The sequence below is a fragment of the Sceloporus occidentalis genome, unplaced genomic scaffold, assembly GCF_023333645.1.
Source record: "Sceloporus occidentalis isolate IW3139 unplaced genomic scaffold, rSceOcc1.0.p SCAF_36, whole genome shotgun sequence".
Lineage (NCBI taxonomy): Eukaryota > Metazoa > Chordata > Lepidosauria > Squamata > Phrynosomatidae > Sceloporus > Sceloporus occidentalis.
In genome coordinates, this window is record NW_028317016.1 from 212,040 (window position 1) to 284,128 (window position 72,089).

General features: G+C 39.5%; 2 protein-coding genes across 2 annotated transcripts; both read left to right on the plus strand.

The window, feature by feature from the left end:
* Window positions 1-1,900: 1,900 nt before the first annotated feature.
* Window positions 1,901-4,878, plus strand: LOC149297831 (small ribosomal subunit protein uS11). The gene is made up of 5 exons (XM_089488027.1): window positions 1,901-1,917; window positions 2,692-2,842; window positions 3,387-3,548; window positions 4,343-4,419; window positions 4,803-4,878. The coding sequence occupies exons 2-5, from the start codon at window positions 2,694-2,696 to the stop codon at window positions 4,868-4,870; spliced, it is 456 nt and encodes a 151-aa protein (XP_089344153.1). The 5' UTR covers window positions 1,901-1,917; window positions 2,692-2,693; the 3' UTR covers window positions 4,871-4,878.
* Window positions 4,879-15,134: 10,256 nt separating this feature from the next.
* On the plus strand, window positions 15,135-25,739 carry LOC149297832 (H-2 class II histocompatibility antigen gamma chain-like). The gene is made up of 9 exons (XM_089488055.1): window positions 15,135-15,202; window positions 18,041-18,222; window positions 19,205-19,302; window positions 19,957-20,019; window positions 20,510-20,605; window positions 20,926-21,025; window positions 21,751-21,945; window positions 22,484-22,549; window positions 25,639-25,739. Exons 1-9 carry the CDS (start codon window positions 15,135-15,137, stop codon window positions 25,737-25,739), a joined length of 969 nt encoding a protein of 322 aa, XP_089344181.1.
* Window positions 25,740-72,089: the final 46,350 nt, after the last annotated feature.

The window sequence follows — 72,089 nt, forward strand, 5'->3', positions numbered from 1 at the left end:
TGTGTCCTGATTTCCAAACTAGGCATAAAGACCAGAACTACAGTGTTATGTGGGCTAAAGATGGCACATATGGTTAGCACATTAGTGGTACACAGCCTGGGGAAATGGGGGAATGGGATGGTCAGGGTAGGTAAGGGGGGCCGAGGAGAATGGGGCTAGTCTTCAGCCTCTAGACTGTCCTTGAGAGAGTAGTCTCTCAGCATGCTGTGGATAAGCCTGCGGCAGCCACGGACTGTGACCCGCTCCCCTCTCAACACCAGGCGGTTCCTGGCAAACCATAGAGCGTCCTTTACACAGCACATGAGACGCCAAGTATCGTCAACGGCGCTCTCCATGTGTGTTCCTGGAAAAAGTCCGTAAAGTACAGAATGGTAAGACAGGTACTTTCTCTCGATAGAGTCCTTGAGATCCAGCTCCAGGGCTCTGAACAAAGGCCTGTGCAAATGGGCACTCCCAGAACAAGTGAAGGTAAGTCTCCTCCTCCACAATGCACTGTGGGCAGTGTTTATATCTGCAGAGCCCCCTGGCATGCATAAATGTCCTTAGGGGGAGGCCTCCCTGGATGGCCATCCATGCAATGTCTTTATGCCTGTTGGTTAGCCCAAACAGTCTTGGCTGTGGTGTCAGGGAGCCCTGGGATGTTCTCGATAGTGTCTTTGGCTCTGATAAGCTTGTGGATCACAGGGGGTAGCCACAGGTCTGGTTTAACTCCCTCCAGTTGGTGCTCCCTTACAAATTTGCCCACGTCCGAGTAGAACCAGGGCATAGTCCAATTGTAAGGGACGGAGCTGTCGCACTTTTCCCACTTGAGCTGCCTCCACAGGGGCAGTAGGAAGAAGCGAGACATGGAGTTTCCAGCACAGCCTTTCACTACGTCTCTGAGAGTCCTGCGTACGCAGTTGCACACAAAGAAGGCCCTCAGCGTGGTAGGGATGTCAGGTATATTATTTCCTACTTTGAAGTAGATAAATGGAACAGCTTCCCAGCAGGGAGTGATAGGGGCTAAAATACATACCTAGGAACAATCCAAGTTTTGCCTGCAGACTCCGGGTGAAGCGCAGCATCTGACTCCACGGCCCCCCTTCCCCTTCAACAATGGCGTGTGTGGAAGAGGAACCACCCAGTGATGTTATATTGTTTTATTTTTATTTAAAGTGAGCTTAGCTGAGGATCTCCCAAACAGGCCCATTATGCCCACTGCATGCTACCTGGGACAGTTCCTGAAAATCAGGACTATCCTATGATAGTCAGGACTATTGGAAAGTATGCAAACACAATTAAATGTGTGAATTTTATATACAGCAATCAGCACTTGTCCAGGACCAATGTGAATCATGGAGAAGAAATGTGAGAACAACAGGTGATAAAACTAGTGGTCCACAGGCTTAGATGTAATACAAGGAGGTTTCACTGAGCCTGTGGTAAAAAAGTGGAACAGCCTCCCAGAATAAGTGGTAGAGTATAATTAATAGAAAGAGGGAATATAAACATGGGCGGGATAGGCATATGGTTAAAAAAAAGAAAACGATGTCAAAGAGCAATTTTTGTTGTTACACTATTTGTTACGTTATTTTACGTAGACCACCGAAGTAACTCCGTTACTAAAAGCATTTACCGTATATACAAGGCGTTGTAGACGCAGCGGCCATATTTGTTAAGGGCATTTTAACCGATCGTGTCAACCTATTCTTTTTTTGTGTTCTGTAGAAATACAATAATTAGTGCAACTACAATTTAATCAGTATGTGGAAGTGAGGCAAAAAAGAACAACAACAAAAAAAACGAGCGAATTTAGTCAACTACTTGTTCGACACAGGGAGGTACCCGTAGTAATCACTTCCGGTTTTCTGGGTGACCTTTGCCCTCGCCGCGCTAGCTCCTTCCTTTCCTGTAGCGGCTCCACGAGAAGACGTATCAGTAAGTGCGGGCCTCCGCTGAGAATCTATTTCAATCCTAAATAACGACTAATTCTTGATACTCATTACCTACCAGTCTGTGTTAAGGAGTTCCTCCTCTCCCGGGACCGGGTGTTATTTCGTTCCGGAGGATTATACCAGAGGAGGGTTTTGGGTTTTAATTTCTGTTGAGGGGGTCCCATAGTTTAGGGCCTGGTATATAGCGATGCTTGTAGTAGTGCAAGGCAACAAGCATGCGAGTTATGTCCCTGCTCTGTGCGGTGCATTGAGTAGCATAGTGGTTTTGTTTGTGGTCCTATAACTGCCTTTTTAAATGTGAAGTTTGGGGGGATTTTGTGGCCTTATTACAATGTTTTGGGCAGTACAGTAGCCCTTCCTGATGCATTCTGCTTCTAGTGAAAGGCTGTCTGTATTATTTACAGCGCCTTAGTGTGTTAGGTCTTCTTACAAGTTGAAGAATATTACTGTGTTTGATACTGTAGCGTTTAGGTCAGTTCACGTTGTAAATGTACATAGTTGCGAAGGCATAATCTTTATCCCTTGTAATTCACTTGGATATAGTAAAGTATACTTTACTGGTGAGGGAAACTGAGGTACAGGGGACCATGCTTCTGATCTAGAGCTCCTGTTATTGGTTGAGAAGTGCTTTGGCCCCATACATTTTATTATATTTATATCTGTCAAACACAATTCAAGGGAACCCTCTGACCTTGCTTTTTTTCCTCATGACTTCATGTTTGAGAATATTTTAACACTTCTCTCTCTCTCTCTGCAGAAATGGCTCCACGTAAGGGTAAGGAAAAGAAGGAAGAGCAGGTCATCAGTTTGGGGCCGCAAGTGGCTGAAGGAGAAAACGTGTTTGGCGTTTGTCACATTTTCGCATCTTTTAATGACACCTTCGTTCACGTGACTGATCTGTCCGGCAAGTGAGTAGCCCGCACTGTTAATGTTGGTAAACACGCTGCATATGTCTTGCTACTGAAGATCTTTTGTTTATTTGACATGGATGTCATATTGTTACTAGTAAGAAAAGCAAATCAAAGCTGAGGAAGCTTTATTTTTAGTTCCTTTTTACCTGATATATTACTCGCATGTTGTGCATAGAATATAGGTCAGATGGGAAAAACAAGGCAGACATACTTAAGTTCACTTATAGGGGTGAGGTGTGCATGTCATGAAACCACCCTTTTTGGTGGGCTGCAGACAGGTGTGACAAAGTGTTTGCTGAAAAAGGAACATTGGAAGTTTAAAAAAATTTAATATATTGGAGTTATCTTTTGGTCAGTTAAAAGAGATTTCAGTTAGTATATACTAAGTATATTTTATTCATAAAAATATTTGGTATAGAGCCTTTATAATGCTGCACACTATATATTAATGAACTTGTTACCTTATGGTAATATGTTCTATGTAATGACCATCCTATGCCTCTAATTGCATTGCTAAAAACTTTTGATTTATCGTTTCTAGAGAAACAATCTGCCGTGTGACCGGTGGTATGAAAGTAAAGGCCGACAGAGACGAGTCCTCTCCCTATGCTGCCATGTTGGCTGCTCAAGATGTTGCCCAAAGGTGCAAGGAGCTGGGTATCACAGCACTTCACATCAAGCTGCGTGCCACAGGTGGAAACAGGTAAGAGGATGGTTCTCAAGTGTTCATGTTATGACTATATTGGTCATCTTGCAGCAAGTCTACATCACTAAAGTTTAAGCATGATTGTGGGTCTTTTGACTGTTCCTCATAAATAAGTTGAAGTCGCTTGGCTAGTGGATTTCTTTAGGCCCCTACTCTGTCATGGTGACCTGTCGAGCAGGCTGTCATGGCAGCTGCATGGGAAGATCACCGCTGGGCTGTTAAAGTTGGACTCCGATACCAAAGTAAGCATTTTGTGCCAGATGTCTGAGCATTCTAATGGAAGAGTAAATAGGCAGGTTTTCCAAGTAGAACTCGGCTCATTTTACTGAACAGCATGGGTTCAGTACAGGTGACGTTTTTGCTCATCACTTGGCCAATGTAACATAGAATAGATGTTTCAGATGCTCCCAATGTTGCCTCTGTAAATTAAGTGTCAAACACTGTCTGCTTGAATTAGGTGTGATTTACTTTGTCTCCAAATGACAAGTGCAAGAAAACTAAGATGAGCAAAACATGGATCTAGTTTAAAGATTGTGGGTTTTGTGACACTGGACAGTTTTGTGCTTTTGGACAGTTTCTAGGACTGCTGACTGGCTTGGTCTGTGCCTGTAGATTAACATTTTAATGATTGTTGGTATATGAACCGGTGATATAAATAAATGTGTTAAAACCCTTCATTAATCATGCATGTACTGTCATCCATCAAGTTCTTTTGTTTATTTTTACAAACATGCATTGAAATAAGTTGTTGGCTGTAAATGTTTGATACATTTTAATCATTAAATCTTTAGGACCAAGACCCCCGGACCAGGTGCCCAGTCTGCCCTCAGAGCCCTGGCTCGTTCTGGCATGAAAATCGGCCGTATTGGTGAGTATCCAAAGTCTGTATTGTATAGCACAGCAAATGAAGTTCAGTCTAGCTAAATTAATGTCATGGGGATTCAATCTTATTGGCTGTCATTTTAGAGCAGCATCACCCCCTTGCTGATTTAACTATACATTAAACCGGGCCAGCTAAGCCCATTCTGGGGTTGGACTTTCATGTTGTATAGTGAATACGCCTCTCTAGCATCTGTACCATATCTTCTGGAAGGCAGAACTTTCCGGTCCTGATCTCATTCAAGATGCAATGTGCCTAAATAAGTGAAACTTGGGATATTTTTAAGTCAGCAATGGTAATGCATGTGAGAGCTGATTCAGGCATATGCTGGCTATGTATTCAATATGTTTTCTAAATTTATTTTTTTGCAGAGGATGTGACTCCCATCCCTTCAGACAGCACCCGCAGAAAGGGTGGTCGCCGTGGTCGTCGTCTGTAGATTTCCAGCCTTCTCTATCTGTTAATAAACTATCAGACCAAGATCCATTCTGTGTGACTCTGTTCTCTTTAAATAGGGGAGGTCCTGTCTTTTGCTTAAGTATAAAAAGTGGTGGCTCATTTTGAAATTGCTTTGCCTAGTGCTAAATTTGGCGATCAAATTGTTTGTGGTCAGCAGTCATATGCTTTGGTAAAAACATTCCCATTTATCTGTAGCCTCTGCATACAGGAGACATTTCAAACCGTTGTCTTAACCCCTGCATTGTTGTAATAAAGTGTGCAGTTAAGCCCTTTATGCGCGAGTCACAAAGTTTTCTAGTCCTAATGGAGTGTAATCTATGTTGTACATGAAATGGGGACCTACCAGCCACGTCTTGTAACTTGTAATTGCAGTGTCTCAGAATGGTACTAATCTAAATTGGTAAACAAAATAGAAAGTCTGCATTTATGAATGTTCCCTTTTTAAAGTTTTCTTAACTTCCCATTAGAGGTTTAGCTCTAACTTAACCACACATTTATATCATGGGGGGCTTTTATAGGAAATGTTATCTAGTACTGTTTATGGAGTCTGAGATTCGGGTATATACACAGTACTTAGATTGTGTGTGTTGTGTGCAGAGGGGAAACTATATGCTAGGGAGTTCTTGTATGTGGGTTTCTGCTCCATGTGACGTTGCTAGACATAGAATGGTGTGCAAAGAATGCAGTTACAGTGGCCATGTACCCGAGCATAAACTGCATCAGAAGCGGCAGAGCCAAGAGAACGTTTGCTTATCGGAAACAAATGCTTTTGTGGGACAATTAATGAATGGTGTTCAAATAAAGTAAAGGCTTGGAGGGGGGTTGCACAAGACTTAGACTGACATAATGAATTCAAACTACATCTGTGGCAAGTATTTACTGATTTAATGGTCAAGCTCTTCTTGCTTCAGAAGCTCACTAAGGTTGGGCTTTACCGAGTAATGAAGTCTGTGAACTAGGGTGCAACTATCCTTCCTTTTAGTGACTAAATCCCTTTGAGTAAACCATTTTAGCATTTGCCTCATTTCAAAGTATCCTGAGATTCTCTGCTTGTGGTGTGTGATGAAACTAAAAACATACAGAGAAGCAGAAATTACCCTTAAGATTCTTGGGAAAACTGTTTAATCGTTGGAAATCCCCATCACGTCTGTACGTCCTCCTTATTCCATGGCCTCTTATCAACCAAGCAAAAAGTACCGAGAAGTCTGAGATCTGTGTATTCTCTATAGTCCTCAAAACCCGAAGACAGCATTTCACTTCTAAGTCTTCAGGCTATTATGTTGTGAAAGTCTGAGGATTTTTTAATGTATTAAACTGGATCTTCAGCAAAAGTAACTTAAAATATGGTAGGTTTGTTATTCCTTACTGCTCAGCTTTTTGGTGTTTTGAGGCTCATAGGGGTGTTAATGCTCATGAAACAAAATGCAAAGAAGCCACAGTTTTGTTAGGGTAAGGTAATTCGGCTGGCTTTGCTTCTAGGAATGGTACTTGGAGGTATTGGGAATCCTGTATTTAGCTAGCCTTGGGATCAAAAGATGGATCTTTCATAGGTGGTCAATGCTGTGTGTGTGTGTAAAAGATGAAGTTGAATTTTACTTCAGCAGAGTAATGTTTGAATGCATATATATATATATATATATATATATATATATGCATTCAAACAACACCTCTTCTGTGTATTTGCACAGGTTCTCTTCAGATCCACCCCAGACGTTTGCCAAGCTGGTGCTGACTGGTGGAAAGCATATCACAGGGCAGAAAATTTTCTGCCAACCACAGCTCTTGCATGGCAAATGGTTGGGGAGACAGGTGCATATTAGGGGGGTTCTGCAGAATCCTCCATTCATTTGAAAGAGTTGACACCATGACCATTTAAAGGGACCCCTCTCGTGCACTAATATGCATTGAAAGCTTAGAAAAAAAGGTGCTTTCGAGTTAATTCTCAGTTAAGGATTAGGAGACAAGTGGAGTTTCAATGGTACCTTTATTTGCTAACTGAGTAAATATAGAGTGCAAGCTTTCAAGACCTCTCGGGTCCTTTCATCAGGCATGTTATACAACAATGTGAAAAACCTATCTTTAAGTATCAGATCACTCTTGGCCAATAGGAGTGATCTGGTCAACATGACAACCACTGGATGACCGTGCTCTATAACAAAAGAAAATTACCTGATCACTTGTCAGTAAAACTTTGTCACCAATTGTTGATTGGCCTCATTGATCAATGTCGGTGGCCTAAACTTGTCACTTCCAAATGATCTGATAGCGATACTTTTGTACAATATGTTTAACCTAATGCTATGTGGTCAATGATTAATGACCTTTTTAATCACTAAGTGGTCAGACTCACAATAACCAGTAACCTAATCTGATCAATGTCCCTATCATTAACACTACAGTACTGAACCTAACCCTTGCATCTTAACAGGACCCGGGCGATACCCCTTATGCTCTGTTAACCTAACCCCTAGGTATTTTCACTAAGTTGTTATATGAAAAATGCCCCCAAACCCAGCAAAGGGGAGGCGCAGAAATGCCATTTTAAAACTGCCCCCCAAAACAATCAAATTGTGCTAAAACCCAGGGAAGTAACTTCATCAAAAAATGTTGCCATGTGTGCTAGACAAAATAAATCCTGATATGTCCAAGAAATGTAAAAAGGTACCAGAAAATCTCCTGTGTTGGCCCGCATAGAGGTAAGGGAGTGACTGAGGTCCTTGAGCTTTGTCCTTTCAGGGAATATATAGTATATGGAGTTATTCTGTTTGTGTAGTTTTACCCCAAAAAGCATGGGGGGGTGTCATGCCATGGCATGAGTAATTTGGGCTTGGCACCAAATGACTTAAGGTATTTGATTGGGGCTCCATTAACATTTGTTTACACCAGGGACCAGAATCCAATATAAAACTTGACTACCCCTTTCTAGGTATTGTCACCTTTGACAGGAAGGGATTCCTGTGGAAGAGTGAAGGGCCAGATATCCCGCTTACATCTCCCTGGGGTGTGGAGACAGGGTATCAAGGGACATAGGGTAAAATTAGTGAACGCATAATGTCCAAAATATGATGGGTGCATAACTTTTGGGCCCCATCGTACATTGCATCCTCATGCCTTATGCGATGTGCTGGTTTCAGGAAGACCAAACACGCCGTGCAGGCATGACCATAACAAGTGTTATGCGAACGTGTCCCGGTGCCAACTGATACAGGTGTGGAGTTTGGTATGAAAATGATCACTAGGACCAGAGAATTATGATGATCCTGGTGTCCTAATTATGCCAAGCTCAATGGGCTTCATATCACAGATTTTGTGATCCCAGACCAATGTTGAGCAGATGTGACCCCACTTTCAGAAGGTCATAGTGCTGAACCCCCTACTCCCATCACCTTAAGTAACAGGAAAAGGGTGGTCTGGGGGGGGGGGATAAAAAAAAAGGTGGGTATTTAGTAATGGGGGAGAGCCTGTTTTACCATCAGAGATAACACCAAGACTCCAAGAAATGGTAAGATACTTTTGTTTTATCCCTTTCATTTTACCATCTATGTAAGTCTCTTTTTATATGCATTTTTGTGTGACAGCGCTGTGACTTATTCTATAGTCAGATTAAGTATTTGTATTCGGTATTTTGTTCTCCAATCGAATTCAGCCTAGATAAATATATATATATATATATATATATATATATATATATATATATATATATATATATATATATATATATAACGTTACTAAGTCTTATTGTTTTCTGGGTAACCTAAGACGCCTGGTTTTAAAGTTCTTAGTGGTGGCAGCGCGTTTTACACTGGGAGTTTTGGGGTGACTGGTTGGAGTTGGTGGTTGTTGCTTGGTGCCCTGAGGGGAAAGTGATCAAACGCACCGGAAGTCTGGTTTGTGTTTAACCCTTGTTACACCCATACTCCCATGTCACGGCTCGGCCCCGTTTGCTACTCATGAGGGGTGTCTTGTGACTATTTAATATTCAGATACCACACATGCGGCGGTATGTGCTTAGGAAAATAGGGAGGCTTTTTTTTGTTCTTTTTCTTGTTACAGATAGTCCACCCTGCAGTATCCATCCCAAAACGTGCCTGACGTGAGAATAAATAAAAGGAAAAAACTCTTGTTTCCCTACATGTGTGTTAGTGTCCAGGTGTGTGGAAATGTGGATATGTTAGAGTCTGTGTGCACATGTTAATGTTGAGTACCTGGTTGTTGGTGTCAATGTTTGTGTACATGGATGTTAATAGGTTTGTGCAAGGTCGCAAACTGGGGCTTGAGCCGCCTTGATAAAGGCCCTGATAGGTTGATTATACTGCTTGTCTTTTTTTTATTGTAAGCCAACCATTTTATGGGTTATGATAATAGGGCTTAGAGTACATAGAAGCTTGGAATGTAATACCCTGGGGTGTCTAGTTTTCAGAAATATATGGTTTGATGGGGTAAATTGCATTGGGCAGCTTCAGATGTCCCCAGATGCACATGGGGCAGAATGACCAGATTTGGAAAAAATGGTTTTGAAATAGCAAAACACTACAATAACTTGTAGAAAAAAAGCAAAAAAAAAAACATTGGGTATTTCTAAACTCAGAACAAATAGTAAAATCTATTTTGGCAGGTTTTTTCATTAGTTTTTGCAGATGAGTAAAATATTTTTCATATAAAAGTGGGAAAAGGTCCATTTAAAAAAAATAAAATATATATATTTTTATAGTAAATTATATGATATGATAAAAATAATGGTATTTAAAGAAAGTCCTGCTTGTCCTGAAAAAAAACAATATAATATGTGTGGGTGCACAAATGGAGAGAGACGGAAATAACAGCTAAACAGCAACACTGGAAAAAATGTTTGTAAAGCCTTTGCCCCAAAGTGTACTACAAGAAAGAAAGGGGGTTAAAGTCATGCCCGTCCAGGCACGTCAGTGGTCATTAATTGACTTTTTGTGTCATGGACCATCAATTGCCATCAAGGGGTTAATGTTTTACTGATTTATTTCATTTTTTGAGATTGTGATAATTTGTATATTTCACCACAGATTTTTTTTTATTACTCAGACTTTTTTTTTTAAGTTTTCAAACATTTTAAATCAAGGCATCATTATTTGCAAAATGCTTAGCTGTACAGTGTGTTCATTACTTTTTTGGGCCTTTATAACAGAATCACTGTATTCCCTTTATAAGCACATAGCTAAGCTAATACATTTTTAACCAAGGGAATCTATGAATGATTGTTTTTAATGAAAAAATGATGGTTTCCTCTGCTTATCCAGTTGGTTTTAAAATGTCCACGGTGAAACATGTCTGTGCCTGTTCCTGCCACCAACTGGCAGGTGCTGGCAATCTATCTGACAGGCCAATATGCCCATAACCAGACTCCCCAAGCTGTCTAGTTATATGGGGGTTAAATGAAATTTGGAACCTCTACTGTGTCTCAAATGAAACATGGTCTCAGTGAAGTAATCCAAATTCCAGGTGTGAGCACATGCTCCAATTTTCACAATATCTAGGAAACATGACTTACCCATGCATGAGGGGTATTGCTGTACTTTGGGTGTTTCCGAATACAAACCATAAGTTGTTTCAGTAATTTCACATACCCAGGAAAAGAAATGTGCCGAAATACTGTTTGTATAGAATAAGTTTGTTAAAAATGAAAAGAAAAACAAAGTTTTACTGCAATGTTTAGGACAGACTGGCACTAATATGGTAAAATACTTTGGGATGTCAACTTTCAAAAAATATATATTTTTGTTTGGCAGTTTGTCTTTTTCTGGCCACTATTGGGGCCAAACTCCCAGCATACCACATTTAAAAAAAAAAATGTTTTGGTGCTTCCAAAAACATGACAAATACCTAAATACATTTTGTGCTGGTGATGTATAGTTCTTATAAAACTATAAAACTAAAATGTGTGTTCCCCTATTTTCCCCACATTTTTAGATATTTTTAATACTAAATGATGGTTTACATATATATATATATATATATATATATATATATATATATATTTCAAAAAGAAAGCCCTACTTGCCTTGAAAAAAATATAATTTGTGAGGATGCACTAAATGAGTTAGTGGGCAATCACAGTTGAATAGACATATTAAAAACCAATTTGTTGTGTAACTAGCTCTCCATGAGTTAATTCACCTTTTGTCACTTTATCATGTATATGTGTTAATGCTAATCAATACAAAGCTTCACGACCATACCTGAACTTGTTTCTGGGTCTCTAGGTAAGATGATCACCTCATTAGCTTCAATCGTGTCGCTGAAATGCCTCGATAGCGACACCAAAAACCCACCCCAGGGTAAACTGTGAGATTTTGCCTCTCTCAAGATGGTGGCGCCCTAAAAAAAAAAAAGATCTCTCCAGACAATCCTGAGAATAAATTGAGAATAGATACTGCATCAGACCATTCAAGTCAATGGAGCCGAGCTTTATATTTGGTTTCCATGGGCCCTGTATAGACGTACAGATACGTCCACAAAATGTGTGGCAGGATTACGTTTAGGATGTACCTGTATGTCATGTGTATCTCACATGGGTGGGGCATCTCTGCGGAGCTTCACCAGAGATCAGTCCGTCTATTGATGGCCTTGACTCCCCCTGCCAGCATCCTTGACTTCCTGCCGACAGATAGTGTGTATCAGTGCAAGCGCTGGTACACTTACATAAGCAATACTCGATCGGATGATTGGACATTCCTTTCTGGTAGGTGTCTGTGCTGACATCCACCAGAAGGTCTCTGGAGGCCAGGAGAGACTCAGCAGGGTCTCTCATATTACAATTACCAATGCAAGACTATAGAGCCCTGCTTTCTGATCAGTGAATGAGAGATCAGAGGACAGAAAGTGGGAAACCAGCACAAAAGGCCCTTACGACCCATTGTTTCTTAGCAGTAAAAAAAACGAATTGCTAAATATTGGAAACAAGATTTAGATTTTTCCTACCAGTTATTAATAACACAGATAAAATATCAAATAATTATGGGAGAAAAGGTCAGTTGGATCATTGGTTCTAGCGAAAACTAAAATTGTGTGGAAGGAAATATACGTAGTTTGTAACAAATTTATCTCAGTAACCCTGAACAACCACTCATGATGTAACTCCTGCCATCTCAATAAATCCCATATGCCCTTCCTGCCTTTTGCAAAGAGTTAATGTACTTGTTAGATACATTATACAAGAGCTGCCATCGTATTACTTTTTTTTCTTTCTTTTTGTCTTTTGTATGACAATGTTTGTTGAGGGGAAAAAAAAAAAAAAGAAAGTGAGAAACAACATCTGTCCCTCTTTAAAGAAAAATGAAAAACTACAATGAGATGAGTTTGATAGCAGTGGTATACATAAGATGTATGAGAGATCTCTATTCATATTGCACTGATAACAACAGGAAAAACAATAAAATAGTATCCCCAAACCCCTTATGCCAGAACTAGTTACTCCATAGAGTACTACGGAAGGCGTAGATGCGGTTCTCTAGAACATAAAAAAAAAATGTATGTGGGTATGTCTGTAGTCAGAGAATGCTGATGAACATAAATTGGTTAATCATTCATCAGTGGCACCTACTGTGTAACAGAAATTCTAAGCACAATAACAACATGTTTTCTATTTTTATTTGTTCTCTGACACTTTCTTTACTGTGATACAAATGTAATAATGTAAACTATGATGTAAATTATTATGATTACAACATTTGCGATACTTTACATTTACAACTTCAAAGTGTGAAGAGTTGGAAAAATTAATGTTTTGTAAGTACTTTATATACTAAAAGAAAAGTCAAATAATAACTATAAGTCCTAATTGATAGGTGCTAATTCATTCTGTAGGTGAGAGGATTTAGCCTTGGAACACGAGTGTAATGGCTGCTGATAAAAGGCCTCTTCCTGCTAGAATTGTCTTTTACAACAATAAATGTCTACATTCTGATCCATTTTGTTATTTTAATTGACAAAATTTGTTTTTTTGTGTGTCAAAAACAAGTGACAGTCATGACCCGACAGGCCTTCACCTCTCTCACAGGACACGCCACAGAATCCCACCGCATTCAGCAAAGAACGAAGCTCAGGACTCGGTGGAGGCATAGAATTAAAGATCCAAACTCCCAACAATTATAAATTGCTTCATTGATTGTGCATCAACATTTCATCAAATGGTAAGTGACCCCCAAACCTTTGAACAGTAGTGTATAGGTATACCCAACCAAAACTCACCATATCCACTAAAACGAAAGTGCTCTTCATGATAACCTCTATGGACTGGTCACTGTACATTGGTGGATTTGTATTGCACCACCACACAAAAGATGCTAGATATGGTGTTCAGCGTGGAGGAGCACCTAGTGTAGTGCAGGATTGTGTGAATTGTTTTGTGGACACCAACAAGTACTTACAAAAATATTTTGTTATCGTGTGCGACAAGAGCATGTCTTGTTTCAAATGAATTAATTTTGTAATTAGTATGAACTACAGCCAAGAAGTGACCCTCGTGGCGTCAAGGATGTCTAACCTCAAGAAGAGACCGTTGTTGGCAAAACTTTAGTGGCTGTTTATAGACCACACTCTGAAATCTGAATGCATCTTGAAGTAAACATCTGATGTACATCACATTTGTAAAGCTCTTCAATCTTTTTTTTAGTATTACAAATACTAAACCTAATTCCCCATGTAACCGTTGGTTACAAAGTTTGTTCTTGACCAGATGGATTCATGTCTCTTGGAAGTTCCTGTGCTTGATTGCTAATTTGGAATGTTTCCCTCAGAGTGGAGAATGATTCCCTTCCTTACAAAGTTAAGGCACACAGTATGCCTCATCGCACATGCAGCTAGGTTTTATGCTCATACTTCATACCTCAGCATAGGTGTAAAAAGCCTTAAACAACACATGCAATTGCTAGAATTATCTTAATTTTCCACATTTCTTCTACTGATTGCAGATTTGCTAGGGTTGATTATCCCACCATATGACTTTTATCATATAGTGTACCCAAGACTTATCTAAGAGGGTTGTGTTAAGACCTAAAAATAGAGATATTGTATTAAGCTTCCTGTAAATGCCCAAATTGTGTGTGCATTTGTGTGTGTGTGTGTGTGGGGGGGTTAAATTGTGCTTGTGTTTTTTACATCGTAAGAAGGGGAACCTTGAATGATGTTTCATATACCATGCTGTTTGGGTATGTTAGCCCAGTGTCTTTTGTTTGGCTTACTAAAATATTAACTGATGGGGTAAGAGACCAACTTTCTACTGTCAACTCTATAAAGTAGAAATCCTACAAATTCAAATCTGGCAACATAAGCTTAGCATCTTCCTGTGGAAAGCTAAAACTCAGGAAGAAGCCAACTTGGTTGTTCTGGTTGCTTCTCCTCATACCCATCTCTAAAGATCTTTAGAATATAGTCTTTTGATTGAAGGCATTAGTAAAAAAAATCCATAGCCATCTGGACAAATATCAGGCACTAATGAGCCCTTAATGGTCTTTCCCTTCTCTGCAAAAGGAAACCATTACAACCTAAAATTTGATGAGTCAAATGTGACCACCATATAATCAGTTAGACCAGCTGTGGTGGGACCAACTAATCTATGGGTCACCTTTCTGATGGTGAATTGTTGGGGCTGTGAACAAGTTTGCAAGCAAATGTAAATATATGTACTAAGTTTTTAGTTTGTGTTCAGTATATTTTGATACTTTGCTTATGTTAAATATATGAACTTTTTAAATTAGGAGACTAGAGCAGCCCATGGACATATAAACATTTCATTCATTTTGCATACATTACATAAAAAAATACAATTTGGCCTGCAAGAATTATGATTTCATATGAAAATATATTTTAAAACTGATATATATATTCTCATTGAACATAATATGCCTTATGAATGTGCCCTAACTATTGCACACTATTATAAAAGTGCTCTACAGAAAAAGGTCTGCCTAGTGACAAATGATGCAATGTAGTAGCCAATAGGAAAATTAGATTCTGTAACTTAAGCCAAACCAAGCCAAGCCGTTCTGCCTCTTTTGAAGGGTATTTCCAATTTCTGCAATGTATATTTATCACTTTCACTTCCCATCGGGGTTTGATTGGTCTTTATCAGAGCTGCAAGCTGACTTTTTATATCATTGTTCCTTTTGATTTAGATTCAGAGCAGAAGCAACAGAGCAAGAGACTGACTGGAACAATCACCGCAGGTGTACAAAGAGCAGAAAAAAAAGAAAAGAAAATCCTAAAACCAAACAATGGCTGAAGAATCTCAACATTTGGTTGGGGAACAAAGTTCGATCAACACGGAAAGCCTGATGCCACGGTATTAATGTTCAATATTTATTTAAAGTATATAAGTCTTACAAAAAATGTTTAACTTACGTACCAGGGGAGTAATTTATTTATAATTTTTTCATGATTTAATTGGTTTAACATTCTGAAAACACATTGTATTTATTGGGCTTGAGGATCATGGTTGGTCATTCAGACTATTACCTGTAATTTATAGATGGATTTCCCTTTTAACCGTTCTGCACATATGCACCTTTTTTTTAATCCATGCCCATCTATGATTGAGTTACCAGATAGCCTCTGTAACCAGTGGCACTTACCAAAAATGTCATGTGGAGTAGCATTTACCGGGGCCATCTTGTCAACCTGTGTTGCATTCTAACTTTCTATCTAGATCAGTACTACATAACACTTGTAATGATTGGGATCCACATAGAGTTGGTCCTAGAATCTCAAGTGACTTCTAACAAAGGCTACGTTGTTTCGTAATCCTGTTTTGTATTACAATGTGATGACATTTCTCTCTCTGCTACATGACAACCAAATCAAAAAATATAAAGATGGTTTGCAAGTATGTTGCATGCGCAAAGCAAAGGAAAAACAATGCATTTTATAATCTAGAAATTGTATTGTGATAAACGTCACCTGTTACATCTTAAAATATTGTCTTCAACAGAGCAGAAGATTATCTCACAAACCAGACAGGGAGAGAAAATGATAAATTCCCCCTCACTTAAAATATATTTTTTACGCCCTTTAAACCTTTCCAATCAGAGTGGTTTTGAACGGCAATGTTCTGGCATTATAAACTGCATTAAGAACGGTCGGGATTTAGAAGAACCAAACTATCTAGATTGTGAAAGTTGAATAAATAAAGATGGTAAAACAGGAATAAGTGGTAAAAAAATGTAAATACAGCTATTAGGCACTCAATATGTTAAGACATTACAACAAAGTCTTCCTTCTTTGATAACACGCATAAAGGAGAGATATTTTTCAACGCCTCTAGTCGTGGCATTAGACTTGATTGTCTTGAAAATGAGAGAAGGTTGAAAACCAGATTATTTTGAAAACAAATCTAACTATTTACTGGAAAAACGCTTTGTATTTTCATAACACTTACTGCGGTGATGTAGAATTCATGATTTATATCCGTCTGCAGTTAATGGGACACATATCTTTAAATATTAACCCCTTAATGACAAAGCCTGTACATGTACGGGCTCAAAATGTGTTGTTTTCAATGGGTTTAGGGACAGCCCATTGTCCTTAAGGGGTTAAGAACGTTCGAGAAATGTGTTATGTGTTACGGTCCTTGGAATTTAAATGGTTAAGAGGCTAATAGTCCAATAACCAGTTGAACAGGTTACTTCTATTTTTTTTATTAAAGCAAGCACAACCTTATTAAGTTTTTATCTCATCTGAGGCATTTTATAGCAATCGAAAGTAAAGAACTGTATAAAAACTAGATTTAGGGGTGTCAGCTTCCAAAATACCCCAGCATAAACACTAGCAGCTCAATCAACATAGTTTAATTAAATCTCTTGTGTTCAAAGAAAGGATTTAAAGCAACATTAAATAAACGGAATAAAGGACCAGCTCTAAAGAGATTTAAATGCATGAAAAGTTGACCCCTCCATTCACAGTTTAGGCTGTGTGAGAAAATTCTTCATTTGACCTCAAACCCTGAAGAGGACTGTGTAGTGAACGAACCCCAAAGTGAAATATAAAGATACGCCGATCCATTGTCTGGCAATTTGATTTTCTTTTGTCGTGATAATTTAGGGACGGACCCTAAATAGAGTTTATATATTTAAACGTAACCATAATTGCTGCTTCTAGAAGAATCTTTTTTAGAAATTCCAATAAAAAAAAATGTTTTTGCATATACATTCTATTTTGTTTAGTGTTTGTGATTTGAGGCAGTCAGAGGCACAAGCACCCTTCCTGGTGATCCGATCTTACGAGGACTCTTTGCACATTTTATATATATTTTTTTTCTTTGATATCATTTTCACAACAGATACGTCAATAAAATCTATAAGAAACATGCCCATTATCTATAAGTGAACAAGCGGAACTGTATCACGCATCATATGTGGCTTGTGAGGGGCGGCTGTGTAGATACTAAGCAAAAACCGTACTGAAATGATACGCCTTCCTCTAACACACCAATCAGATGTCTGAAACTGCATGATGTCATTAGTTGCTGGGCAGAAGGAGTCTGAATCTGGCTCTTTTTGCCCTGTTTACCATATTGCAGCATTTATGACTCTTTTTATACGTATGATTGGATAAGGATTTTTGCTATTATTTACTTTAAAATTTAGAATAAGAAATCCAATTCAAGAATAAGAAATCCAATATTTTTTATTTTTTTTTAGTTAACTTGGATTTTAACTGTACTTAGTGCATAAAACAGTCATAAATATAGCACTAGCTTCAGTGGAATAGAATGTACTGTACCAAAACAAGAACAACTAGTTATATAAATACTCAAAATATATATTTTTTCCTTTCTTTACGTAAGTTTCAAACAAGTCCCAAACACATTAAACTTCCCTTCTTTTCTCTTATGTAGAATTCAGTCCCATAAGTGGCACTAAGCATGATGGGTATCCAGATAAAAATGGAGGTTGTGTATAAATGAGCAGTTGAGGTGCAAAGAAATAAAAATGAAGCAGGAACATTTAACGGCGATACCACTTTTGCATGCTGCAGTTACAAAGATTAACCACACGTTTCTTGCTAAAATGGATGAGGGTGATGGATGATGATAGAAAACCTACAAAAAATCCCTCTTACTGTTGTGCTATAGAGTTCTAACGTTTTGATAAGATTTGTTCCTCTCTTTTCCGCTTCTTTATAGCACAATAACCTGCAGCAAGAGAAGCCTGATTTCCGCTCTGTCTGTCTTTGTGGGGCTGCTGTTTGTGGGACAGGCTGTCACGGTCTACTTCCTTGTCCAGCATCAATCCAACATCAATGATCTTCATACCACTACTGTAGACCTGAAGCTGCAGAACTTGATCAAGAAGCTTCCTGGATCACGTAAGTTGTAGATTAAACAAAACTTCCACCATACTTTTATATCATTATGTAATTGTAAGGAATATGTATGTAATATTTGTATAAAGAAAAATCACATGACTAGTAACTATCATTTATTTCTATTTGTCACATAAATGTTCTTCAACCCATGATCCTCTGCTATTTGAGAAGCTGGTTGTCAGATCCTGGAAGCCTCTTTGAGATTTTAACATGACATCAATTACATCACACGTAGTATGTGACAAGATCATGAAAATAATGCTGTAGATAGTGTCAAATGTCCTTTCCAGGGGCGAGCCCAGGGTCAGTGATGTCTGAATGCAGTATTTCTTTGGCACACACTGGATTGAAAACACATGCACATGCATGCAAATATTAACACCTACTCACTCTAACACCTTACATAGTATCTCTCTCTCCTTCTCTCCCTTGCCCCACTAACCTCAGGTTCACCCTGGAGCATTCACTGGCATAGACTCATGCTAACACCATACACCAATACAGCACATGCTGACACCATACATGGTCCTGCATAATGGGCTGATCTGAACACATTTTCTTGAATATTTAGGGACCACTCTACCCTACAGAATGGCACCAGTCATCCTATGGGCCAGACAAAATGTGATGCCACATATTGCATCATAAGAAAGATCATTATCAATCTGCTATGGTTTAAAGAACAATTATTTTCCACCAAAATTATTCAATTAAATTAAATTCCATGACTTTGCTACCTCATCAAGGAACTATTGTCCATCAATATACCAAAGGCCATTGTACTCTACATTTTATGTTACTGTTCTTTATTGTTCATCTACTAGTTCACCACGGGGAGGGGGGGGGGGGGTGACCAAACATGAGGCAACATCCTAGCAAGGTCTCTGTAGAGTTAAACACTAAATCTTTTTTAAATCTACTTCCATACAGGTCATTGGCCTAGAGGAGGCTGACACTAAGTTTTCATCTTTTTTCTTTCTAGCATCTCATTCTGTACCTAAGCAGAAAATGAGAATGGCTACTATCGACATACCTTTGATGGTTATGGATGGGAATCGGCCCCCACGAAAGAGCACAAATGTAAGTTTGTCTAATCCGCAGATCATTTTTTAAAAACCGGCACCTATATGATTAGTGATGCATTTCTTGTAATGTCTAGAAAAGGGAGAGCTGGGGTTGCCCGTCCTGGGAAGTTCCCAGGTATGTAAGCACTTATCGTAAGGGCTGGTGCAATGCAGGAAGTTAGGGAACTAGAGGATGGTTCCACTCTGTCCCACATAGAACAACTTTTAGATGGCATTTTTAATTTTGGCATGCATGTAATGTATTCTGTTATTATCTGCAAGAAGGAATTTATATTTTGTCCTTTTTGAAAAGGAAACTCCCATTAGATACATAAAGACAGCCGAAAAGAACAAATTGGTCCATCTAATTCATCCTTTTTAAATCACTTTTAAAAAAAAAAGTGTAAAACCTTAGTAGATTATTAGCTATCACAGTTATGGGTTGAGTTTTACAAACCTTACTGTGTAACGGAATGTTTTTCAGTTTCCAAATATTGCTATGCCATTGGTTAATAGTGTACATTTTATGTATGTATCTGTTAAAGTAGGTGTTAGCTATATTTATATTATATAAATCAATTTAGGTCGTCTCAGCCAATGAATGCTGACATATGTAGAAAAGAATCAGTTATATGACAATGATGCTGGATAATTGTTCCCTTCTTTCTAGGAACTGAAGGGAATTGCTGAGTCCAGCAATAAGGTGGAAGATGCGGTCCACTATCTACTTAGGGTGAGTGGAACTCAGGATTCTAGGTGGTGTCCTTTGACAAGTAGCTGGTGGGAATAAAAAGATATTACTTTTATTTACTTATTTTATTTACTACCTGTCTACATTGTTTTTCCCTTCAAAGAATGGGTACTGTAATAGAGACTTGCCTGCAATGTAGACCACTGCAGGTATGGGGGTATCTAGGCCTTGTGCATGTGAGGACGTTTGATGAGTGGTACTGAACCCAAAGCTCAGCTGACTTCAACTCGTCCATGAGGGAAGAGTGCAAGCCAGAACCGCACCAAAATTGGTTCCATGCGCATGTGCACACTTATTGTCCAGCTTTTTTGCTTGGCTTGCATGGCACTGCGGCAGGATTATCCACTTCTATTAAGTGCTGATTCCATATTACTCATCTTTAGGCCTAAACACAAGTTAAAGGGAAAAGTGCTGATGGGGTTTTAAAGTATGTTTATTTTTTTAAGCTCATGCTTTCTATAATTATCTACAGAAGGGTGGGCCGACCAGGTTCTTCCCATCATTTAACGGCACTGTCCTTGAGAACCTGAGAGAGCTGAAGAAGACACTGACTGATGTCGAATGGATGGTTAGTATGGACACACCACTCTATGGTCTATTATGTCTGGAAAAAATATTCGTTTACAAAGTAGGTGAATTTAATTTAATAAACTGAGCTGTAGGGGGGCAAGTCGTAAATAAATTAAAGGGACGATCCATGTTATCTAGATGACTGCGTAGGAATATGAACTAGAATCTGCAATTGTAATCATTCGGTTAAGTGAAAGGAAGTCCTTCAGGCTAAAGAGAGTCAAACATTTGCAGACATACGCGAGTATCCTCGGCTTGTTGCTACTTGCTCTCACCAATGTCCCTTTTTTTTTTTTTTTTTTTTTTTTACTCTCGTAGATCTTTGATCAGTGGATGCAGCAGTGGTTTCTGTTTTACCTGGTACAGAACAAAAAGACTCCTGATGCTAACCTTTCCACAAATAGAGCCTTTTCTACAGGTATTGTTTACTTTACTTACCTATGATTTAAACTTTATACACAGTTGTGCCCTTTAGCTACTAAAGTGTCTGAGGGTGCTGTTGTGGGAAAGTGGGCAAGGTGAATAATCTAGTTTTATTTTGATATTGTAGTGAAAACACACATCTGCAAATTCCATTTTTCACTTGATGACAAAAGCTGCAGGCGCCATCAGAGATAGTTGTAATTTGCAAGAGGTGGAAGTCTGTTAGATTCAAGCTCCATACACTGCCAAGTACCCTCCCTACATGTCCATTTTCCTTTTATGCTGACCAGGGTGGTTCTTCTGCTGAAATTGGACCTATAATGGAATCATTTCAGTTGTAATTTGAGAAATTGTAGGCAGAATAAGCCTGACACTCCTGAGGCGCATTGGCAAATAGTCAATAACTCTACAGCATTGACAATCAATGCCAAAAGAAGGCCTGCAAGAGGAAAGCATCTATTCTTACTTAAATGTTGTCTTCAGAATTCATATAGTCTCAAGGTTATTCCACATGTCCTGTAAATAAGTAGGGTACTGGTACCGGTAGCACTCACTTGTCCACTTAGGACCAGAAAAGCCTGTTGCTGAGTGTTTCCAATCACAGGACTGACGACAAAGGCATCAGTGTTCGACAGCCTGTAAGGTCCACATTTAGTTATATTAGTATATATTGGTATTCTGCACTGTTAAGTTTTTCATGTTTACATTTTTTTGTTTAAGAAGCCCCAGTGATGTCTCGGTGTCAGCTTCAAGCAAGATCTCATCACATGCCTGGTGGATTTAAGCCTGAATGTGATGAAAATGGTGATTTCATGCCCGTGCAGTGTTGGAGAAGCACTGGTTACTGTTGGTGCGTCTATAAGAATGGAACCGAGATCCCAGAAACAAAGACTCGGGGCAAGCTTGATTGCACCAGTAAGTGTTAATCTTTCATTAGTAAGCAAGAGAGAGATAGCATTTCTTAGGACCCTAGTAGGAAAATGGAAAATCACTAATATAGAATTGTAATCTCCTGTATAACAATGGGATAACCTTAAGGGTTACAAAATGTCAAGGGCCTTTCAAACAGTTAGGTTACAAAGGTTGCCTATAAATTAGGCGAATATCAACAGTTTCTCAAACAGATCCTAGTTACATATCTTACGAGTCATGAATAATGAAACAAAATAATTTTAGCATTTTAGTTCACGGTATCAGATTATGCTAATCCAAGGCGAATCAACATGCTTTGTAAAGCAATCAGCAAGGGCACATTAACAGTAGAGAAGTAGAGTGCTGTTGAAACTTCACCAGTAGGTCATCACATGGACCTTTGGAGAACCAAATTCTTCTTGTGACTCACTATAATGAATAAGTGAACAGAGCAAATCAGAGAACACTTTAGCAGTCACTGATTAACTAACCTTTCCAATATGTCTAATGTGAAAATGTAAATTTTTTTTTTTCTTTTCAGGCATCCTTGACCTATATGATTCTGCCACAGGCTCTGCAGACACTGACTATTCGTTTACTCCATTCGGTAGGTCCTAATGCTGCCACTTATGATGCACCAAACTTTGAACTTGTGGTTTATATCTAGATGGCATAATCGCTTAGAATACCATCTCTGCCCAAGACGCTGCTCACACCGCGAAGATCCCTCCCAGTCTTTCTGGCTCAGTGTACCGCGTGCCCATATGAGACATCACCTCATGGCTCGTATGCGAGACAGAGCCATAGCCTTGAAGCATAAAGGACAGATCACAGCAGGACATAGCCCCCAAATCCCAACTGTTCCAGAAGAATCGTGACAGTTGTGAGGTTTTAGGGGTTTATTCATGAAACCAAACTACGTAGGTGATCTGAAATATTTAACAATAAGTTGCCATTTTGGCTAAAAGTGCTTGCCATAAGCTGCTGGTATAGCAGCAGAGATTGCCATGTTCCTTTACAACCCACTAGGTAAGAGGTGTAGACTGATGAACTGCATTACTAAACACAGACTCTCTCTCTTTCTCTGCAGACTGAGTCTTAAGAGGACCATTACCCGATGAGTGATCTACAGCAATATTATCCGAAACAGCGAAGCAATCTAAACCAGATCATCTTATTCTGATCTCTTCATTAACTGATGTTTGCAGCAACCTCTTGCTTCTGAATGTTTAAAATAAGTGTGGTTTTTCTAGTTGGCATTCACATTGCAACGACATCAAGCTTGATAAATAAAGCTGTGATCTGTGTTATATCCATTGGTTTATCCAATTCCCTCAAAAACCTGCAATCCCACTAAAAACTTCCTAAAGATTGAATTTTACAATTACATAATGACAATATTTGATTATATAATGATTTTCATGTAACAAATATCAAAACACCTCACTAATTAAAATGTGATTTAGCAAGAATGCACAGCCCACCTAGCAGGTGGTTTCCAGATAATTACACACAAAATATCTGAAATGTATCTCCCACTTCATTACACCCCCTTTTCTTGTGCAATGGATGGCAAATAACCCCGCAAAAACACATCACAACATGACATGCAAACTCTTACATGTGCTATTCACAAGCAAGTCTTCAGTTTCAGACATAACTCCATCTCCCCAAACCTTTTAAGTATGTTTTTCTGTATTATATTTTCAAACAAATTTTTAATTACATATAACATAGCAGGTTAAGTTGCTTGATTTTATAATGAACTTTTTAAATGCTACGCAAATACAGATGCAGTTCGATTTTTTTTAACTAGTTATTAAACCGTGGGATTTGTAAATTGCCATAGGTTTCCTTTTAATCAGGAAATAAAAATAAAAAAAAATGTAATTTGGAGGATGAACCTTAGTTTGTGATGTTGCGGGAGCAGGCTTTATGACTAGGATGGTATTATCATCCTCTAGAATCTTTTTGAGTTCCTGCCAATTTACACAGTTTCCTTCCAAGAGTTTTTACGGATACTCAGCGAGACGTGCTTTACAGGGTCTTGCACATCTATGGCGAATAAATGTATATTGCTGTAAAGATCCCACCGACAAAATGCACAGGATTCAACAGTGTGCCTCGGATAAGCCTGGTTAAGATTGTGAATTTTTTTTTATATATTTTTTTTTTATTTTTTTACCATAAACACAAAGGCTGCAATAAAGCTACCATTTTTCTCTCTTCACAGTACTGATTTTGCTTCTTAGATTTAATGCTTTTTTTTAAAAGGATTCTGCATATACAACATGCTGTATAATCAACTTAATAAAATAAATAAGATAACCAATGTTTTGTTCCCAATTTCTCTCTGCAATTGACAGAATAAAAACAATTATATAATATATATTTTAAAAAAAAAAACCATAACAAAGCTTTTGTATGAAAATTTAATAGTTAGCTGGGAACTAGTTGGTTGAAGTCCCCAACATAAAACATTTAGACCATTAACTTTAGTGTGCTATTGTAAACAAGCACTCCTTTTGTGGAACTCATTAGCCAGGAGCACGTTGATACACTCATCAGTCAGTCCATTAAAACACACAGAAATAGAAAAGATATTTTACAAAGATTAAAAAATATATTCATCTAAGCACACGGTTTAGGTTCAGGAGACAACCTATGTACAGAGCTAGGCTGCAACAGACCCAGCCAGTGGCACACTGTGAGGTGGGGCACTGCCTTGGGCCTAACCCAGGACAGAGACCTCAGGACGTACTCTGAGCTTGGTCTCCTCAAATTCTCTGTATTGAGATAACATATCCTGATTCTTCACCTCAGCAGGACACACGGGGGAGGGGGGGGGGGGTTGAAACGCTGCGGAAAGTTCCCAAATGGGCCTGGTACAAGGGACATCTTTGATCTCTCCTACGTGTGAAGCATGAACACCCAATAGGGCACAATGGCTGCTACCCCCATGAAACCTGCACCGTAAACCTCAGCCAGAATACCCCACTACTCACAGAAATTGTGAGGTAAAAATCCGACGACAGAAGCTCCAATTAAAATTAGAAAAGAAAAAAAAGAAAAAAATCACATTTGTCATTCTAGAGTTGCTCCTGCACAGTATTTTCATTGAAAACATACGTAAAAATCACAAAATCCGATGATTTTCTTCTTCCTCATATGAATCTTTCACAGTCCTGGGTTTGCTGGTGGAAAACAGGAATAAAGAGGTAAGTTACACAACCGATTTTGTATTCATTAAGCTGGAAGGTTAGTAGGCAATGTGAACATATTATATTATATATATCACATATATATCATGCATGATGGACCAAGCTCAGCATAATGCATATTTAACCCTTTAAACCTGTTTTACAAGGAGGATTTTGAGCACTTAAATTTCTCTCTTACAATTAATGTATACCCGTAAATCATATACCATTTTAAAATAGATTTGAATTTCTGACCTGATACCTTACTGGGTCAGCAAGTTAAATTTTTTCAGCCTTTGTCTTCTTCTGTAAACAATAGGAGAATATGGCAGTTAGATTTGAACGCAAAACTATAACCATAAAGGGATATATTTAGACTAATTGGGTTCAGTTTGAGCAATATGATTTCCCTTGTGTTACTTCACCAGTAACGCCCAAGCCTGCCCAGTTGAGACCAAAATGTCACATAAGATGTATTGGGATCTTTGCTCTGCAGCAACGTCATGTACTTGGTGCAAAGGAGTGGCTCCTAGATCTGTGTCTGATGGCACCAATTCCCATATTCCTTTAGTGACGCAATTCGCCGACATTAAGTAGAGAATAACCAGAATAAGGAATCTGCACACTCCAAAGGAACTCAGGTGCTTATCTGTGCCAGGAAGGGCCAGCTCCCCAGTAAATCAAAAAGATAAATAAGGCTCCAGGCACTGACGCTGGAACCCTTATTTGCCTGGAGCCTTATTTATCTTTTTGACATTAAGTAGAGGGCATATCTCTGGCCAAATGCACCCATAGGAGTCAGGAAGTATACCGCACACAAAATATTTAACAGTAACATTAGCAGGTCAGACTCATCAGTACAAATATATTTCCAACATTTCACCCTCACTTTACCTTTTTCTTAGGCTTAGAGACTAGGCCCAACCCAGGACTGGGAAGACCCTCAACTGGTGCTGTTGTCCCAAGAGATTTCTTTTTTCCTTCCTTTTTCTTATCTTTCGAATCTTTCTTTTCTGGAAAAGAGAAATACATATAAATACCACAAGAAGTGCCCAGACAGCGTTATGTTTACTACAAACCACTGACAGCTAAAACACACACAATTGTTACATACATATACTTATACATTACTTACTGAAACTCGCCACTGAGACATTATTTGTCTCTGAAACACTAGAATAAAACCGAATTCAATGAAATCTCACAGAATCACTGGACTGGTACATCTAACAAGCTTCGATAAAAAAAGGCACAATCACAAAATCAGATTGTCATGTGAATTTTTATTCTCATATTGTGAGATCCTGTACACAGAACTGATAAATCAAAAAAGATTGCGCATGGTTTTTCTTCACTCTTGACATAAATCACTCCTACTTTGTTCACTTTCATTTGGGTGCTACGTCTGAACGCCTTTTTCTAATGAAATTAACCTTTGGTGCATGGATTACACATGATCTACTATTTTATAGATTTTCTTTAAATGGCAGGCATATCAGCCCTGGTGCTCAAGGTATACTTTTTGTAAACCTAGAAAAATAACATCAAATAAATAATATATACAAAGCCTTCACTCGCCTTTTAAAGCAAAGCAACACTGACTTAAATAAATGTACAAAGCATTTTCACATTTCACGTAAATACAGACTACCTATACACATAAATTAAACAGACACTAAATTCTATGAGAAAAGAAAAACTGCACGTTTAAGAAGACTGACTAAATAGTTGTAAAAATACTTTTTTTTCAGTTTCACATACCACCCAAAACCTTGGCCTAAACCAAATCAAAAATACATACTTTTCTTTGACTTTTTATCAGATTTCTCAGACTTCTTTTCACTCTTTTTGGAGGATTTGGTTTTTGGTGTCAACAGCCCAGCTTCTCCCTCCACTAACATGGACTTGTTCTTTTCCTTCTTCCCTTCCTTTTTTGCCTTCTTGTCAACTTTGGCTTTCTTTTTGGCAACTCCATCCTCGGTTGGTACCTTTCGTTTTTTACCGGTTTTGGTCTTCTCAGACACCGGTAGGGTGGGAATTGGAGCCACTGCTAGCGGTGACATTATACTCGCCGTTACTGTGGCTTCAACTCCACTTTTATCTTCTGTACCTGGACCCACTGAAACCAGACTACTTGTATACTGTCCAGCGGCCACAGAGGCACCAGCTAAGATGCCATCTGAAGTCTTTTTGGATACAGATTTTTTCCCCTTGTTTTTCTTTGGACTCCTTCCATCCAAGAGAGCTAGAACGGTTTCTTCTTCAGATTCAAACACTGTAAGAAAAAAATATTTTGTCGGTCATGACGTTCTCCGCGGCCGAGCCTTTTTATAGATGGATGACTCCCTACTTAAGGTGCTTAACACTCACTTGGAAGTTGGTTTGGTGCTGTTGCACTCGGAAGCTTGGTTTTTGAGGATTTCTTCTTTTTGTTGCTGGGAGCTAAAGCCTCTTTGTTCTTTAACTTTTTGGGCTGTTTTGATTGGGGCAAGGAAGCTTTTGTGGCCAATGGAGGCGGGATCAAAACCTAAGCAGATAATAACAAGGACAAAGTAATAAGCGTTCATTAACTGCATTGTATAGCTTAGATGGTATTTTTCACATTCATGAACAACTTGGTAAAAAAAACAAAAACACCCCCCCCACCCCTAGAAAGCATAGACAGTATCAAGAAACTTCCAAGGGCTCTGCAATTTCTCTCAGTTGATATTTAACAGAAGTTAGTGTATACATTAAGATAGTTACTATAAAAGTTCTTTTGCACTATTTAGAATGAAAGTGCTTGTTTGAAACAATGTTATAAGACTATACAACGTATGCTTTACAAACTAAAATTTTGAATAGGTGACGATGTAGGGGGGGAAAAAAAATGTTGTAAACGCTACACATTTGTGTTAAAGGGCAGTCTGGAGCAGGAAATTACCTGGGAGTTGTCTAAGTCACTGTCACTTGTGTCTTCTGATGAACTGGCTGACTTGTTCTGTGCTGTTCCCCAAAAAAAAAAAAAAAAAAAATTGAAAAAAAAAAAAAAAAAAGATCAAATACAGTCTACATCACTTAATAAAAACAAAACAACCGGTATGCTTTGTACAATTCGTAGAGGGCGGAGGTTGAATATATGTATAAAAATGTGGAACTGGTGCTATGAATAGTGGACTTATCACCATAGTAACCCATGGAATAATGCTGCTTTTTATACATAACCCATGGTACCATCTCCAGAAGTTGAAAAACAGATCTGATTTTGCTTACCGGTAGCTGATGCTCCGACAGGACTTTTGATTGCAGTGACCTGGCTGATTCCCTTCTGCAGTAAGAAAACAACCACAATCAGCACCTCATTGCTTTTATATTCAAGTAGAGGATCAATCCCTTGCGTTTGTGCATTCTCATGTCTAGTTCTGTGACTAGTCTTAATTCACATTCAGTGTTGCATTTTGCGTTTAAGCAAATGCTGCACACTTGGCTCTTCACTGCCTGATGAATCAGACGATTAATTTTTTGCTGCAAGGCTGTGATCTGCTTTCCTTACAGCAGTAACATTGGTCGCCATATCCATAATCCTTACTGATTGATTTAAAGTCTACCGATTATGGGATTAAAACCAATCACTTGTATTATCCACAATAGGTCCCTCACATATCAGCCTCAAGAAGCGAGATGCCTACAGTGCCTCAGACTCATTATCTGAACTGCTACTGCTTAAGCTCACATTAGCTGTTGGGTTTGCCGTTATGGCGGCTTTGGGGGTGTTTGCTACCCTTCCTTTGGCCACCTTTCCTGGTTGTACAGATGCAGGAGTTGCAGCTTCTAAGGATGCAGTCAGGGTCTATAAGTGAAAGAAAACACAATCTTAGTTAAGGAGGAATGGAAATAATTAGTACATTTCTTGTTTACTTTCAAACTGTATATGGACACATACTTTGTTTTTATTATTTGGAGGACAAGATAGTTTTAAGCAGGCTTTTGCTTTATTAAAAGTTATTAGCTTATTATGTCCTGTATTTGTTCGTATTTTTCCCAGTTATGCACATCTGCCCCCATATTTGCCACTCTGCCCCCAGATATGCCTTATACCCCCTATTTGCCACTCTGCCCCAGATATGCCTTATACCTCCCAATTTGTGACTCCCAGTGCATCCCCAGACTTGTCCCCCCGTGCCAGTGAACATCTGCACGATACGCGTAGACAACCTCTGCCCGGCTTCTATGACTGAGCACCAGAAAGTCATGTGAAACTGGCACTCCGTCGTAGAAGCCCCAGTGGAAGTTCCAGGTAGCTGTGGAGATTGTGCGATGCGCATCGCACAGAGGTTCACCAGCTGCCAGACAGGAGAACCCAGGTCCCCTGCAGGGTTGCGAAGGATCCTCCTCTATAGCAAACAGTGAACGTCAGCTCGATGTGCGTAGGCAACCTCCGCAGCTACCCAGAACTTCCGCAGGGGCTTCTATGGAGGAGCACCGGAAGGTCATGTCACACTGGCGCTCCTTCGTAGAAGCCCCGGCAGAAGATGTCTGCACGCATCCTGCAGATGCTCACCGGCTGCCAGAGAGGAGGATCCAGGTCCCCTGAAAGGAATCTGGATCTTAGTCTTGACCTCACACCGCCATTTGAGGCCGGATTATAAAACTCCCTCGAATTTAAGGCGAGGGGTAATTTTCAAAGCATTTGCTCTGAAAAAAAACATTGTCTTATACTCAAGCAAAACCGGTATTAATAAGATTTCTGATATTACAGACTGCTGAAGTAATTTCATTATTGGAACGCTGCTGAATAAGTTTAACTATTGGGGGTGGAATCAGGATTAAGAACATGCTCTCAAATTTGCACTCCCAGTTTGCATGACGCCCACAAAGACCCATTTCAAACTTTGCCTGTAATGTCAAAGTTACCCTAAAGCCCCAAATCAAATCACAGACGGTCGCTGCGTGAGCACCAAAATCTTTCTCTATACGTTGTAAAACGAAGCGTATACCTTCTCGTCCTCACTGCTCGAGTCGCTGCTGTCTGTATCACTTTTTGCCTCGGGTGCTTTTGCAGGTGCTGCTGGGACCCCTGTACTTCCTGGCTTTACAGCAGACGCTTTTTTGCCGACTGCTTTTTTCGCAGACTGGACCTTCACAGGAGCTGCTGGGACAGACTGAACAGAAAGAAGCACTTTGTAAGAGACAGCAACGTTAACAAAATAGGACATATAAAAAATAAAAACAGAACGGAGCAAAGTGATTTTTTTTTAAATAAAATCATTGTATTGAAAATTATGGTGTAGATAAATCTAACACGTAGAAAGCTCATTTTCAGCATAAGTGAATATACCTTGTTAAGCAGCTCTCCATCACTATCGGATGAGTCGCTGCTGTCTGAGCCATCATCTGCAGCTAGAATAGTGGAGACGGGGGTTTTCACCGATACCGTGGATTTTCCTCTCTTGCCTGCCAGTGGTAATGGAGTTCCTGATGGTTTTGCAGCAGGAGTACTGGCTTTACCTTTGGATGTTGGAAGTACAACTTCAATCTTCAATTAAGATTGGGAAAAAAAAACAAACAAAAAAAAACAAAACACAGATAAAGTAGGCGATGAAAGCAGAAAAAAGGCAAATTGCGAAAAAAACGGCTTTTAGTTTTAGTTCAGGCATTAAATTTGTTTTGTATTCCGCAAATCACAGTGACCTCCAGCACAGATTACCTTGGTGGGTAGCTCTTCGTCGCTCTCTGATGATTCACTGCTGTCTGAACCACCATCTGCCAACAGCGCAACAACTGGAGTCTTTGTTGTAGCTGCAACCTTTCTTTGCCTGCCAGTTAATGATGTTGGAGCTGCAGAAATCTTGGTTGCACTGGCCAAAAGAGGTGCTGCGATCTTCTAACCCAAAAAAAAAGAAAAGACATTAGAAGGTAACAATGAGTACGACATATTTAACCCCCTCAGTCCCCTATGGATGTACCGGTACGTCCAAAAAACGCATCCCAAGAATCCCCTATGGACGTCTCATAGGGGACTGAAGGGGTTAAAGAAAATGATTGTGATTGTTCTGTTCAGCTCACCCAGGTTCTGTGGAATATGACAGAGCTATATATATATATATATATCAAATAAGTACTGCAACAACAGATTGTGAAGGAAAAAAGGGAAAGGAAGGCCATATGAAAGAGGTGTTTACAATCGGAGTATTAACATTTGATATTACGTACTGTGTTCACCACCATTTTAGATGTGATTATGAATAACTTGAAAAGGGAGCTCTAAAAACACGTTGTATTAAATACCTTGGCCTCTGTCTCTTCCTCGCTGTCTGAATCGCTGCTCTCTGAGCTGTCATCTGCCGGCTTCTGAATGGGTTTAGTAGCCTTCACAGGAGTTGGTGTCACTGGCTGCTTGGCAGCTTTGGAAGATGTTCTGGAGTTTGCTGGGGTTGGTTGAGAAGGTGGCATAACCTTTGGCACCCAATACAAATGGGTACAAACAAAATAAATAACCGATCACGAAAATTACCATATACTACCCCCCCCCTAAAAAAAAATCAAGACTTCGATCCTGGCATGAACACTATTTTTATCAAGAGGGTGGTAGATACATGGAACAATCGCCTATGAGAAGTAGTAAAGGCTAATATGCAGTGAGGGAACTTAAACATCCATGGAATAGGCATTAAGGGATCCTGAATAAAATAACCGACTGATTAAGGTACGAATTACTGCATCAGAGGAAAAAAAGGGCAGATAAGATGGGACAAATACGTTTTTAATAACTTTCTATTAAATACCTTTGCACCTGTCATTTCCTCGCTGTCCGAGCTGCTGCTCTCTGAGCTGTCATTTGCAGGCTTCTGAATGGGTGAAGAGACCTTCAAAGGAGTTGAAGACATTGGCTTCTTGGAAGCTTTAGAAGAAACCTTGTACTTTGCTAGGGTTGGTTGAGGAGGTGTCACGACCTATCATAGCCAATATGATGAGAATTAAAAGCCAGATAACAGATCGAAAAAGCAAGCTATAGTGTAATTTAGATAAAAAATATATACATGTGATCTTCATTTGCAAACTAGAAAATACATTGACCTTTGTTTCTGTCTGAGGAGACAAAACAGAAAAACTTTATTCCTGTCCTTGGACATCAAAATTACTGTATATTGTTAAAATGACAGAAAACAATCAATTAAGGGTCAAGGACATCAAGTTATTCATGCCTGCGCACTAGCAAATACCTTGGTCTCTGTCTCCTCCTCACTGCTCTCTAAGCTGTCATCTTCAGGCTTCTGAATGGGTTTAGTAGCTTTCACAGGAGTTGGTGTCAGCGGCTGCTTGGCAGCTTTGGAAGATGCAATGGTCTTTCCTGGGGTTGGCTGAGGTGGCACAGCCTTCTGTACTCAATACAATCAGAAGAAAATAGTTAAAGCAGTCAAGAAAAGAGTTCATTATATAGTGTTAAATATAATTTAATCCAATTAAGACTCAAAGAGAACTGTAATCCCTGTTAGTACACTATTAAATACCTTGGCCTCTGTCTCCTCTTCGCTGTCTGAATCACTGCTCTCTGAGCTGTCATCTGCAGGCTTCTGAATGGGTTTAGTAGCCTTCACAGGAGTTGGTACCACTGGCTGCTTGAGAAGAGCTTTAGAAGATGCCATTGTCTTTGCTGGGGTCGGCTGAGGTGGCACAGCCTTCTGTACCCAATACAATCAGAATAAAATAGTGTTTATTAAATATAAATTAATCCATTAAAGCCTCAAGGAGAACTGTAATCCCTGTTAGTACACTATTAAATACCTTGGCCTCTGTCTCCTCTTCGCTGTCTGAGTCGCTGCTCTCTGAGCTGTCATCTGCAGGCTTCTGAATGGGTTTAGTAGCCTTCACAGGAGTTGGTGTCACCGGCTGCTTGGCAGCTTTGGAAGATGCAATGGTCTTTGCTGGGGTCGACTGAGGTGGCACAGCCTTCTGTACCCAACACAATCAGAATAAAATAGTTAAAGCAGTCAGAAGACAATTATATAGTGTTATTTAAATATAAATTAATCCATTACAGCCTCAGAGAACTAATCCCCGTTAGCACACTACTAAATACCTTGGCCTCTGTCTCCTCTTCGCTGTCTGAGTCGCTGCTCTCTGAGCTGTCATCTGCAGGCTTCTGAATGGGTTTAGTAGCCTTCACAGGAGTTGGTACCACTGGCTGCTTGAGAAGAGCTTTAGAAGATGCCATTGTCTTTGCTGGGGTCGGCTGAGGTGGCACAGCCTTCTGTACCCAATACAATCAGAATAAAATAGTGTTTATTAAATATAATTTAATCCATTAAAGCCTCAAGGAGAACTGTAATCCCTGTTAGCACACTACTAAATACCTTGGCCTCTGTCTCCTCTTCGCTGTCTGAATCACTGCTCTCTGAGCTGTCATCTGCAGGCTTCTGAATGGGTTTAGTAGCCTTCACAGGAGTTGGTACCACTGGCTGCTTGAGAAGAGCTTTAGAAGATGCCATGGCCTTTGCTGGGGTTGGCTGAGTTGGCACAGCCTTCTGTACCCAATACAATTAGAAGAAAATAGTTAAAGCAGTCAGAAAGCAGTTCATTAAATATAACTGAATCTATTAAAGCCTTGTAGAACTGTAATCCCTGTTAGCACACTACTAAATACCTTGGCCTTTGTCTCCTCCTCGCTGCTCTCCTCACTGTCATCTGCAGGCTTCTGAATGGGTTTAGTAGCCTTCACAGGAGTTGGTGTCACCGGCTGCTTGGCAGCTTTGGAAGATGCAATGGTCTTTGCTGGGGTCGGCTGAGGTGGCACAGCCTTCTGTACCCAATACAATCAGAATAAAATAGTGTTAATTAAATATAATTGAATCCATTAAAGCCTCAAAGAGAACTGTAATCCCTATTAGCACACTACTAAATACCTTGGCCTCTGTCTCCTCTTCGCTGTCTGAATCACTGCTCTCTGAGCTGTCATCTGCAGGCTTCTGAATGGGTACAGGAGCTTTCACAGGAGTTGGTGTTAACGGCTGCTTGGGAGCTTTGGAAGATGCAATGGTCTTTGTTGGGGTCGGCTGAGGTGGCACAGCCTTCTGTACCCAACACAATCAGAAGAAAATAGTTAAAGCAGAAGGCAATTCATTATATAGTGTTATTCAAATCTAAGTGAATCCATTACAGTCTCAAAGAGAACTGTAATCCCTGTTAGTACACTATTAAATACCTTGGCCTCTGTCTCCTCTTCGCTGTCTGAGTCGCTGCTCTCTGAGCTGTCATCTGCAGGCTTCTGAATGGGTTTAGTAGCCTTCACAGGAGTTGGTGTCACTGGCTGCTTGGCAGCTTTGGAAGATGCCATGGTCTTTGCTGGGGTCGGCTGAGGTGGCACAGCCTTCTGTACCCAACACAATCAGAAAAAAATAGTTAAAGCAGTCAGAAAGCAGTTCATTAAATATAACCGAATCCACTAAAGCCTCGTAGAACTGTAATCCCTGTTAGCACACTACTAAATACCTTGGCCTCTGTCTCCTCTTCGCTGTCTGAGTCGCTGCTCTCTGAGCTGTCATCTGCAGGCTTCTGAATGGGTTTAGTAGCCTTCACAGGAGTTGGTACCACTGGCTGCTTGAGAAGAGCTTTAGAAGATGCCACGGCCTTTGCATTCAATGGCTGTGTTGGGGGTATCACCTTATAGCCACAATCAAACATGATAAACAAGTTAACAAAACATTTGCAATAACAAATATCTACCATTTAAGGCTTTAGGAGGTGGCACCATCTTCTGTACACAACAAGTATTTGATACATTAAGCCCCTTCAGTGCTGGGGGGTTTTCATAACCAAAGGAAACCACACAAATTATATATCATTACGGTTTAGAGAAGTAGAGCTTCTTTTAAAATAGAAATACATAAAACAATGTTAGTGATAATGGATAAAACTATACTCTAATAGAAAAAAAAATCAAATGTTTGCAGGCTTTACTTTTCTTTAAATTTTATACTTATTTTAAAAGCGCCACAAGCTGGACAATGACCTTCCCTCTCCTCATCTGTTTGTGCCGATTACAATAACAGCCAGCAGGGGGAGCAATGAAAGAGTCCAGCAGGGTCTAAAAAGACCCTGCCAGGGCTCTCCAAGTCCTCAACTGAACTTGCAGTGAGTGTCAGCAGTGACACCTCCCCAAAGGGAACGCACAATCACATTCCTTGAAGAACAGTGTACCTACGCTCAAAGTCAGGACGTACCTGTACACACTAATGGGCTTCTTGCCACAACTTCTAAGGACGTACAGGTATGTCGTAAGGGGACTAAATGGGTTTATTTGCACAGTAAGCTATCGTGATATGATTACAATTTAGGGTTTATTAAGATTAGTATCACTTTCACGCAAGAAATGGAAGATTTGTCATTTTCTATTTTGGGGAAAATAGAGAATGTACAAAAATAAGCTAATAAAATGGGCTGGTTGAACCAACATATTTGCAGGCATGCATTACAAATACCTCCATCTCATCTGCACTGTCCGAGTCACTGCTCTCGGAGGTGTCATCTGCAGGCTTTTGAATGGGTACAGCTGTCTTCGCAGGAATTGATGTAACCGGCTGTTTGGTAGTTTTGGAAGATGCCTTTGCTGGGGTCGCTTGAGGAGGCGGTACAACCTTGGTACCCAACAGAATCACAATAAAACATTTAACAAATAACTGTAGTGTTATCTCAAGGGCTGTCCCTAACCATTTTTGCCGCTGCCTTCAGTCCCTTAAAAAGTCAAATTGTTATGCTATATACAACTTATGTCCGGTCTAGCCATTGTACAGAGCTACGGAAAACAGTAAACTATCTTAACAGGGTAATTAACACCCTGGGGCTTATTTATATTATAACACATATATGTAGAAACAGTAAATTTATTTTCTATTCTAGGGAAAATGGTTTATAGACTCCAAAAATGCACCTTTTAAGAGGCATGACACAAAACAAAAAGATAACGGGGTGGTTAAACCAACATATTAGCAGGCATTACAAATACCTCTGTCTCATCTCCACTGTCTGAGTCGCTGCTCTCGGAGGTGTCATCTGCAGGCTTCTGAATGGGCACAGCTGTCTTCGCAGGAATTGGTGTAACTGTCTGTTTGGTACTTTTGGAAGACGACTTGGCCTTTGCTGGGGTCGCTTGAGGAGCCGGCACAACCTTGTGTATTCAACAGAGTAAGAATAAAACAGTCAAAATACAGATCCCAACAAATAATTATAGCGTTATCTAGATAGAAATTAACCAGCTGGATCTCCCAAATGGATCCTTGGCTGCCCACTATTAAATACCTTGCCCTTGGCCTCCTCCTCACTGTCCGAGTCGCTGTTTTCCGAGCTGTCGTCGGCAGGCTTTTGAATAGGTGCAAGGGCCTTCACAGGATTCTGCGTCACTGGCTGCTTGGTAGCTTTGGAGATGGTCTTTGCTTTTAACTGCTGCGTAGTGGGCACTTCCTTCTGTAAAACGGGATACTAATTATGGTAACTCAAATACATTAAGAATGCCGAGAATGTGATGTGCTACTGGAGCAGCCTTCCAGCAAAAGTGGTATTTGTTAATAGTATAAGGGAACTTAAAAATGCCTGCCATAGTCATAAGGCTATCCCTGCATATAAGACACGGCTAATGACAAACAAATTTAGTTTTTTAAAGAAGAAAACATGGGCAGACTTGTTCCCACTTGCTGGCATAGTTTCTATGTCTCTAACAAAAAAATACACCTATACAATCCAGACAACTGCTTCTTGAACGTCAACGTATAGTTATAGAACTCTTACCTTTGGTGAGGAAAAACTGCTATCCGGAATCATTTTCTTTACAGCTGATCGAGTTGGTCCCATGGAGATCGTTGTTTGGGATGCCTTTTCTGAGGTTTTAATGAAGGCTGAACTCTTCCCTTGCGATAACACAGTTCCAACTTTAGGACTCGGTGCCCCTACCTTAAGTTTAGAATCTGGGAATACTCCAATAGACTTATTCTGTTGTGTAATCAGGGAAATCAGAGGGAAAATGGATAGAAATAAGATTTTAGAACCACAGAACACTGAAATTTATTTAATCTATAACAATTTATATTATTATACCTGTCCAATGTTTTGAGTGAAAGGCTCTTGAGCTGTGATTAAAGGCTTATATCTTACCACTAATTAGCAACTGCAGTAATCATTTATGACTTATCCACTTACAGCTGTGCTAAAAAGTTTGCCTACCCTGGCAGGTATTGTGAAATGTTGGCATTGATTTTAAAATATGACCATGCAAACAACTTATTTGGAGCTAGTGATCATATGATGCAATTTGTATAGTTGTTTGGCTCCTTTTTAAACCATAATGATAATAGAAATCACCCAAATGGACCTGATCAAAAGTTTACATACCCTTGAATGTTTGGCCTTGTAACAGACACGCAGGATGATGCACACAGGTTAAAATGGCAATTAGTTCATTTCCCCACACCTGTGACTTTTTAAATCACAATAAGTGTCTTTCTATAAATAGTCAATGAGTTTGTTAGCTCTCATTTTGATGCACTGGGAAGGCTATATACTGAGCCATGGGGAGCAGAAAAGAACTGTCAAAAGGCATCCAGGATTTCAAAAGATATCCAAAGCCTTGAAAATGCCAGTCGGTACTGTTCAATCACTTATTAAGAAAATTCGGGGACCCCTTGATACAAAGCCAAGGTCAGGTAGACTAATACAAATTTCATGACTGCCAGAAGAATTGTTCGGGATACAAAGAAAAACCCACAGGTAACCTCCAGAGAAATACGGGCTGCTCTGGAAAAGGACAGTTTGGTTGTTTTTAAAGGAGCACAATATGATGAGACTGGAACAAAAATGAGCTGCATGGTCGAGTTGCCAGAAAGAAGCTTTTACTGCGCCAATGCCATACAAAATCCCTGTTACAATATGCCCGACAACACCTTGACACGCCTCACAGCTTCTGGCACAGTGTAATTTGGAGTGACAAGACCAAAATAAATCTTTAGGGTCACAACCGTAAGCGCTGTTTGGAGAGGGGTAAACAAGGCCTATAGCGAAAATAATATCCGTCCCCATTGTGAAGCAGGTGGCGGCTCACTGATGTTTTGGGGGGATGTGAGCTCTAAAGGCACAGGGAATCTGGTGAAAATTGATGGCAATATGAATGCAGCATGCTATCAGAAAACACTGGCAGACTATTTGCATTCTTCTGCACGAAAGATGCGCATGGGACAATCTTGGACTTTCCAGCACGACAATGACCCTAAGCACAAGGCCAAGTTGACCCTCCAGTGGTTGCATCACAAAAAGATGAAGGTTCTGGAGTGGCCATCAGTCTCCTGACCTTAATATCATCGGCCAATCCGGGGAGATCTCAAACATGAAGTTCATGCAAGACGACCAAAGACTTTGTATGAGCTGGAAACATTTTGCCATGATGAATGGGCATCTATACCACCTGCAAGAATTCGGGGCCTCATAGACAACTATTACAAAAGACTGCACAATGTAATTGATGCTAAAGGGGGCAATACACAGTATTAAGAACTAAGGCTATGCACACATTTGAACAGGGGTCATTTCAGGCAGACCACCAGCAGCAGAGCCCCTTACAAAACAGGAATTAACCCCTAAAATGGCATTGAATGGGGTTAACGCTGCACTGTCTCTCTCAGGGAGCGATCAGGCAGCAGGGAGGGTTGGGGCTGGGGTTGGGGACCGAAGAACCCTCTCCCCCTGTCCCTTAAGCTGCCTCTGGCATTGCAGGGGGAGTCTCTGATGACTGCTGTAGGCTTCAATGCCTACAGGAGTCATCAAAGAGCTTGTGGGGGCTCGTTTCAGGCAGACCACCAGCAGCAGAGCCCCATACAAAATGGGAATTAACCCCTTCAATGCTGCGGCATTGAAGGGGTTAATGCTGCACTGTCGCTCTCATGGAGCGATCAGGCAGCAGGGGAGTGTTGAGTCAGGTCCCCACACTTGTGTGGGGACCCAATCAACACACCACCCCCTTTCCTGAAGCTGCCTGTGATCCCACGGAGTGATTCTGTAGGCTGAAACCGCGATTGCGGGAAAACCTGCAATCGCGGTTTCAGCCTACAGAATCACTCCGTGGGATCACAGGCTGACAAACACCTAGGCGCCAGGACAAAATTCGGAGTCGCCATGGCGACCTGGCTCCTGGGATTTGTCGAGCCCTGTCCAAAGGTATGCAAACTTTTGATCACAACTGTACCTAAACAATATTTCTGATCTGGAAAAGAGCACAATTGTCTACAGGGTCTAAGGTAGGGTAGGCAAAACTTATTAATGAAAAGTATAAGATAAAAAGGGCCAACATAAGGCTAATTTTTGCAGCAGATCTCGTAAATCGGCCTTATGAGTTGTCTCCAATGAAATAAAATGGTGCATACTCACTGCTAAGAGTGTCAGCCCCCAAGTTTAGATCGTACTACACTTGCGGATTAGTAAACTTAAGCCTGTATCTTTGACAGATATTAAAACTTTAAATTGGGGTTCACTCTCTGTAATCATCTCACCGGCACATCAATATCTGTTGAATCACTATCTGAGCTTTCACTTATTTCTGGTTTCATAGCAGTCTTGGCTGGGCTTGATAATGTTCCATTGAGTGCTACTTTGCTCTGCATTTTGTTATCAGCAGATGCTGCTGGAACGTTCTCGGCAGAGACATTTTTTCCCAAAGTGTCCTTAAAATGTAAATGCCTTCAGTTAGTTTAAGAGCAGTATAAACAAAAAAAACCTACACTTTTTTTCAGTGTAGAATCTAAGATGCTGACTAGACGGTAATTGATGGCGAGGTCCCACGTGATGCCCCAAGTGTTCCCATGGCAGCCCAAAACTTGCCCCAAATCAGTGGCCCCGGCCCTTCTCCTTTAGCCACTGCGATTTACATACGCACCCATGCGCGCACACAGGCACAGAATACTTCCACGTACCTTTTTATTTGTCTCCATCTCAGATTCTGAACCGGATGAGCTTTCACTGCTGTCTGAAGGTCCACGGGCAAGTTTTGAAGTCGCAGCTAATTTTACAACGGGACAAAAAACATAACATTTTAAATGAATACAAAAGGAAACACAACCACCTGTTGATATGATACAACTGCGACCATACTCTGCAAGCCCATGGATCATAGGATTCAAAACAGAGAGACACAGGTTGACAGGCGCTATCTTACTGTGGAACACACAATTACTTTCTAAGCATGTTCTCTAAAGGAACTTCAATGTTGGTCATGAAACAATGCATGCCAGCATCATACAAGCACACAGCTCTTTGATAAATACAGGCTGAAATAACAGACACTGTATGTAGCCAATCAGTGGCAGGGAATTTCAGATTATGGAGAGAAAAGGAAAGATTTTTGCAGCATGGGTGAGAAGTCTTTTTCCCAGTTTTAGAAGAATGCATATTAAAGCACCTTGATGTACTATGCATTCTTTGATTGCAGTGGTGTCAGGAACACTAAACTTCGCCTTTAAATATAAATAATTATTACAAAAAGTTAACTCAGAGACCTACTACTTCAAGCGTCTATCAGACTGTTTTAACAGCAGTTTCCTTCTTTGATCAAATATATATATGACTGACCATTCCCAGTTGGATGATCCTCTTCTTCTGATGACTCTGAACTGCTCTTGGGATCGGCCACACGTAGTTTCTTACTCTGAATGTCATTTTCTGACACTGCTTTTCTCTTCTTCGCATTTTCTGGGAGACTGTAGAGCAAAACAATTTTTAGTGGGAACACACATATATATATATATATTATTATATATCTCCTATGTCTGCTAGTCTATTTTCCTCTTCATTGAAATTGACATGTTCAATGTTGCGTTTGTCTTTTTACTCCCTCGCTTCCTCCTCCATTGCCCGTCTGCTGGATTCTCTTATGAAAACTGTTACCAAACTGCTTCATCTGCATGACAGACTATGTGGAATGCTTAATACTGTCTGACAGCAACAACTAATCCTACACATATATGCTTCACAAAATTACTTTATCCAAAATCACACCAACGTCATCTCTAATTAGATGACAAGCGTTCACTGAAGTGACTTGACTAGCCTGCCAGCAATAAAACGTGCTTAAACCTGCCACTCTAATACAATGCAGCACATGATAAAGGATCAGCACATCTCTCACAATTCTACATGTCTGTTGCAAGTTATATATGAATGCTAGTGGGGGGGATTTTAAGAGATGAACTGTGACATCTGCACACTAAAACTATACAGATTCATGAACTCAGATCTATTCTATGGCATTCAATGTAATGGCTACATAAGCACCCTAACTTCTCTGACAGTTCAGGCATTGATAAGGTGCTGCAGGGTTAAATATCGAACCCAGCCATCAAAAAGGAATTGAACGGGAAGCGGCTCCAAGCACTTGAGAGAGCATGCAAAGGAGTGCGCTTGCACTCTTCTAAGGGTTACCCTTAAGGTTTTTTATTTTCACAGATCAATGTATGTAAGTTATGTATACTTACTTGCTCCAGTCAGTAAAGATATCCTCAAGTGAGACAGTTGGCGAAGAAAATTTCTGAGCAGAAAAAAAAAGAAGTAACAATTACGCTATGACCATTTCACATATAAGATCACACATCTAAACTAATTGCATAAAGAGTAATATATATATATTATATAATTATGCCTTGTCCTCTGCACTCCATAGATCCAAAAAGGTAATTTATACCATATTGGCTCACATACAAACAGCCCAAATGTTAAGCACTCTGGGGGTCTGATGAAAAATATATATTATTCCAAACATATCTTATTATTTGGAATAATATATATCTATGTATATATATGTGTGTGTGTGTGTGTGTATGTATACACACTATGAAGTTTATTAATCTGTGAGTTGCAGGTGCTAGTAATGTACAGCAAAGGGTAAGTGGTAAACTTCTCCTGAGTTGCTGTAAGCTTAGCGCTTCTGGTAGGAGAGAAAAAAACGAGACCGGCTACTCGTAACATACAGTGAAGCCGCTTAGCTCAACAGACATACGATCAGAAAGAGGTGGTCGGCTGCATACCGGTGAACACTGAGCCAAGTAACAGAAGTTGAAAAGAGTTCACAACCAATTTTATTGCACGAACAGTTACTGTATATATAAAACAGTAGAGAATGACAGGGAAAAAAACCAAAACATTTGATGTGGTGAAGGCTTGACTTATGAGCACAAAAATGGCACAGTAGCCTGCACACAGTACAAGGTGAGTGTTAGTATGTGTTATAGTGAGTTTGCATATTCGTATATTAGTTACAAAAGGGGGGCAGGGTACCAATGAAACCCTAGAACAATGCTCATTCAATCCTACACTCCTGCTAAATCTTATATCCCCATTCCCTGCCCCAGCACTGGGATTTACTAACATAAACTTGGTAAAAAAAAAAAACACCTAACATTATCTGAACGTACGGATGCAGGCACGTATATGATATGCAGGCACGTATATGATATGCAGGCACGTATATGATATGCAGGCACTACCTTCCCGCTCTGTGCTTGCAGCTCCCTGGCTGCTTTGCTGTACCCAGCCTGCACGAGATGGTGATGAATCAGCGCCAGGAGGGAGCCGTCAGCTTTCATCTTAACGCATGCAACTTAAGATCTTCCCCTCCAGTCGAACGCTCTCGGATTCCGGCAAACCCCACGTGCTTCCGGCAACATTACTTCCGGTGTGCAAAACCCGTAAGAAGTATGCACCACTCACTTCCGTTCTTTAGTTTTTTTTCTAAAATCTTTATTCAAACGCACAACGTTCAGACGTTATAGAATATTGCTTTGGTTGAGAGAGTGTTGGTGGCTTGTGGCGCATTGCAACCGGAAGCTCATATTTATTATTATTTTTTTTATTATTCATGGCACCAATTTTGTTGATTGTTTTCCCTTTCTACAGATGAAATTACTTAAAGGCTGCACATTGAGTTTTTTACGTAACTGTGGGACCTGTTTACCATATATCAAAATATAGAATTTCATGGCAGATCAGAAATGGCTCATCTAGTTCGCCTATTTTTCCTGACTCAAACCTTAATCAGCCCTTCATGTGGTCTTGGAGTCCCAAATGCCTGTCCCACGTGTGTTATTTCTTTTATTGTGTTAACCTCTAGCACCTCTGCTGGGGGACTGTTCCATTATCTACTACCCTCCCAGAAACACATTTGAAAGGCAAATGCATTTTGTACCTCTTATAGTGTATAACTACTTAGGGGATTATGTAATGGCGTCACAATCGCAAATGGTTTGAATAGTGTTGGTATTTTGCAATTATGACTGATCGCTGCCACGCTTAATTGTTGTCTACTGGCTCTTTAGTCTATGGCAGGGGTGGGCAATTAATTTTCCCATGGGGCCACATGAGAAATTGGAATGGTTTTAGAGGGCCAGACCTCTACAAACTACAAACTCCGAAGCCTTGTCCATTTTGTTAACTTATGTGCTGTTTAATAAAGTTATTCAAGCCTACGTCATTGGTAGAGGTGCTTGAATAAGTAAGGCCTGAATAACTATTAGCACAGCACAGAAGTGAACAAAATGAACAAGGCTTCGGAGTGCATACCGTATTTTTCGCTCTATAAGACGCACCTGCTGATAAGACGCACCTAGATTTTAGAGGAGAAAAAAAAGGAAAAAATATTTTGAGCTAAAAAATGGGCTAAAATATTTATTACAATAACTGAATAAGCTATGAACACAGTAAGACACACACAGACACAGTAAGACACACACAGACACAGTGAGACACACAGACACAGTGAGACACACACAGACACAGTAAGACACACACACAGACACAGTAAGACACACACAGACACAGTGAGACACACACAGACACAGTAAGACACACACAGACACAGTGAGACACACACAGACACAGTGAGACACACACAGACACAGTAAGACACACACAGACACAGTGAGACACACACAGACACAGTGAGACACACACAGACACAGTAAGACACACACAGACACAGTAAGACACACACAGACACAGTGAGACACACACAGACACACACACACAGTAAGACACACACACACAGTAAGACCTCCCTCCCTAACCCCCCTTCTCAGTATCTCCCCTCTAACTCCCTAACCCCCCCTTCTCAGTATCTCCCCTCTAACTCCCTAACCCCCCCTTCTCAGGATCTCCCCCCCCCCGCCCCGGTCACTTACCTTAAACTCCTGTGTTGGAAGCGTGAGGCGTTTGTCTCGGGTGCCGGCGCTTCACTGCTGATCGCCGGCGTCTGACGTCATATGCCGGCGCCCAGCGTAAAGCGCCGGCACCCGAGACAAACGCTTCCAACACAGGAGTTTAAGGTAAGTGACCGGGGCGGGGGGGGACACCGGACTCATTGGTGAGTCACCAGGACACTCTTTGCGGGCCGGTCCGAGCTATTCAGCGGGCCGGATGTGGCCCGCGGGCCGTGCTTTGCCCAGGTCTGGTCTATGGTCTACGTAACACCGCTTAAGAACAGTTCTCTAATTGGTGAGATCCCAGCTGTTGTTCCCTAAAGTTGGATATCTTCTCAAGCAACACAGAAGTTGTTTGAGCTTGAACATAGATTGAGTCCAAAATACCCAAAGAAGCAGACTTGTTAACCAAGTATTGTATAGAAGCAAGTTGGGCAGAAAGTACAATGGAGTCATGTTGACAAATTAAAATCTTGTAAAATAGTATGTAATATAAAGCTGCTTAACCTACTGAGGACAATTGACGTTCCAGACACGTCACAGAAATTCAAGCCCATTGATGACAATTGATGTGCCTGGCACATCGTGAGGTGCTGTAATTCCTCGACATCAAGGCATTTAGCATCGATGAAAACTGCAGCAGGGGACCTGTCTTATTGCTCCCCAGAGTGACAACGAGCGTCATGTTAAATATGGTGCTGGCTAACCTCTTTAAAACACGTAAAGTTCAAACAGTGTTGCTAAAATGCCTCAATATCCAGGCATCCAGCAACGCCGAGAACCCACGACATGATGCAATGTGACTGATTGCAAGATAGCAGTGCCTACTAAAAACTAGACTTGGGCACCAGGGGGCTCTTTGTGTTCGTCTTCGTGCTCGTCTTCGGAGAAAAAAAAACTTCGTATTCCACGAATATTCGCCCGTTCCTTTCTTCTTTTGGGCAAATATTCGTGGCCATTCTTAGTGCTCGTTTCATCTTCGTTTTCTCCCGGCTGCGTAGCAGGGGTTAATACGGGGTTAAGAACACATCGGAGCAGCAGCAGATGCGTTCGCGCCGTGAAGGTACGTGTGTGCGACTCTATTGGTCGCCGGAAGGGGGCTGGTCTGGCATCAACAAATGAATTGCAGAACTGCAGAATGCACTTCATTCGTTGATGGCAGGCGAGCCCCCTGCCGAAACGACCAATAGAGTTGCACACGCGTACCGAGGTGTACTGTACACAATACACATTGCCCGAAACTGAGGGACAAGTTCCTTCGAGCAGTTGTCTTGTCTGAGACCTAGACAAATGCTCCAAGGAACTTGGCCTCCTTTTTATCATACACCGTCACACATCCATAGATGTTTAATAAAAAAATAGGGATTATTTTACATTTTTAAATCGATTTTGGACCACTTTTAATACATGCCTAACATTTACAACCTATTTATAATGGCATACTTTGCAACAACCCAATGTTTACTGGACAGGACTGGAAAAAAGCAGGACTGTCCATGAAAATGTTGGGTGTGTTGACAGGTATGCGAATGGAAAAATGTTGGACAAGAACTAAAACATAGTTTAGGGTTAATGTACGGTTATGTTTAAGATTATTAGCAGTGCACTGTTTTGGTTAAAGATGTATTATGTCTAAATAATTTAATTTTAATTTTAATGGGTGTTAAAAAAAAAAATAGGGGTTTATTTAATTTTATTTTAAAGTTATATTTATCACCCTACCCAGCTATACCTATGTGCACTAGCATACCTAGTTTAGCTAAATTTGATGGGACAGGAAAAAAGCAGTCCCTGAAAAAGTTGCGTCCGTTGGCAGGTATGTGGATGGAAAAATGTTATAGGGTGAAGTGTGAGTTATAGCGTTAATGCTAGTGAGTGTAGAAGTGAAGGCCAGGGCAAATAACAGGAGGAAAGGTCCTTGTGATTTGTGAATTGTACGTGTGTGTTATGTGTTATGTCACTGTGTTATATGTGTTATGTTTGGTAGGTTGTGTATCAGACGGAAAAAAATTAAATGGAAATGGAAAAGGCGAATGAGTGAGCAATTGGCGACCCACTCACCTGTTTCACCCCAGGGCAAAGCATCCAAACAACTGTCAGTCCTAGACGTTTGGCAGCGGACTTCCAGAGCTCAGACACTAGGCCCTAGCGTAAGCTGGTTACTCCGGCGGAGGTAGCAGGCGTTGCCACACCGCAAACAGACGCAGCCAGGGGGGAGAAACTGCCCTTACCATTAGGGACATTTTGGGCATGACACTAGCCAGGAAGCGAACTGGTAGAGAAGAGACGCTAGCACCACCACTAGCAGCATTGAAAAATGGAAGAGGCAAATGAGTGGGCAATTGGCGACCCACTCACCTGTTTCACCCCAGGGCAAAGCATCCAAACAACTGTCAGTCCTAGACGTTTGGCAGCGGACTTCCAGAGCTCAGACACAAGGCCCTAGCGTAAGCTGGCTACACCGGCGGAGGTAGCAGGCGTTGCCACACCGCAAACAGACGCAGCCAGGGGGGAGAAAATACCCTTACCATTAGGGACATTTGAGGCATAACACTAGCCAGGAAGCGAACTGGCAGAGAAGAGACGCTGGCACCACCACCAGCAGCAGCAGCATTGGGAAAGGCAAATGAGTGGGCAATTGGCGACCCGCTCACCTGTTTCACCCCAGAGCAAAGCATCCAAACACTGTCAGTCCTAGACGTTTGGCAGCCGACTTCCAGAGCTCAGACACAAGGCCCTAGCGTAAGATGGCTACACCGGCGGAGGTAGCAGGCGTTGCCACACCGCAAACAGACGCAGCCAGGGGGGAGAAACTACCCTTACCATTAGGGACATTTGAGGCATGACACCAGCCAGGATGCGAACTTACAGAGAAGAGACGCTGGCACCACCACCAGCAGCATTGGGAAAGGGGAATGGGCAATTGGGACCCGCTCACCTGTTTCACCCCAGAGCAAAGCATCCAAACACTGTCAGTCCTTGGCGTTTGGGAGTGGACTTCCAGAGCTCAGACACAAGGCCCTAGCGTAAGCTGGCTACACTGGCGGAGGTAGCAGATGTTGCCACACCGCAAACACGTGCAACCAGGGGGAGAAACTACCTTGAACATTAGAGAAAGAAAATTTACTTTCCAAGCTAAGGGCTGGGTAACCCAACTTGGGCAGATTGAATTTAAGAAAGGCAATCTGCTCCATCAGATGAGGTGCCATGCGTGAGCGCTGTGGACTCAGTATGTTTCCAGTCATAGAAAACACGCGCTCACTTTAAACAGTGGTTGGCGGACATGATAGAAGCTGCTGCGCAACCCATGAGAGTGCAGGACACACACTCTTCTTTTCATCCCAGTAGCTAAGAGGATCAACATTAGGTGCAGAAGGAACTTCACAGAGGTAAAGTTTGACCATTTCAGCAGCACTACTCTCCTTTCTGCTGCTAGCTCTGTCAGATGGTCCAACTATACTCCCAAGTGCCTCTTCCCAAAACGCAGCTGCTCCACTCAGCTGTGTTGTGAATATGCTTGTGGCATTGCTGCTGCTGCTGCTGCGAGTAGCAGACCACATGATCTCTTCCTCCTCCTGCACCTCTCCCTCCTCGGACAGCATTCCCATTTTACGCTGCCAGTCTACTGCTCGGGGTGGATGAACAGAGACAGAACTAGTGGTGGTGGCACTGGTGGTACCAGTACTGGCCATAGTGGGACTGCTAATTGCTTTAACTCTACCAGGTTTGGCAGGTTTTGCTGCTGGTGGTGGTGATGATCGTAGCGGAGAAGGTGGAGGCTTATTCCTGACCACTCATCTCCTCTACTTCCTCTGGCTCATAGTCTAGTTCTTCATTAGCCAGATCAAATGGAATTCCTGCTAGGCTGGAGCTAAGACTGATATCGTGACTAGTAGTAGTGCGAGCAGGAAGAACAGACTCTGCACTTGGCCTCTCAGTCTCAGGCTCCTCTGCTACCTCGCTAGGTGGAGTTCCACTATGTGTAGCCCTCTCTTGGTGGCTTGCTAGGGGTACTAGGAGGACATGGCGTGGCGGTACCGTGGCGCAGCACTAGTGGTGGTAGAGGCGGTAAAGGTGGTGGTGGTGGTTTTCCCTACGAAGGAATGAGATCGCTTTGGTTTGGGAAAACCCCTCTGAGTCTTGCTGCTAATTTGACTCTGCTTGGTACCTTGCATGCTGCTTGTGGATGGGGAAGATGCTGCTTGGGGCAAAAGGCACTTCTTTTTACTCACTGGGCTAGTAGAAGTACTAGTTGTGCTACCGTTTAACTTTGAACGTGCTTCTGGTGCTTTAGGCTTTCCGTAAAAAAACATAGAGCTTGTGGGCCTAGCAGCACTACTACTGCCTGCTTTTGGTGCCTTTCCTTTACTTGATGATCCTTCAAGCAATGCTTCCCCAAATGATAAGCGAGAGCTTGGCCTACTTGGCCGACTAGACTGACGCAAAGGCTGCATCTTAGAACTGGTGGTGGTGGTAGATGGAGCTTGTCCCTCCTTAGTCCCAAAAGGAGGATCCATTTCAAATTTTGTGTTGTGTGTGTAGTGTAGTGTTTAAAAAAACTATAAAAAAAAAAAAAAAAAAGAAAGGGGAAAAAAATTAAAGACAAAATAATTAGAGGAAGTTCTCTTCAGTGCTACTGCTGAAAAAGTAAAACTATGCACAACTGCACTGTGCTGTTGTGTGCAATCTGCCAACGTGCTCAAGTTATTTAAATTATTAACTCAAGATTAACTATATTAACTAGCAGTATTTTATTTTTAATTTGAATTTACACGGGCCTAAGAGCCTAGCCTACTACTATGCTAAGCCTAAAGCTATATCCCTTAGTATAACTCTAGGCAGACGCTCTCAAGCCCACTAAACTAAAGTGAGGTTAAATTATATAATATTATTAATTAGAATTACTTATATTATGGATTATAGATAGAATATAGATTATGAATTAGAAATAATTACTTATATATATTATAGATTATGAATTAGAATTTATTATATTATGTTATATAATAAATATTAGAAGAATTACTTATATTATGGATTATAGATAGAAGAATATAGATCATGAATTAGAATTTAGAATTACTTATATTATAGATTATGAATTAGAATTTATATTATATTATGTTATATAATATATTATAGATTAAGATTAAAGATTAGATTTATTTTAGTACTACAGCTAGTACCTTGAAGCTTTGCTTAGTACAGTTGCTGTCGTCACACAGTCAATCTTTCTTGAAAAGAAATTAGAAAATAAAATGTCACAGCAAAACAGTTAGCTTCACTGCTTGCTGAACAAAAACACACAGCACTTATGCGGCTGCACTCACTAGCCCAAGAAGTTCACTTCACTGATGAACTGAGGTGAGTAAAACACTAAGGGTACTTTTAATAAAATTAAAATAAAATGTAAAATTAGAAAATCTTTGCAAAACAGTTAACATCACTGCTTGCTGATCAAAAAAGAACACAGCACTTATGTGGCTCCACTCACTAGCCCAACAAGTTCACTTCACTGATGGACTGAGGTGAGCAAAACAAATGAAATAAAATTAAATATTATTAATTAAGAAAAATTGACTTGGTCTCTTGCTGTTGCTAAAACAAAGCACAAACTAAAGAGCTGCAGCACCAGTACTAATAAGATTAGCTGAACTATAAGCTAGTAGTAATTAATTATTCATTTTATTTATAGCTAACAACTATTAAGCTAGCTAAAATGAATTATATAATATTACTGATTTTAGATTAGACACTAGTAGATGTCTTCAATGTCTACAGTACACTCTACACTAGTATACTAACTATAGTATATATATATAACTGACAAATATATATAATTTTATAATGTATTCAATTATTATATATTCTATTAAATCATTATTTATAAATTTATTTAATTTATCTAAGTGAAGACAGGACAGGCAGTAGGCAGTGCCAGCCCAGGGCAAGGGCACCCCAGTGCCAGTGAGGCACTGGGTGCACTGTCAACTCAACAGCACTACACAGTTGATGACAGACAAAAGCACTGAAAAAAAATTAAATAAAAAAAATGACTAAATTAATAAAATTATTAATTCAGTAGAACTGAACACAGTACACTGTGAGAAATGGCAGGCTGAGGCTTACCAGTCTCACACAGAACAGAACTATCTCTCTCTGTAACGCTCGGATGCAGCATAGCAGTGTTGCCAAAGCAGTCACAGCGAAAAATGAATAGATCTCTGAGGCAAGCTCTGGTCTTATAAAGGCGGTTTCAGAATTCAAAAAACAGCAGCACAGGCATTGGATGAGAACCTTAGCGTGACGCCTCTTCGTGCTCGTTTTCATGTTCGCCCGAAGACGAATGCGCAAGTCTACTAAAAACTAAATAAGTTCCCAAGAGGGTCTGTCCAAACCCTCCTGAGAACTTTGAATACAGGTACTGCATTCAACCATGCAAGTAAGTGGAGTCCAGTTTACTAATCATAATGTGATAGATAAATAAAAATAGTTTCAAAAAATGAACATCTATACATAGACTACAAACCTTATCCACCCCACGTTAATTAGGCAACCTCTTAGCTTGTATAGATTTTAATGGTTAAACACTATCTTTCATGCTATACGTGTCCAAAGGGAATCATTAATGTCAAAAATAGATGATCATTTACTTACATTACATCCTGATGCCCTTAACAATTATGAAGGCAGTCTTTAAATAGGTTGACAAAATAAAGTATCCATCATGTTGCTATGTAAAGCATAAGTGGTGATTCATATCAGATACCCAGCACTAGTTACAGTTAAAAACATAATAATCATGGCTTAATGATTTAACAAAGTTTGAGAGATGAGAAAGAAGAGAGATAGGAAGAAGTGGAAGAGATAATGAGAAAGGCAAGAGATGGTGAAAAGGTGCAGAGATAAAGAGAAAAGGGTTTGAGAGATGGAGACAAAGGGAAGAGATAACAAAGAGGGACAGAGATAAAGAGGAGTAGAATTATAGAAAAGATACAAATAAAGAGGAAAGAAAGCAAGAAGAGATAAAGAGGGGATGGATGATGAGAAAGGAGAGAGGTAGGGAGAAAAGCAAGAAATAAAAAGGCAACAAAGTTTTCTACAACAGATCTAGATTCCTAAACCAGAAAACAACAAATAGCTTAGACTGAACAATTTTCAGCACTGATGCGTGAGTGGCCAAAATATCAATACATTTAGCGTTTGGTTGCCAAAGTAAAACCCAGTAACCAATATGGTCTAATTACCACAACAATCAACCATTATTTACAGTTTTTTGCAGTATAGCAAGTATAATTTGGGTACAAAAAGTGATTTGTTTCTCACAGATCATAGGGGAGGGAGACAGTAGAACCCAATGGTGTTTCACACAATGCCCAAGGTTACGACTCTTACCAGGTTTGAAACCTTTGGACAATCTTCGATTCCCAAAACACAAACTGCTGACTTCAAGAATACTCACTTACCAGCAAAACAATAATTGCCATCATACTTCATGTTGCTAAACTTAAAGTTTTGGTAACTGTGGGCGATTTTGGTAACTCGTGAATAGGTCTTATAATGGAATGGCTTATATATAGACATGCCTGATTTTATTTTACATTTAACATTTAAAAAACACAGTTTCAGTTTCTATGTAAAGTGTAAAAAAAGTGATAAAAAACAACATTCTTTTTAATGCATAATCTGCAACTCAATAATTATTTTATATAGGCACTATAGCTGGTGCAAAACTCCTTTATTATTTAATAATAAATAGGTACTAAGACAGACACATATTGCATGTATAAAAATGGTTTCTAAATTTAAAAAGTGCTTTTATCTCCTCTGGACAGACATTTCTTTCATAGAAGTATTTATACCAGCTGTACCCCATTCATAATGTCTGTTTGACTACTGTACTTATTGTACCTACCCTTTCTTATAATGTCATGGGAATGCGCTATATATATAACCGTTATCCCTAAGTAAATAACAATATACATACATCTCCATAACAACACAAGCATTAATTGCCATGGTGATAAGATCACTTTTTATACATAATGCAGTTGTGTTACAATTGCTCAAGTTTAACAGATACCATTTCTACATAACCACTAATATAAATGTCATATGAAATGTGAGATGCTAATAGGATCCAATATTGTACTAGAATCCTAATTATAATTAATTGCATTTAAAGGCAGAGCTCAATTAGACAAATATCTGAAAGTCATTTATAAAATGATATTATATGCGGCACCCCTGGGTTTTAACCATTTCTAAAGTCCCATAAATTCAGATGTTGCAAAAACTATGCTAATTATCAGTTAAGAATACAATTTTATGTCCTTAATTTACTGCTACAGTAAGAGTAGATGAATCAATTTATGTGCCAAATGATCTATCCCAGGTTGATATAAAGTGCGTGTAGAGATCCTAACTCAAAAACCAGGAAATAATTAAAAGGCTTCAATATAAAATTTAAATGTTCTGTTCACTTATTTCCCTAAATAGACAGTAAATTACTCTGCAAATGAAGTTGATTGCAGGAGCAAAATACTGAAGGACAGAATACATTGAGTATTAATAACATTGATTCTGGACTCAAAAAATATACTAATTAAAAAAAAAAACAAAATAATAATGAGCGTCCATCCACAATTAAGATAAATAAAATAATAATGAGTGTCTATTGGCGATGCCTCTTTGGGCCATACAACAACATCTAAAGTGGTGGCGGTCCTTAGATCCTTTACTAGGGGCGGTTATCCCTGTTGAGACTCAAGTCCTTGCAGATGGCACACACAAGCATATGCCAATCATTTCTGCTCTGTCCCCTTTCTGCCATTAGCCCAAACAGACTACCCTTTGTCTTTCTTTTTTAAGCATGGGAAGGGAACTTAGGATAACCTGGAGTGCCTAACTCCAAGGGGCTCCAACACAACTAAACCCCTTTACCCAATCATTAACCCACCCATGCTCATTATTCCACCGCAGGCTCCACTTCTGTACATTTGTGTTCTATTTTGACGTACGTCATAAAACATAATTATGTTACTTGTCCCATGGCACACACTAGGCAAAAAGAATATTTGGATTGATCAGTGTTCTTCCGTTCCTGCTTCTACGAAATGGCCTGACAGATTTTAGCAGAGTATAATTTGTTTGTTACCAGGGGGACACAAAGCACTTTACTGAAACCCTTCTGTCTGTGAAGGAATTAGACAATTTATAACTGATTGAGACCTATTACTCATGCTGTTTAAAGCATGCTTGGAGGTAACAACACAAAAAAATATATCCATATAGGTCTGGTGTGTACAACGACTTTAATCTGCACAATTTGTTCAAGATAAAAATAACTGGTAGTACTTAAACATAGGAAACTAGGAAACTTAACACCCAGGAACAATCCTATAAAGACACTCTGCTGGCAAAGATCAGTAAACCATTTAAAGGTTATGCACAACTGTGTTCTAGGAGTTGGAACATGTTAGATTTTATATTTATTTATATGATAACACAATAGCTTCACAATACGTAAAGCGAAAGTTTTTTTCATTGTGCCTACGAACAGTTCCGACTCATAAAAGAATTACATGAATTAATGTTTGAAGTCTTAAAGTTGCTGTTCCACTATGTGAAAAAAATTATTGCGCTCTCTAGTGTGCTAAGAAATGAAATCCTAATGGGTTATTTTTTTTCTAAGCGTTTAATTACGTAAAACAACACAGAAGCTTTTTTAAAAGAAAACAAACAAAAAAACCAGTATGGTTTCTGTGCCAACAACAGCACCTCATTACATTATTAATGATGCAAAATGTACACAATTTCTGAGAAAGGTGGTATGGCTGACATCATCCTGAGCCCCGTTTATACTGTTTATACAGAGTTATACAAATTCATCAGATTTTGAAAGGAGTGCCCCAATGCTAATTGCCCACAAAGCAGCATACCTGCCAACTGTCCCTGCTTAGGAGGGATAGTGCCTCTTTGGAACCTAAACCCTTCTGCCCGTCTTTCCTTCTTCAATGTCCTGTCTTTTTTAGGAGCTCAGGATGCTTGATTGGTAGGAGTGTATCACAATGGTCTGCAGCCCTAAAAGCAGAGAAGAGCTGGGACCTTCTGGGATGGGGCAAGTGGTGTTACACCCCATACCACCACCTTGTCACTAACGTGCTCGCACATTAATATGTATCCTCGATAGGTGTCGGCAGATTGACAGCTGCCCAATTATTTTGTTTAAAGATTAAATTATGTTTAGCATGTCAAATAGATCTATCAGACCTGTTGTGTTATTTCATCTGAAGCTTATCACTTATAAACAACCTATCAGTGCCTGCCTTTGTCACTTGACAATCACACATTCACAAAAAAAAATTTGAAAAATAAAGCAAAATAATAAAATGAGAATAATTGTTTCTGGGAGGTCCTAGGCATTCAACACCACTAGGAATGATATTTCTAGTTCCAAATTTAGTTTTAAAAGTATTATATTCAGCAGAGTAGGTGGAACAGTGTTTTTTAATAAGGTAAACTAAGTAAACTTGTTTTTTTAAGGATTAGAACGGACTGCAGGACACAGGAGTAACATGGTTTTTTTAAGAGAAATATCATTTATTAATTATACAGAACATTGATTTTGGTTGGCTTTTCTTGTGTGTAATCTGTAAAGTACATCAACCATTAGTAGGGTATCCAACACATCTTGAGGACTTTAGTAACCCTTTTAATGCTCCAGCTTTGGGTAGTTGGCTGGAGCTGGTAGTTGTCCATATAGAAGAAGCTAGTCCAGTTCTATGGATCTTTTTTTTTTTCATTTGTTAATGCATGAAATAAAAGTCTTTGTCATCTTATAGCAAGAAGCAAAAAACAAAACAAACCGGTTTGCACATCCTAACTTGATCAAATTACCATTCATTTGTTTTGAAGGTTTTGAATTGTGGAGTAATTAAAATATTTCAAAGACGCAGCAGCAATTTGCACAGCAATATGTTGGATTGTCTTCCACAATCGTTATGTGCAACCGGTGGAGTTTTTGTTAAAGCAAGTTTTAAACCTAAATGCTGTACAGCAAGATGCCATTTTGGATAGAAGTAATCTGTAGAGCGTGATCATTCATTCTCCTATACTGTAAATATAAGATGGACTACAGTTGTAGACAAGTTTATCTAAGGTAAAGGTAAAAAAACATTAACTCCTATCAAGCATGCAGAAGGTTTGTCGCAAGGATTTAGTCTCAACTTAAAAATGTAAAAAACACATATGTCCATAGCTAGGCTGTTTTAAGTATAAGAATAAATATGCCCCGACATTGTAGGAGTCAGGGGTGATTAACATTTTGCAATACTAATGCTGTGTGCTCAGCCATCCACATCAGCAGATGGCAGCACTGAGAATCTGTGTCTCGTTATATGTCCTCTGTTGTCATGTTCTATCTTATTAGATAGTTTTTGGTTCTTATTTTAGTTACGAAGCTTCTACTTCCTGTTGCTGCCATGTGTGTGAGAATGAATAAACTGATACAGAGCACGTCTCATTTTTTTTGTAAATTAGCCTCTATATTATTACATCTTATTTAAAGGAAGTCATGTCAATTGTCAGGACTATTGCTTAGGGCTTTGCTCCCCATCCCCATCACACCTGGGAGCGCTCACATAGGCAGGTTAGCAGGGTAGCATGCCTTTGGTATAGATAGGTCTTGGCAGGGAAGAGTGCAATTGGAGCGAACTTGCCTTTTTTCGGATTTGCCAATTGCTTTACTGATACCCACAAATAGGGGGGGAAAAATCAGGAAATTACTTTTTTTTTTTTAAATGTTTCCTATTCCTTTATCTACGATACAAAAATGGATTTAAGTCTGTGATTTATAAGCAGCCTAGTAAATGTTGACGTTGTTTAAGTAATAAAATGAAGGTTTTTCTTTTAAACACATTCATACCTGTAGTAGGGCCTATTACAATAAATGAAATGTCAATTAAATCTATAATCTCTATTTGATACCAGGGCTCTTTTTTTCTGTTGCATTCCTACCAAGAGCCCTTTATTTTGGAGATCTTCCAGAAGATATTTGCAAAGTTCCAATATTAGAATAATATTTGGAGGGTTGGTTAATGTACTTAAGAAGATCAGTATATTTGCTATTGTTTGACTTATTTCTATGTATTTATATATTATTTATATATATTTTTATATTAAACATAATAGACTTCCAAACATAAATCTGTACTTGGACAAAATACATCTTATAGCCACTAGAGGGCACTCTCTGTATTAAAAGTCAATTTAAAGAAAACAATAAAAAAAAACTGTACATAAACTGTAAAAATGTTATACTACTTTTTAATAGTGTTTTAAATAATAAATAGGTGACCCGTAACTTTAAGAGATAATGTTTGAAGCATGCAGGTAAACTTTAAGTTGTAAGCTTAAGAGACAGGTTAAGCTAATGCAGATCTGTTATAAAAATATGTTCCAAATATGTTTCAAAACCATTTTGAAAACTGTTAACCACTTGAACTGGTGTATGATTGTGAAGATAAATACATTGGCCACATTGTAAAGTAATTATAGACCATAAAACATTTTCTCTAGGGAAGAAATTTTATTTGCAATCCAGTATGAATAATGCTCCTGTGTGTAACTGCACACTTTACGTGTCAAAACTAAAGTCAATAACATAGCATGTTTTTACAGGATAGTATTATGATTGTGCCAACTTGATTATATCAAAGCATGTTGAGTATGACCACGGATACATTTTCCTTAAACTCTCAATATCTGGTAATATCAATACTTGACCTGAAACCAATCCAGGGCCTAGAAGGTCTGTAATAGAAGTAGAGATACTGCCAGAATATGTATATATTTTGTGATGGAACAGCATCTTACAACCCTGTTGAAGAGCATGTGTCTGCTGGGACTCCAACCAGATGAAGAGTTTAAACTTTAATGTTTGATGACTTTTCTTACAGGGGTTGTAGACCCCATTAATTTTTATTTGCCTTGGGCTCTGCAGCCCTTAAGGATGCCACTTATGGCTAATATCACAAGTGACTAATTGTATTAATTGCTTCTGTGCCCCTGACTCATCTCTATCCTGCCTCAACAAAGTGTCCCAGTATGGACACCTGAAATATTGGGATGTATGGAAAAAGCGTTAGCTGAAACATCTGGGACCTGGGTGGGTTCCCTAGCTCTGATTATTCATCTGTGTTTTCTATGGATGCCGTACATATTTTTCAAAAGTACCTTCAAAGCTGTAATTTACCAATCTTGCAGCTTTTTGGGTTTTTTTCAAATATTATTTCATAGGGTGGTCTTTATTACTCTAAGCAAAGCAACTCTGATTTAAAATGTAATCATAATTCAGAATATCTACTTTAGTGACAGGATATGTACTTTCATATACTTGGCACGATAAGTGTAATAATAATGTTTCCCAGCTGTTTGCGTACAACCCTTTTCAAAGGCTCCCTAAAGAAACAGCTATCAACATTAATTTGGTTTATTTATTTTTGTTCGCAAAACTTGTTTTCCTCTACATTCTACATTTTGACAGCTGAATATACCAGGTAAAACATTACTTAGGCGCCAAATGGAAAAAAAAAAACCTTTGACAAAAAGAAGTTCTTCCCTCTGAGGTAGCTCTGTAAGCATTTCCTTATTAAAACACTTGGCTGTGCTGTTTGTTGCAAACTGCCAACAGCAATAGATAGAACAGCTTGCAAGAGTTTGCACTGGCTTTTGGAAATTAAGATTTATGAAGTCAGAAGATCCTGCAGCAACATCACTGTTTGTATTACAGAACAAGCATCCTTGTATTTTAAGATTTAACTTGTAACGAATTGCGTAGAGACAAAAAAAGAGAGCTTGACAAAGAAAAGAGAATGATCATTTAGATGAAAGGTAAGTCACGTTTCCTGGGTATGTGGAAAAGATGAGGTACCTATTAGATCAGTGGTTCTCAACCCTCCTAATGCTGTGACCCTTTAATAAAGTTCCTCATGTTGTGGTGACCCCCAACCATAAGATTATTTTCGTTGCTATGACCCCTAAATAATGAGACTGGAAAATAATTTATACATTTGCATATAGTTGCCTACTGTGCTTCATAGATTAATGAATGTAGACAAACTAGACCACATTCTCATTCTGCTCTAATGACTTCTTCCTCAGATTTTGCCTAGAAAATCTGGTCATCTTAATATTGAGTTAATCAAGACTAGACCAAAAACAAAGAAGCCATCGTGGAAACACAGAAACATAGAATTTGGTGGCAGATAACATTTTGGCCTATTTAAGTCTGTCCTCTTTTTTCTGTAAAGATCTATTCCAAGCATGCTAAAATTCCTTCACTGTAATGGCTTATGCATCCTCTGTTGGAAGGCTGTCCTCCTTCCCACCGTTTATTTGGTTGTGGATTATGGTAATGGAAATCTGGGCCCACAAAATCTACTATTCCCCAGTCAAGTAATCAGCCCACAGATTAATTGATTGCATCGTTTCCACTATAGGCCTTGGCCCAGAGGTCTATTTGGTATTGGCCTTGTGTGGCCTGGTCACACATAATGTTTATTGTAACCTAACAATGTGGAGAGAAGGGTATGTGTGCATGGATGTCTATCTATAAGGGTATGTGAGCATGGATGTCTAAGTGTATGTAAGCATGGATATCTATGTATCCATGCATGTGGGCATGTATGTGTATGTTTGTATGTATTATTTATTATCTTTTATTTATATAGCGCCAACAGTTTACGCAGCGCTTAACACAATACATATATTCAAGGGATATGACAAGACAAGAATTGACATACTAAGACAAACTGATACATTTGGTGGAGAGAGCCTTGCTCGCAAGCTTACAATCTAGAGGGAAATGGGGTGACAAACATAAGGCATAGAGAAAGGGTGAGAGGTAGTGTGGTGGTTGTATCGATGACAAGGAAGTTCTAGCAGCTAAGATGGTATGCTTCTCTGAAGAAGTGGGTTTTTAGATGTTAGCATGATGTCTATGTATAAGTGTATATGAGCATGGCTGTCTATGTATAAGGGTATGTGAGCATGAATGTCGATCTATAAGTGTATGTGTTTATTGTTCACTCCAATCATTATATCCTCTGCCCACATTTCATGCAAAACTAGAACATAAGGAGGTGCCACTTTGTTTTATGTGTGTGCTATATGACTCTTGGCACTGATGATCCAATGATCTACACACTGTACTTAGTTACCAATATATTTAAAGGGGAGCTGTCTCATCTGAAATTATATAATTTATTGAAACCAGCACTGAAATCTGCTTGTTGTTGTACCATCATATACAATTACAACTCTTAATCCTGATCTTCTGTCTGTGGTTTATTTCCTGCGCCTGTCTGTAACAACCCCAGGCCATCATGCATCGTGGGGTACAGACAGAGCCCCTCGTATCCCCTGCACCTGGGCTCCTATCAGACCTGCTCCCCCGGAGAGGGCTTCTAGCCGTGTGTGCCCTGCAAGAGGGCTTCTAGCCGTGTGTGCCCTGCAAGAGGGCTTCTAGCCATGTGTGCCCCAACCCGAGGGCTTCTAGCCGTGTGTGCCCTGCAAGAGGGCTTCTAGCCGTGTGTGCCCCAACCCGAGGGCTTCTAGCCGTGTGTGCCCCAACCCGAGGGCTTCTAGCCGTGTGTGCCCCAACCTGAGGGCTTCCAGCCGTGTGTGCCCCAACCCGAGGGCTTCCAGCCGTGTGTGCCCCAACCCGAGGGCTTCCAGCCATGTGTGCCCCAACCCAAGGGCTTCCTGCCGTGTGTGCCCCAACCCGAGGGCTTCCTGCCGTGTGTGCCCCAACCTGAGGGCTTCCTGCCGTGTGTGCCCCAACCCGAGGGCTTCCTGCCGTGTGTGCCCCAACTAGAGGGCTTCATGCCAAGTGACTTTCCTTGTTTATATTGTTGTACCATCATATACAATACAACTCTTAATCCTGATCTTCTGTCTGTGGTTTATTTCCTGCGCCTGTCTGTAACAACCCCAGGCCATCATGCATCGTGGGGTACAGACAGAGCCCCTCGTATCCCCTGCACCTGGGCTCCTATCAGACCTGCTCCCCCGGTTCGTGACACCCATGTTGAAGGTTGGGGTCTGACTTTGGCACTGTTTCTCCTGAGTGTCTTCTGAGTTCACATTGGATCACCCATCTACATGTTACATACATTTCAGAAATGTGCTCCTGCCTACAGGATGAGATCCCATTACATACATCCTTACAAATTCTTTTAATCCCATATTTTGTTTCTGTCTAAACACTCAGACACATGTCCTAGCATATGCTCCATCCACAATATGTCCCCCCCCCCATGAATTTTCTTAACAGCTTTACATATAAATTATAGATGGTAATTTGTGATAGAAATTCTCTGCTACAGAATAAACACATCTCTGTGATAATTCACATTTTTAAGGATTTGGAACTGAATTGTGCCAATGATCCCTTTACACATATGTTTAAGGCGAAATACAACTTCTTAATACAGAACAGCTGATAGGATTGTATATTCAGGAAAGCTGCTGCCAGACTCTGTGCTTGCGCTGCTGCAGTAGTGTGCATCCAGTTCCTTGTATGTTTGTGCCTTAGTTTATGTTTTTCTGTTTGTTGTATTTAATGTGCCTCGCTATTTTTCTCTGTTTGTTTTGTACCTGCTATAGGTAAACATCTTGGTTCTATTTTCATTATTTTAGGTTTGGTATTCTGTTTTTTTAGTTTGCTAGTAAAAGTGAGGTTTCGGAGTTATCGTAAGGCATTGGTCAGAGGCACCTACAGCTAGACATATATCGGAAAAAATGCATTGTGCCCCCTGGAAACTTCTGTAAAAAGGGATTTCTTTGGCAGAGTTTTTACAGTAATAGAAATCATGGAAACTTACATCACGTGACAATTGGACGTTCCAAAAAATATTCTATGCATTGTGACATACAGTTTAAGGGCAAAAACTACCAGTTACAGGTGTTCTTTTTCACACTTTCTCAGCTCTACCAATGTCCGTGACAAGGCTTATGGAAATTAATTTGTGCCTACGAGGCATTTAGTACTGAAATGCTTGCTCCAATGGCTGGGGCTGTCTGCTTACACCTGGTTATCTCACAAGGGACAAGTTTAACTGGAGAAGCAGTGGGACAAAATGCAAGCACACCGATCACAATGGTGTTGTGTTGCATGACACAATTCTACCAATTTCAATTAAACATTTTCTATTAATCCCATAAGGAGTGCTGCAGTGGATTGCTTTCCTTCACCATACAGCTTAGAAAAAATAAAGTCCACTAATTATTCCAAAGTACAACCAACATTTTTATAGTTCTTTACAGCCTGTGGATAAGTTAGAAAATCTGCAGATGGTGAGAAATGTGTAGTCATGGCGTGTTTTTTTTTTAAAAAAATGTGCCAGTAGAGATGAGATAATTTACAATTCAGTGACAAATTCCAAAATGTATGGTTCCTGGTGGTTTGAATGAAGGACACATCTGAATGTATTTTTCAAATGAAAAAGTTAGCAAATAACATCAGGAGTCTGATATGAACTTTTGGCCTTAGCCCCCACATTTAGAAAAACATGGTATGAAATGTCAAGTACACGTCTGCTCGCATCATGTGAGCAACGGTACATAGTCACAGCACACTCCACCCACTTCAGATGGGTGCCAGGTAGCACACCATGTCTGTCCTACATCGTCTCGCACAATCATGCAATGTCTGATTTGGTAGCCATCTTAAATCATGTTTTTACTCCTTTGGTAGAAAGTCAGGAAATGGTTATGCTTGTTATGTCACTTTTTTGGTACTGTACCCAGCTGCATGAAAATTTGAAGAAGGGACAAACAAAAAATAATGGACTCTCCTGTGACTTAGAAATTAGAGTTAACTGATCCACAGTACAAATGGCTCCAATGTCAGACACGCATGTCAGAGTGAGAGAATGCCACATTCAAAATTCTTATTGATCCAATGACATACACTGCATGGCGAAAGAGGAGGCAAAAGGAAAAACACTGAACCCCTTGTTGCACCACCTAGTTCTCAATCAAGGGTATCTGAAGAAGTTACCTCTGAACTCTTGAAAGATAATTTTACAATATACCCAATGAATATGTAGGTCAATAAAAATCTTCTGGAGAGTCTCCTCTGAGTTAAAATAGTCCTGTAGATTTAAACCAAGTGCCAAACCATCTGCTTTAAATAACACATAGGGTTTTTTTCTTTAGGTACATAAAAATACAACCATACGCAAAACTGGATGAGCTAGTGAAAAGTCAGACTTGAAAGGAATCGAAACAACTAAAGGCCAAATTGTAATGAAGAATCTCTCCTTCATGTTCAATTACGTTGTCTCTTTCATAATGACATAAGCTGCTTTGACAGAGTAACCCAAGAGATCTTATTAAAGTTATATCTGAAGCTGAATATTATTTCATTAGCGGCTTACATTTAATTACGGAAATCCTGCTCGTTATTGGGAAAGAGGATGGCCTAGTTATATACATACTTTGCACAATGAAGGTTTTGAATCATGCATTGATGGAAGTAAGAGGTTGAGGTCAGTGGAGGTAAGAGGACTGTACTCTCTATAGGCCGGCTACCTTTTTCAGCCTGCCCATTCTAAACATTGGAAATATTCAACATACACTGCTGTTATACATTTAAGTAGATGAAGAAGAAGACGTTTTAGAGTTTGGCGAGCATGTCATAGCCTACTAGGTGCATACAACATGAGGAACCAGTGAAGGAAGGGATGGAAGCGCTTTGGCAACCTTTGCCTTATGGCTCGCACTCTCAACTTATGACAAGCCAGATAAATCTATGTATGTGAACTCCTTAGTAATATACCGGTTGCCTAAGATGTACATCATATCTGCTAAATTTTAAGGAAGATGATTTTGTTTAACTTGGCAAAATGAGGCAATAGTCCATGCTCTTTAGTATAGGTGATCCACAACATAAATGGGGTGGAGGGTGGCAAGTGGTTGCCAGCCCTGTGCTTGTGTGCAATACACATGGGCACAGACCAATAACTTGTGATGGTTTTGGTCTGATAGATGCCCTGTGGCCACTTAGGGAATTGCAAGCTCCTGGTGGGTAAAACAAAGCAATCGTGAGAATAATTGCACCAGGTCCAGCCTACCCATGCCTGTATTACTAAATGAAGCAAACAAAATTGTAAAACTGTTGCTTTACATATGCTCTACATCTTGACACCCTTGTTAAGGGCAAAAATCTCCTTTGGAGGGATTGAAGACTGTCAGACAGAGCTCCTCTGGTATGCTGTACAGGCATTTGCATTGTAATCAGTTTCCCCCAGGAATAAGTACATTAATACAGCCTGTCCTCTGCTTGCCAAAACTCGGACAGTTAAATCCAACTAAAGGACTGATTTATTGTGTTATGGAAAATTAACAAGCTTTTTTTTCTGGTTCCCAGAAGCCAAAAAAGTGCTATTTTTTTTCACAAGTCCTATTGCAGTATGTGTATATTTTAATGTGTGTATCTGTTTGGAGCAATCCAAATCATCAATTATACAATACACTGAATGAACTATTAATCTTCATGTGTCCAGTGACCTCACATAACCTTATGCTAGAATGAAAAGTTGAAAATACAGATTCTTAGTCCTCCAAGGTCACAGGCAAAAACAATATTATTTACTGTGTATCCGTCAGGCAAGTGCATGGTTTGATGGATTATGCCTTTATCTGCTGCACCATATTTTCCATGGAACACAATAATTTACAAGAAAAGGCAACTACATGCATGCAAGGTGGGGATAACATTGCAAATATTAATACCCAATGCAATGAGAGGTTGCAAATTCAACAACCCATCATGGATTTTTGGCATTAATTCATTTTTGGCATCAATTCATTAATCAAAACTACCTATAGTTTGTACGTTTTGCTTTGCTAATTTTGGATTTGTTTGGTTTAATCTATTGAATCTGTTTTTTTCTGGACACATTTCATCCTAATAAAAGTTGAATTCCCTCTTTATAGTTGATGGCTCCTAGACATATTACATACTGTTTTGTTCAGGGCAGAAAATTTTATAGTTAGATATCATATATATTTATGTACCACAATTATTGCAATAAATTGAGAATAAAAAAAACACATAATACGTAATCACATCAATCACAGGGCATGTGAGATGTGCAATCACTGTGATTGGTTGAACACATATCTTAACATGTCATATATTTAATGACAGTCAGCTAATGAGTCCTTCAGTTCCCTTGAGTGAAAATCCTATTGATTTCCTGCCACTGATTGGTTGCTTCAAGCAGCCAATCTGTGGCATGAATGAAGTGTTGGACCACAAAGGAGGCAGGGAACTGCAGCTTCTTAAAATAATGCACTTTAATTTGTATTTTCTTTGGTGAGGCTGTCTGGGACATTAAACCAGATTCCTTTAATCCAAATTCACGCATCTAATTGCATCATTCATGATATATGTAGCAAAAGTTGTGAGCAGCCATGCATCTAAACGTACATGCATGTGCACCACAAGCATTGTAAGTATGCTATGTTTTAGACAATCAATGTGTTGAGAGATATGCAAATTTATTATTTTATGTTGTATTTTTTCATTTAGCTAGATTTTTTTGTAAAAAAATATGGCCAAATAAATGAAGCCCAGAAATTTGTGAACATGACTTGTGTTGATGGCAGTAGTCAGGGCCAACCTGAACACGAAGAGGCGCCCCTGGCACTTTAAGGTCGGTGGGTTCCAAATTACATACACATGGCTGAATATGATAGACTGCATATTATGTTTTTATGCTCATGCAGCATGTGGCTGGGCATATCCAGTCAGTGGCTTACACTGCAGCTCCAGATCTGCCTCTGAAGCGGCAAATACGATGAAAATGGAGCGCTGTTGGCCAGTGGCCCAGTGGGCATTCATCCGTAGTGCCAGGTGGTCAGTCCAGAACTGGCACTGCCCATCAACAAATACATGTTTTGTATGGATTCTGTTGTCTCTCAGGAGGCAAAGAAGCATTTTGTTTATATTAGACTACATAGTTTATAGTTCATTGTTAAAAGTGTTTACTCCTTAATCTCATTTGAACGGACAATTCAATGTGAATATGTGTGAATAAACTTTTTTCCTGACATTATCCTCTCAATGTGTTACAAAGTTTTGCCATATAATTTATATGGTCTGTGGATAACCACATAGCCACAACATAGCCATAAAGTCAGTATTCCATTTTCATGCTAGTTTTCTAGCACTAACTTACTTTTGAAACATATAATTTAAGGGCTTCTATTCATTTCCGAAATCTGTTTTTGTTGGATGCATAATAGTATTTCAAAGATGGCTGCTGTCATGTGTAGCCTGTTACCATAGCAATGAAAGGTATTGTCTGGAGACCTTAAATTTCAGCAGGCAATGTTAAAATATGACAACCCACTTGAAAAAAATGTATAAGAAAAAAAGTCCCTTGATTTAAAATGTATCCAGTTGTGATAATGATAAAAGTATATGCATTTGAAATGCATTTCAATAGCTGTACAACACAGGCACCATTGTGCTTAAAAAATATACATCTATGTATATTTTCATAACCCATTCAAAACCATCTTATGTATAATGGATTATGTGCTTGCTTCTGAATTATAGAACGTGATCGTGTTGAGGTGGAGATTGAAGAGAAAGCCTTGACATTAGTTCAACTACATTTAATACCCGAGAAATTTAGAAACATAATTTGCTTGTAAGTGACGGAGTCACAAGAAAGTAAACTTTAATTTTAACAAAAATTGCCTGTTTTGTGCATTCGTACAAATCAATGGAAACAAGGATGATCCCCGACGAAACTGATGAAAACACATTGCAGAATTTTTCATGATCCGTTCATTCCTTGTTACATTTAGCCACCATTACAAGCTGTTTGGTGCTTGTTTATGAGGTAAAGTGGGGGACTGTGTGTAGGACAATACATATCAATGGCTGATAGGTAGAAGTAACCGAAAAATGGGGGGAGGTCTTATTGATTGTGATGGCTGTGACCTAACAACCTTTTTTCTGACCAATCTGCATTTACATGGGGAAGAGACAAGCATTAGATATATGTGTGCTGACGCCATTTTAACTTGTCAATAGCAGCAGTTACAGACTGATGGGAGTTGGAGTGTGAGACAGTGATAGTTAGCCTACCACACTCCAAGTTAATTAAAAGACATTTTCCCCCTATTCCCAAGAAGGGTTTATTTGAGGCAGTTGTCCATTTATGCTACTAGCCAAACTTTTATTTTGTGGACAAGTTATTTCTATTTTATTATCTTTCTATTATATCACATATTATTCTTAGTTGATAAATACATATCACAAAACCTGGTATTAGAATATATATATATAATATATAATATTGGGGAACTTCAGTCCTGCACCAAGGGGCTGCATGTGCCTATCATATGCCAGTGTCTGCCTGCCCAGACCCAGAGCTCTACTACTGCTGTTGCACCTCTTTGACTGTCCTTACCTTGGGTGAAACATTTTTAAACAAATTCTATAAAGGTGAGTCCAGAAGGTGTCAAGGATCTCCCCCTCGAATGTTGTTCCGAATCAAAGAAGACCTTTGCATTTCGTCCAAGCTGAACAGCCGGGAAACAAAATTTAATCCGAAATTATTTTGCTTGCCATGCACAACTCTACTAGAAAGCCTGATGGGGCAGAAGGATGCATAAAATTGTTCTGGGAAACTCATGGCACGGCCACATTAACCCTTTATATTGCTGCTATGCATTCAAGCTATTTAAAGAAACACAGTATATAGATTTCTCCCATGACCCTCCCCCCAAACTTTTTCTAGAGAACCCGTGGCATTTGTGTGTTATCTAAGAAAACATTTACTACACTAGTTAGTATTTTCAGAAGAAAACATTTTTAAGAATTGGGTGGAATGGTGCTAGGATTTTAAGGCTACAGAGTTAAAATCTGTACCAATAAACTGCTAAGTGTAACCAGGTAATGTTATTGTGGTTTATACCTGGAAACTTCCCAGGGTAGATTACCCCAGGCTCTCTCTCTTCACAATGGTTTGGGAGCACTGGAGATATGAGCAGAGCAAGCTCTGTGTGTGGAAAATTTCTAGATATGCACATTTTTTGTGGTTTTACTGTATATGTAAAATACAGTGGGGACAAATTGGAGCAATCGAAATAAATATTTAGTTTGCTGCAGTAGTGACTAGTCAAGCTGCTTTAGCATGAAAAATGTGGCTCCATGTGGTTATAAGTTTGCTCCAGGATAAGATAAACATGTGATTTATATGATTAGTCATAAATGTAACCGTTCATAAACTGAAAGTTAAGTTCTAGAAATATGTTTAGGGTAGAGTGGCCAACCAAACAACTCCTTGCTTCCACGAATTGCTGCAAGTTTAGTCTAGGAATGACATAATGTGATTCTACAGGGTTAGAGTGTAAAGTAGTAAGATACCCTGGTGAGATTCCCTGCAAACGGGCCCTTCTAACTTGTTAGTTGTTAGCATGAGTAGAATAATTTCTCAGGTGAATTTGACTCTTAATGAAAACACCTCTATGTGCCCTTTCTTCTAGAAAAGCATCAAATATGACGGAGCTGTACGGCAGAGAGGTGCTGCTTGTTTTTTTTCCATTTATGAATTGTAGACGGGTGGCAAACAGAAATATTTTCAAATTACCCTTTCCCCCATGTACATAGTGCCGTGTGCCACTTGGGGATAAATGGAAGCTGTTATGTTACAATCTGCAAGACTACTATGTTTCTGAAAACTGTAATTACCCCGTATAGAGCAATCAGTGAACACGTTATTCTTTTTCCATGCACAGTTCTATGAATTTTAAACATTTGCTTGAAATTTTAGAGTGAAAAGCTTTTTTTTCACAAACTCAATTACACTGGCAAAAAAAAAGTATACTTCCATGTTCAAACTTAGAAAGTTTTTCATTATATCGTCTAGCAACAAAAAAGGCAATTAAATGCTCAACTGCCATAAATATGGAAAAGCCTCTGAATGAGCAAATATTAAGTATTTACATTAACTTTAGGTCTCCCGTCACTTTTTAAATAAATCAAGAATAACTCCATGATGTGTATTAAGAATTTCATGGAACTTGGATTTTTTTAGTTTTACATGTACATTTCCTGTATTTAGAAGGCTGCCATTAATATACATGCATTTTATGGCCAGTTAACTTGCTTTTAACTCTAGTAGAAAGTCAACTAACCTGGGTTTGGTAAATAAACCTTCCAAAGCATCTGTATTTTCATGTTATTAGACCCTGAAATGACAATCTGAGCTGTGAAAGGAACAGAAGTGTACCCGCTGGTTCTAAGCAAAGTGTCTCAGCGTGCGATGTCATTTACTGGTACTACATACAAGGTAGCAACTAGGGAGTTGTAAAAAATGGATAAATGTGTCTGAAGAGGTGTAGACGGCGACAAAGGAGCCTCCTCACCGCAAAGTAAATTCAAGTAGGGATGAGAATGCGATTGTGACTCACCCTTCTCTGTTTGTGCGTATATACTGTGTGGTATACAATTACTAGATACATCTCAGATGGCGACCAAATCTCGTTATCTAGTTATCTCTGGTTGGGCAACAGACCCATCTCCATTGGAGCCTTTAGTTCAAAAATTCACCTTCATATGCATTTTTATTTGAAGACGCTCGGACTAAAATACCTTTGACGGGTTTAATTTAGCATAGAAAAAAATATATTATGTTTGGGAATTTAATTCTCACGTGTAACATTGTTTATTTCTCAAAAACAAAATACGCTTTTCTGAATTTAGAAGCTAAGTGGAATTGCCTTACAAATTATCTTGTCGGGAAGACAAATATGCAAATGATTAACCACGAAAGTAATTCATTTATTACAAAATTTCTAATCTCTAAAATGCAGCTGTTAAGTGGAAATCTCTATTTTGTGTGGAGTATGATCTGCCATGAAAACCTGCACAAAGATATTCTAAGGTAAAACAAGTCATTGTTAAGGCTTAAAACATATTAGTCACTTTTCATATAATTTACATTTCTGTCCTCCGCCGTGTCCTCACTGAAGCCGGCGTGCGCAATCCCCGCCCCTTTTTTTCTGCTGCCGGGAGGCGGTCGGGTGACGTCACCTAGCCCAGGAACATTTAAACTCAGCTGCTCCTGCTGCTGGTTGCTTGGTGTATTTTCTCTGAATTACAGCTTCTTGTATTCGATTATGGCTTATTTAAACGGACTTTGATATATTTCTGTATATTGGCTTGTTAAACGGATTTGCTGCTTCTCTGGTACCCCTGACCTCGGCTTGCTTCAGTTTTAGGGCACGATCATATAAACAGTGCTTTCCGAACTTTCTTCAGTTGTGTCTCCCTGCATACCGGACTCCTCCATATATGTAACCTTCACAATTTCATACTTTAGTACCCTGAATAACCATATATTTGTAAGCATGTGGTAAACTTAATCCCCCCAAATAATTTCACTAATTCACAAACAAGCCCAAGCCATGGGCATTTTTATTATTCTTTATTGATTTAATATGCTGTCATATTTTGTAGAGTTATATAATGGGATAAATGAATCTAGCTAGCTAATACAAAATACATTTTAGAACCGTTTTGATTATTATATATTCATGTTTGGGATGTGAATGAATGAATCACAAAATCAAATAATATAAAAATTGTTATTAATCAGATCAACTGAAATACAAAGTTTGTATAAATCATATATTTTAAATGAAGGATTTTTATTTTCTAAATTATTTATAAGGATACAACATTCCATAGGTAGCTAAAAATAACAAAAGTGTTTCATTTTTATGTGTCTAGTGAAAATTCTTTCAGAAAAATGTCTGAAATAATTCTCCCTAATGAGCAGTAATAAGTCCCAGACAACTTAGGTATTATTAAATAAATTGGCAGTATCCTAAAAAGTAACAATTAACACAAGAAACCTGATCTTTTTAGAAATTGCAAACTTAAATGTTACCTGACATTTTACAAATGATATCAAAGTGAATAAGATGACCTAATTTGTACCATAAAATGTTGCTAATAATGTATGAGGCTTAGCATATTCAGGAATCATCATGTAACTTGACTTACTACATATAAAGTGAGAATATTAAGACCTTCTCAGTGGTAATTGGCTTTGTGCTTTCTTTTGTTGAAGCCCCTACAGAGTATAGAAATATCTCATTAACAAATCCAGACCACAAAACAAATGCTGCAGTAAAAAAATACCTATAGGTCCATACATAAAACATTCAGATAATTACAATATATCAAGAATGAAAAGAAGTCCCTTCTAGATAGGTCCCTTACAAGCAGGATTTTGTAAATGTATTTATACAAGAACAATTGTCATTAAAAGCAGCACTCAGTTAATTATGACATTAGTTAATTACACTTTAATTAAAAAAAACCATAATTCATAAAACCATCCCTTAAAAATATTTTATATAAAGAAATAATACATATGTATCCAAACAAAACAAAGTCCTGTACTCACAGGACTTTGTTTCAAAGACATAAGGGTGATTTGTAGCAGTGCTTGTGTTGAATGACTTTGTCGAGTGAAGAGCTTTGCATATATATATATATATATATATATATATATATATATTGTATATATATATAATAGTGTAAAACCCTGAGACTATGGGTATTATATATATGTACCCAGCCCTGGATAGACTTTTGACATTGTCCACTCTAGTTGTAGCTGCCTACTGTTTCAACTTCACCTATAAGAATAACTATGTAACATTTTACTGCCAGCTCTTTTCATTTAATGAGATCTAACATTAAATTCCCCATCATATAATGAGTTACTGGCTATTAGGACATCGTATAAAATTTCCCAAAGCCCCTGTCATTAGAGGCCTTACAGCAGCAGCCAAACACACCCTAAACATCTAACAATAGTTTGTCATTCGGACAATTGCATAACAGATGTTATACGTTATATTAATGTATATCCGTGTAACTGCTCTATTTATTCTCTGTCACCCCCCTGTAAAAATAGCCCTGCAAGTGGGTGTTCTGATAATTTTATTTTAGCTTGCAGGCCAAATAAATATTTGTGCATAGCAACAGAATAAACATGCAAGGCATTCTGACTGCCTAGCTACTGGGTTGAAGAAGTATTGAGTCAAGCACACGGTGCTTCGTATACCTTTTCAACTTTTTTCTTCTTACATGTCAGAAAGAAAGTAATACAAATATTGAAATAAAAAGATATTGTCACGCACAGCGTATGATAGAACCTGTAATCAGGTAGAACAGCGTATGCAAGTCCAAATAGACAGATACCAGAGTCCAGTACAGAATAGCCAATGAGCAAGCCAAGGTCAGGAAGCCAGAAGTCAGGATCGTTGCAGGGTAAGCCGAGGTCAGGAAGCCAGAGGTCAGAATCGTCGTGAGGAAAGCCAGAGTCAAATGCCAGGAAAACGGTAACAGGAACAAGCCGGGTCGGTAACGGGAAATCAACAGGAACGCGTACTGAGAAGACACTATGCAAGATAGGTACAACCATCAGAAGGCAAGGCTGGAAGGTTTCTGAGGCTCTTAAATAGGAAGAGGAAGTGCAGACTTCAACTAGCATTTTCCCACCACAAATTCAAAATGCCGTTACGTCCCTTCCGGTCTGTGGCCATCTTGGGGTTGGCGTGGGGTACACGCGGCAGGTCCGGACCAGGTTCCAGAAGGTGGCGGCTGCCGTGTGGAGTTGCGGGGTCTTCCCCGTCCTCGCCG

Coding starts and splice junctions, on each gene's coding strand:
- LOC149297831 (XM_089488027.1), top strand. CDS start 2,694: ATGGCTCCACGTAAGGGTAAGGAAAAGAAGGAAGAGCAGGTCATCAGT. Junction 2,843..3,386: donor GTGACTGATCTGTCCGGCAA/GTGAGTAGCCCG, acceptor TATCGTTTCTAG/AGAAACAATCTGCCGTGTGA. Junction 3,549..4,342: donor CGTGCCACAGGTGGAAACAG/GTAAGAGGATGG, acceptor TTAAATCTTTAG/GACCAAGACCCCCGGACCAG.
- LOC149297832 (XM_089488055.1), top strand. CDS start 15,135: ATGGCTGAAGAATCTCAACATTTGGTTGGGGAACAAAGTTCGATCAAC. Junction 18,223..19,204: donor CAAGAAGCTTCCTGGATCAC/GTAAGTTGTAGA, acceptor TTTTCTTTCTAG/CATCTCATTCTGTACCTAAG. Junction 20,020..20,509: donor CGGTCCACTATCTACTTAGG/GTGAGTGGAACT, acceptor AATTATCTACAG/AAGGGTGGGCCGACCAGGTT.